Consider the following 62,326-nt stretch of genomic DNA (forward strand, 5'->3'; position numbering starts at 1 on the left):
CAATCCCTGAGTTCGTAGCTAGTCGCCTTTTAGCCAACATTAGGGCTCCAATCCCTGAGTTGCGCCTTTTAGACATAGGGCCTCCATTCCCTAGTCGCCTTTTGCCAACATTAGGGCTCCAATCCCTGAGTTGAGCTTTTTACCTTTTAGCCAACATTAGGGCTCCAATCCCTGAGTTGCGCCTTTTAGACGTAGGGCCTCCATTCCCTAGTCGCCTTTTGCCAACATTAGGGCTCCAATCCCTGAGTTGCGCCTTTTAGACATAGGGCCTCCATTCCCCAGTAACCTTTTCCATTATTAGGGCTCCAAACCCTGAGTTGAGCTTTTTACCTTTTAGCCAACATTAGAGCTCCAATCCCTGAGTTGCGCGTTTTAGACGTAGGGCCTCCATTCCCTAGTCGCCTTTTGCCAACATTAGGGCTCCAATCCCTAATTTGAGCTTTTTACCTTTTAGCCAACATTAGGGATCCAATCCCTGAGTTGTGCCTTTTAGACATAGGGCCTCCATTCCTTAGTCGCCTTTTGCCAACATTAGGGCTCCAATCCCTGAGTTGAGCTTTTTACCTTTTACCAACATTAGGGCTCCAATCCCTGAGTTGAGCTTTTTACCTTTTAGCCAACATTAGGGCTCCAATCCCTGAGTTGCGCCTTTTAGACATAGGGCCTCCATTCCCTAGTCGCCTTTTGCCAACATTAGGGCTCCAATCCCTGAGTTGAGCTTTTTACCCTTTAGCCAATATTAGGGCTCCAATCCCTGAGTTGCGCCTTTTAGACATAGGGCCTTCTTTCCCTAGTCACCTTTTGCCAACATTAGGGCTCCAATCCCTGAGTTGAGCTTTTTACCTTTTGCCAACATTAGGGCTCCAATCCCTGAGTTGCGCCTTTTTAGACATAGGGCCTCCATTCCCTAGTCGCCTTTTGCCAACATTAGGGCTCCAATCCCTGAGTTGTGCCTTTTAGACATAGGGCCTCCATTCCCTAGTCGCCTTTTGCTAACATTAGGGCTCCAATCCTTGAGTTGAGCTTTTTACCCTTTAGCCAACATTAGGGCTCCAATCCCTGAGTTGCGCCTTTTAGACATAGGGCCTCCATTCCCTAGTCGCCTTTTGCCAACATTAGGGCTCCAATCCCTGAGTTGAGCTTTTTACCTTTTAGCCAACATTAGGGCTCCAATCCCTGAGTTGAGCTTTTTACCTTTTAGCCAACATTAGGGCTCCAATCCCTGAGTTGCGCCTTTTAGACATAGGGCCTCCATTCCCTAGTCGCCTTTTGCTAACATTAGGGCTCCAATCCTTGAGTTGAGCTTTTTACCCTTTAGCCAACATTAGGGCTCCAATCCCTGAGTTGCGCCTTTTAGACATAGGGCCTCCATTCCCTAGTCGCCTTTTGCCAACATTAGGGCTCCAATCCCTGAGTTGAGCTTTTTACCCTTTAGCCAACATTAGGGCTCCAATCCCTGAGTTGCGCCTTTTAGACATAGGGCCTCCATTCCCTAGTCGCCTTTTGCCAACATTAGGGCTCCAATCCCTGAGTTGAGCTTTTTACCTTTTAGCCAACATTAGGGCTCCAATCCCTGAGTTGAGCTTTTTACCTTTTAGCCAACATTAGGGCTCCAATCCCTGAGTTGCGCCTTTTAGACATAGGGCCTCCATTCCCTAGTCGCCTTTTGCCAACATTTGGGCTCCAATCCCTGAGTTGAGCTTTTTACCCTTTTGCCAACATTAGGGCTCCAATCCCTGAGTTGAGCTTTTTACCTTTTAGCCAACATTAGGGCTCCAATCCCTGAGTTGCGCCTTTTAGACATAGGGCCTCCATTCCCTAGTCGCCTTTTGCCAACATTAGGGCTCCAATCCCTGAGTTGACATTTTAGATATAGGGCTTCACTCCCTAATTTTTGCCATCCTAGACAAACATAATTCTTGTTTTATTCAAAAAAAAAAAAAGAATGGTTCAGACTTTTGTTGCAAATAACTCACGAAATTTTCGTAGTGAAAACTGGGGCAGAAAAATTTCATTCGTTTGTTTGTTTTGGTGTCTAAGCAGGTTTGACCTCAAGGCACAGGATACGAGATGATCAAAAGAATGAGTCTCGATCCAGAATAAAGAAAAGAACAAAAAGAACAAAAAGAAGTGAATTCAAAATGCTGAAGCAAACAAAGATGCGGACCGCTCAAAATTTGATTGAAGTCCCAAGCTTCGCATGTCCCGCTTTAATCCAAAGGCTGAAGAAAGAACCAACACCTACAGCTTGCGAGCATCAAGATTCAGATCGGGGTCCACAGCAAAATCAGCTAAGACTCAAGATCAAGCTTCAAGAGATATAGATAGGAATCTTGTAACTCGTAGTTGATAGGCATAGCTAGCTTAGCTTTGATTTTCCTTTTGGTGTAATAAGGAGGTCAGCAAGCAGTAGCAGCAACATCAGCAGTGAAATCACAGCTCCCGGTAGTCCCAACTACCAAAACTTCCAGAACTACACTGACCTGATTCCTTTACAGCCAAGGATATGTAGGCAACCTCTGAAGCAAGGTTCAGTCAGACATTTTTCAAAAATACTTCTCATGGAGTGCCAAGCGGGCAAAAATCCCTCATAATTGCTCATTTATCTTTGCCCGAAAACTCTTCGTATCTCCGAGCAAAGAGGGGCAGTTGTGAGCACGCGATTTTTGTCTCGCTTGAATTACTCCTACAGACTCCTTAGATTTAGGATTTCTCTTTAGATTATTTGATTTTTAGGATTTAATTGCGTAATTTTGTGTGTGTTTTTGTTTGTGTGTGCATGTTTAGCTTTAGATAATTCATAAAAATACAAAAATATTGCATTTGCATTTAGAATTTAATTTTACATTTTTTTAAACTAATTAGTAATTAGAGTTTTACAAAAATACAAAAAATCATAAAAATTTGACTTTTAGCTTTGAATTTTGTTAGTTTCTGTTAATTTGTCTCAATTAATGGTAGTAATCATCATTTAGGGTTAATTAGTTTAATTAGGTCCTTAGAATTTTATTTCAGGTTTTTATTTTAAAAAAAAAGGGAAAAAGGAAATATACAAAAAAGGGGAATTAAATAAAAAAAAAGAAAATAAAGAAAAGAAGGAAAATTGGCTTGTTAAGTATTGGGCCAACATTAGATATAATTCACCAGCCCAAGCCAAAAACCCAAAAACCTAATTTTCGCCCCAAAATACCCGGTCCAGGTGCCCAGTCCCCAGACCGTTGAAACGACGTAGTATAGGGGTGTTACTACGTCGTTTCAGGTTCTCTAAATAACAAAATGATCCAGACCCTTCATCCCCCATGATCCAATGGCTGTGGATCCGTCTTGGTTTTAATTAAAAATGTCCGAAAATTTTAGAAAAACCTAAGACCAAACTCACCATCCTCGTATCTCACCCTTCCGTCTCCTGCCACCACAAGCCGCCGCCGGAAATCGCCCTACGGCGGCGGAAGCCTCCATTCACCACCAAATCAATACCATAGCACCGTCTCCCTTTCCCCATCACCAATCCATTATCAGTTTCTATCAAACCCCACTCAAGCCTCTCAAATCGACAAAACCCTAGCGCCGCCATGGATTCCTCCACCGTGTCCGGCGGCGCCACCACCCAAACACCACCGAACTAACACCCTTGAACCCCCGTCTCTCCCTCATTCCAAATCCCCACTTATAATTCTCCAAACACCCCTGTATCCCCCTCGAATTTCAAACCAAAAATGAACCCAGGAGCCTAAATATGGATTCGTGCAAGCAAGCCATCCTCAGAGTTTTTTGGGTCTTTTCTGTTTGTTTTGGTACAAAATAATGACATTCGTTTGTTCTTCACCAAGAACAAACGTTTGGCATTATTTTGGGGCCAAATCAGAATGCCAGTTTCAAGTTTGAATCTAGCCGGTGAGTCTCTTCATCTTTCTTTCATGTTATTTTTCCCTTTTAAAATTGTTCCCTAATTTTCTAGGTCTATCCAGCTTTATTAATAACATGTTTAATCACTTAGTGTAATAATTCAATTAGTTTTTCTGCCTGTTCGTGTTATTTAATTAGTTTATCTGTTAATTTTTAAATTTACACCGGGTTCCTGAGTTGGGTTTGGGTCTCCTTGGTTGTTGGGTTTTGAAATTGGTTTAGACCCCACTCCAGGAGGTTTGGATTTGGCCTGAGTGTGAGTTCAAGTCTTTTTGATCCACTAGAGTCCATTGGACTCATGACCCATGAGCTGAAGGTTGAGTAATGGACTAAAGTAATTTCAGGGGTAATTAAGGGCATATTGGGTAGTTTCTAATTAAAGAATCTTGCAGTAACAGAAAATAGAAGCCCCTAGAACCTTCTAGATTGGGGTTCCAATTTGAATTTTAGGATTTGAATAGTATAACTTGGGTAGCAAGTCAGAATTTTAGGACTTTTAAGATAAAAACAGAAATTAAAAATGGACTAAAAGGGTAAAAAGAAATCTGCAAGGTTGCCCTAGTAACTTGCCTATAAAGGCATTATTACGTGAGGCTAAAGGCAGATTCGAAGAGCTAGAAAACTCTGAAAAACTCTAGGCGGCTGAAAGTTTAGTAAAAAATACTGTTCCATTAGATTTCTCTGTGGTTTTGAAGTTTTTTCCATTACTGAACAATTCCTGAGTCTTCTTGGGGATAAAAATAGATTGAATTTGAGTCATTAACGCCTGGTCTGAAGTTTGCTGGATCAATGTCCATTTGAAACTGGTTTATTTTTTGGGTTTGAGCTGGTTTTGCTGTTTCACTGACTGAATCCGGGCTCTTTTTCTGTTGCTGCTCTGCTGATTCTTCACCCTTTCTGTTTCTCTTTCAATTTCCAGGTATTCACCAAACCTCGTAATGTATGAGAATGGATGAACGTGAAGTTTTGATTTTATCAAGCAGAAATTTGTAATGGAGCAGTTGATTAAATGATATTTCCGCACCTTTGAAACTAGTTGATTGTGGTATTTTAGTGTGGTTTTTTGTTTATCAATTCCCTTTGAATTCTGAAAATTTCAAGTAGCCACTTCAATTTAGATGATCTGTTGTAAAAAGGACATGAAAATTGTTTGAACACGGGAACTACTGTTTGCTGTATATTTGAGTATTGAAGAGGCTAATGTAAGCTCCAGAAATTTCATCTGTTATTTGTTTGGCAATTCCCTTGTTGAATATAGTAATCAAAAGGGGGTGATGGATATAATATTCTGAAGCATAATCATTAGGGGTAATAGCTTTAGCCATGGTTAGTAATAGTTCTAATTATCCATATTGCTATAGTTCGCTTATTTAAGTTCAAGTTTGTTAAGTAGTAGGTAGTGTAAAATTCATAAGAAAAGATGGCATGTTGCTGACTTTAAAATTAGTTGTGCATGGGCATATTAAGTTGGAAAAGGTGTTTAAATTTCAGATTGATTGGCCAGCTAATTTGTGTTTGAATGCTTAAAATTCAGAAGCAATCTGTTAATTCAATGGCATTTCTCGTCAATCTTGATTGGGTTTGTAGTTCCATGATTTTATACTCAACGTTTGGATTCTGAAATTTGGGCCTAAGTTGGCCCAGTAAAAGTATGTCCCCTCCCCCAGACTCGTTTGGCATGTCTTGTGTCCTTAACAAGTTGGGCTCATCTTGGGCCCAAGTCGGAGAATATTGACGAATAGATTGATACAATCCTATATTTTAGGCCTACCCCTTTTATTTTCCTTGCCGAACGGTATTGATGGCTTAAAGCATTTCTCTTCTGCCAAATAATATGTCGTTCTTTTTAGAACGTTTTCCCCTTAATTAGTTCAGACTTTAGTATAAAAGTAGAATTCAATCTCTTTTAATGTTTAGGTAATTGGATCCCTTCAATTAGTTGGGGCGTGCAGTATTGAATAACACAAATAGCTATGGCCCTCAAAACTAAATTTAGCAATCTTTTAATAGATTAGTTGAGGCGTGCTGCGCCAAATAAAATCTAAAATGCGTGGCCCTCATTTTATTTCCTTTAAAATACTTAGAACTCGGGACGTGCCATTTAGCGAATTTTCATGGCCTCCCGCAAAGTTAACAACGCGTCAGTTGCTTTAGGCGCGTTATTTAATAATTTTACTTTCTTAAACTCGGGTGTGCATTTCATGTGACCCAAATCCAAATCCTAATACGTTGAATAAAATGTGTTTTAGATCGCGGGTGCATTTCATGTGACGGAGTCCAAAGACACGTTTTAAATGACGTTCAAGCTTCCTTAAAAATTAATTAAAAGTGGTAAATAATTTTAAAATTGCACTATAGGTTGAAACATGTATTAAAATCAGGTAATAGGCCAATTATAATAGTTTACGCGACCGTGCTAGAACCACGGAATCTGGGGGTGCCTAACACCTTCCCCCGGTTTAACAAAATTCCTTAGTCAGAATTTCTGGTTCGCAGACTTCATTTGGAAAGTCGAAAACTTCCTCGATTTGGGATTCAAGATAAACCGGTGACTTGGGACACCAGGAACCAAACCTATCCCAAGTGGTGACTCTGATTAAATAAATAATCCCATTTCGAATAATGTCACTCAAAGTGGAAAAACTCCCTTATACACTATCCTTCCGGGGGTGGTGTGTGAAAAAAGAAGGTGTGACATAGGTCTCATGAGTCATGAGCAGGTTTAGTAGAGTCTCGCGGATCGGTACGGAGATGTCTGTATTTATCCTCAGGAGGCTGCAGAACCTTTAGCAAAACTTCATATTCTTGAATTCCTGTCATGCGAATCTGTTGATTTTGGTACTAAGCTTCTATCATTCTATTCTCTCACAGATGGTGAGGACACGCGCTACCAGTCAAGATGGACGACCACCAGTACCACCAGCTGGGGCCACTAGAGGCCGAGGACCGGTTGAGGCCGTGGTAGGGGCAGGGGTGTAGCCCGCACAGCAGCCAGGGCAACACCTGCAGATACACCAGCAGCCCCAGTTCAGGATCAGATCCCAGTTATGGACGCTCCAACAGCACCAGCTCAGGCATCGACTGTGCCTATTGTCATCCCGGGTCTTCAGGAGACCTTGGCTCAGATCTTGACCGTGTGCACTAGTCTTGCTCAGGCGGTCGCAGTTTCTACTACCGCAGCCACTTCTCAGGCCGGGAGAGGCGCTTATACTCCCGCCGCCCGCACACCCGAGCAGGTTGTTCAGGGATTGTAGACACCGAAGGCACCACCAGCCCATCCGGTGGCAGCTGCTCAGGGTTATGTAGCTCCGGTAATTCCAGAGGACGAGCAACGCAGATTGGAGAGGTTTGGTAGATTTCAGCCTCCGACTTTTAGTGGTGCAGAGGGTGAGGATGCCCAGGGTTTCTTGGACAGGTGTCAGAGGATTCTTCGCACCGTGGGTATTCTGGAGACCAGTGGGGTCACATTTATTACTTTTCAGTTTACTGGAGCTGCCTTCACTTGGTGGGAGGCTTATGCGAGGCGTAGGCCTGTTGGTGCGGCGCCTCATACGTGGCAGCAGCTCTCCGCTCTTTTTTTGGAGAAATATGTGCTGCAGTCCCACAGGGAGGAGTTGCGCAGGTAGTTTGAGCAGTTGCGATAGGGAGATATGACTATGACCCAGTACGAGATGAGGTTCTCAAAGTTAGCTCGTCATGCTATTTGGTTGGTTTCTACGGATAGAAAGAGGATCAGGAGGTTCGTTGATGGCCTCACCTACTAGCTTCGGATTCTCATGACTAGGGAGAGGGTGTCAGGTGCTACTTTTGAGGAGGATGTTGATATCGCTCGCGAGATTAAGTCAGTTTGTTGCCAGGAGCGAGAGGAGAGGGAGGCCAAGAGGCCTCGGGGATCTGGTAGTTTTGGGGGTTCTCCTTCGAGAGGTCAGTTTCAGCATGGTAGAGGCCGCCCATTTAGGCATGCTCAGTCAGCCCGCCCAGATATATCATGGGGCATCATCGAGCCATGGTTCTCACAGTTCTCAGCAGGGTCATTCCTCACTCAGTGCCCTTCAAGCGCAGAGTTCATCCCGTGCTCCATCGGTTCAGGGCTCTTCTATGCCATGTGCATCTGCTAGGGGTTCCCTTCAGTCCCTGTCTCCAACACCAGGGAGTTGTTATAAGTGTGGGGAGTTGGGACATACATGGAGGCACTGTCCTCGTCGTCTTGGGGGTTCATCTCAGCAGAGGACTCAGCCATCGACTTCAGCACCAGTTACTTCACTACCCACCCAGCCAGCTAAGGGTGGAGGACAGTCATCTAGGGGTCGCCCGAGAGGGGGAGGTCGATCAGGTGGTGGTCAGGCCCGTTTCTATGCACTCCCAGCTAGACCTGATGCTATTGCTTCAGATGCGGTGATTACAGGTATTGTCTCAGTCTGCCACAGAAATGCCTCTGTGTCATTTGATCCTGGTTCCACTTTTTCATATGTGTCATCATATTTTGCTCGTTATTTGGATACGCCCCGTGAGTCTCTTGTTTCATCTGTTCATGTATCTACTCCGGCGATACTATTGTTGTGGACCGTTTATACCGGTCGTGTGTGGTGACCATTGGGGGTCTAGAGACCTGAGTGTATCTTTTGTTACACAGTATGGTGGATTTCGATGTGATTTTGGGCATGGATTGGTTATCCCCGTGTTGTTCTATTCTGGACTGTCATGCTAAGACATTGACGTTGGCGTTGCCGGGTGTGCCACGGATTGAGTGGCGAGGTTCGCCTGATTTTGTTCCCAGTAGGGTGATATCATTTCTGAAGGCCCAACGGATGGTTGGGAAAGGTTGTCTTTCATACTTGGCATTTGTGAGGGATGTCAGTGCAGAGAATCCCAACATTGATTCTGTTCTAGTTGTGAGGGATTTTCCCGATGTGTTTCCTACAGACCTCTCGGGCGTGCCACCGGACAGGGATATTGATTTTGGTATTGACCTGGTGCCGGACACTCAGCCCATTTCTATTCCACCGTATTGTATGGCACCAGCGGAGTTGAAGGAGTTGAAGGAGCAGCTTCAGGAACTCCTTGATAAGGGGTTCATTCGGCCTAGTGTTTCGCCGTGGGGTGCGCCTGTTCTGTTCGTGAAGAAGAAGGATGGCACTATGAGGATGTGCATTGATCACAAGCAGTTGAACAAGGTTACAATTAAGAACAAGTATCCCCTGCCTTGCATTGACGATTTGTTCGACCAGCTTCAGGGAGCGAGGGTGTTCTCCAAGATTAATCTCCGTTCAGGGTATCACCAGCTGAAGATCAGGTACTCAGATATGCTTAAGACAGCTTTCAGGACCCGATATGGTCACTGCGAGTTCCTTGTGATGTCATTTGGGCTGACCAATGCCCCAACATCGTTTATGCATTTGATGAACAGCGTGTTCCGGCCTTATCTCGACTTGTTCATTATTGTTTTCATTGATGATATTCTAGTGTATTCGCGTAGTCAGTAGGAGCACGTGGAGCATTTGAGAGTGGTATTGCAGCGGTTGAGGGAGGAGAAGCTTTATGCAAAGTTCTCCGAGTGTGAGTTTTGGCTCAATTCAGTGGCTTTCTTGGGGCACGTGGTGTCCAGCGATGGTATTCAGGTTGATCCGAAGAAGATAGAGGCAGTTCAGAGTTGGCCCAGGCCGTCCTTATCCATAGAGATTCGCAGTTTTCTTGGTTTGGCGGGTTATTACCGTCGGTTCGTTCAGGGATTTTCATCTATTGCATCACCCTTGACCAAGTTGACTCAGAAGGGTGCTCCATTCCAGTGGTCGGATGAGTTTGAGGCGAGCTTTCAGAAGCTCAAGACTGCCTTGACCACGGCTCCAGTGTTAGTTTTGCCATCAGCTTCAGGTTCATATACAGTGTATTGTGATGCTTTGATGGTGGTTATTAGATGTGTGTTGATGCAGGAGGGTAAGGTTATCGATTATGCTTCTCGTCAGTTGGATCCCCATGAGAAGAACTACCCTGTTCATGATTTGGAGTTGGTTGCCATTGTTCACGCGTTGAAGATTTAGGGGAATTATTTGTATGGTGTGTCTTGTAAGGTGTTTACTGATCATCATAGCCTCCAGCACTTGTTCAAGCAGAAGGATCTCAATTCGAGGCAGCGGAGATGGTTGGAGCTGCTAAAGGACTATGATATTACTATTTTGTACCATTCGGGGAAGGCCAATGTAGTAGCCGATGCTTTGAGCCGGAAGGCGGTGAGTATGGGCAGTCTTGCATTTATTCCTGTTTGGGAGAGACCTCTTGAAGTTGATGTTCAGGCCTTGGCCAATCGGTTCGTGAGGTTGGATATTTCGGAGCCTAGTCGGGTATTGGCTTGTGTGATTTCTCAGTCTTCCTTGTTTGACCGCATCAGAGAGCGCCAGTATGATGATCCTCACTTACTTGTCCTTTAGGACAGAGTTCAGCACGACAATGCCAGAGATGTGACCATTGGTGATGATGGGGTGTTGAGGATGCAGGGCCGGATTTGTGTGCCCAATGTGGATGGGCTTCGGGAGTTGATTTTGGAGAAGGCCCATAGCTTACGGTATTCCATTCATCCGGGTGCCGCGAAGATGTATCAAGATCTAAGACAGCAATATTGGTGGAGGAGGATGAAGAAAGATATTGTGGGATTTGTAGCTCTGTGTCTCAATTGTGAGCAGGTGAAATATGAGCATCAGAGACCAGGTGGCTTGCTTCAACAGATAGATATTCCAGAGTGGAAGTGGGAGCGGATCACCATGGACTTTGTAGTTGGGCTCGCATGGACTTTGAAGAAGTTCGACGCTATTTGGGTGATCGTGAATCGGCTGACCAAGTCCGCGCACTTCATTCCTATTTGTACTACCTATTCTTCAGAGGCTTGGCAGAGATCTATATCCGAGAGATTGTTCGCTTGCATGGTGTCCCAATTTCCATCATTTCGGATATAGGCACTCAGTTTACTTTGCATTTTTGGAAGGCCGTGCAGAGAGAGTTGGGTACTCAGGTTGAGTTGAGCACAACTTTTCACCCTCAGATAGACGGGCAGTCTAAGCGCACTATTCAAATATTGGAGGACATGTTGCGAGCTTGTGTGATTGACTTTGGTGGTTCATAGGATCAGTTTCTACCGCTCGCGGAGTTTGCTAATAACAATAACTACCAGTCGAGTATTCAGATGGCTCCATATGAGGCTCTATACGGGAGGCGATGTAGATCTCCAGTTAGATGGTTCGAGCCGGGTGAGGCCAGGCTTTTGGGTACGGACTTAGTGCAGGATGCTTTGGACAAGGTGAAGGTGATTCGGGAGAGGCTCCGTATAGCGCAGTCGAGACAAAAGAGTTATGCTGACGAGAAGGTTCGTGATGTGTCCTATATGGTCGGGTGGAAGGTTCTACTGAAGGTTTCACCCATGAACGGTGTTATGAGATTTGGGAAGAAGGGTAAATTGAGTCCTCGGTTCATTGGGCGTTTTGAGGTGCTTCGGAGGATTAGGGAGGTGGCTTATGAGCTTGCTTTGCCACCCAGCTTGTCGAGTGTGCATCCGGTATTTCATGTTTCTATGCTCCAAATATATTGGGGATCCGTCTCATGTTCTGGATTTCAGCACGGTTCAGTTAGAGTGTGATTTGACCTATGATGTGGAGCCAGCAACTATTTTGGAGTGTCAAGTTCGAAAGTTGAAATCAAAGGATATAGCTTCAGTGAAAGTGCAGTGGAGAGGTCGGCCCGTGAAGGAGGCTACCTGAGAGACCGAGCGGGAGATGCGGAGCAGATATCCTCACCTATTTGAGGTTTCAGGTATATTTCTTGACTCGTTCGAGGATAAAGGTTTGCCTAAGAGGGGGAGGATGTAACGACCCGGCCGGTCGTTTCATGAGTTACCGCTCCTTTTTCCCCTTTTCTTCTCCTTTATGCTTTGTTCATCTGTGTTATATGGTATCGGGTTGGTTGGTTTGAATTCGGAAGGGTTTTGGAAAGGTTTGAGACACTTAGTCTCTTTTGAGTAAGCATAAGTTGGAAAAGTCAACCGGATGTTGACTTATGTGAAATAGGTCTTGGATGTGAATTCCGATGGTTCGAATAGCTTCGTGAGGTGATTTGGAACTTAGGAGCGTGATTGGAATGTGTTTTGGAGGTCCGGGATAGATTTAGGCTTGAATTGGCGAAAATGGAATTTTGGCATTTTTCGGTTGGTAGCGGAGATATTGATATAGGTCTCGGAATGGAATTCCGGAAGTTGCCGTAGGTCCGTTGTGTTATTTTTCACGTGTGTGCAAAATTTCAGGTCATTCGGACGAGGTTTGATAGACGTTTTGATCAAAAGTGGAAGTCGGAAGTTTTTGGAACCTTGGGCTTGAATCCGATGTTATTCTGTTGATTTGATGTTGTTATAGGTGATTCGAAGTTTGGTATAAGTTTTGATAGTGGTATAAGACTTGTTCGTGCTTTTCGTTGAGGTCCCGGGGGCCTCAGCATGATTTCGGGTGGTTGACGGGAAGTTTGGAGTTGGAAATTTGTAGCTGCAGCTCCTGAAGTGTGATGACCCAAAAGGTCATCACTTGCTTTTAAATTAAATTCTGTGTTTCCGAGGCATTGAAAACCTCATTTAGAGTCACCTCGATTTGCATGCGCAATCCGGACGCGTAGCCGGAAAGCTTAAATATGAAAATTTGTGAAAAATGATAACAATTTGGCTAATAAATAAATTATTTTGACTTCGGTCAATATTTTGGATAAACGGACCCGGACCCGTGATTTGACGGTCCCGGAGGGTCCGTAGGAAAATATGGGACTCGAGCGTATGCCCGGAAACAAATTCTGATGTCCCAAGCCCGAGGAATGAATTTTTAAAGGAAATTATTTTCTGAAATTGTTTAAGGAAATTTGAAATGAAATTTGATTGGAACATGTTAGTATCGGGCCCGTATTTTGGTTCCGGCGCCCGGTACATGTCTTATATATGATTTAAGATGTTTATGTGAAATTTGGTGAAAAACGGATATCATTTGACGTGATTCGGACCTAAATTGCTAAAGTTGATACTTGATGAATTTTGAGAAAAATTCTTTGATTTTGAGGATTAATTCGTTGTTATGAGGTTATTTTAGCGATTTGATCGCACGGATAAGTTCGTATGATGTTGTTGAGTCAGTACATATGTTTGGTTAGGAGCCCCAAGAGCTCGGGGTGTGTTTCGCATATGTTTCGGGAGGCTTTTGGAACTCACAAAGTTGCAGGTTTTTGGCTGTTCAGTGCCCAGGGATTTTACCCTTCGCGTTAGCGTGGTCCCTCTCGCGAACGCATAAGGCAAAAATCCCAGGTTCCCAATTTCTTCTTCGCGAACGCGAAGGTCCAGGCGCGAACGCGAAGCTGAGGGGGGAGACCCTTGGCGAACGCGTCCCTCCTCTCGCGAACGCGTAAGGTTCTGGGGAGGGGTCACCTTTTTGTTCATCGCGAACGCGGCCACTGGCCCGCGAACGTGTAGTCTTGAGGAGCCAAAGCTCCGCGAACGCGAGCCCTGTTCCGCGAACGCAAAGGCCTAACAGGCCTGACTCATCGCGAACGCGATGTGCCTGTCACAAACGCGATGATTATTTTTGCCCAGTTATTTTAAAAGACCCAAAACAGCAGCATTACGGGATTTTCATAAAAATTCATAAACCCCTTCATCTCCAAAGCTTTTAGGCAATTTTTGAAGCAATTCTTCACCATAATCTCTTGGGTAAGTAATCATTAACTTGTTTTCTTCCCTTTTTATCAACACCCACTAGATTTCTAGGCCTAAAACATGAGATTAAGGGTAGAAAACTAGGGATTTGGGTAGAGTTAGGGCTTTTTGATTAATTGTGACTTAGACCTCGTTTTGGGGTTGATTTCTGGAAATAATTATATATTTGGGCTCGTGGGTGAATGGGTGATTTGATTTTGGTCCGAACCTCGTATTTTGACCAAGCGGGCCCGGGGTCGATTTTTGGGTTTTTGGGAAGAATGATTAGAAAGCTATTATTTGGCATTGGAATTGAATTGTTTAGCGTTTATTGATGTTATGAAGTCGATTATGTATAGATACGATCGATTTGGAGCCGAATTCGAAAGCATAGGCGGTGTTTGAGGCTTGAGTTGGCCGTGGAAGTTTGAGGTAAGTGTTTGGTCTAACCTTAGCTTGAGGGATTAGGAGTTGTGTCCGATTTGCTATTTGCTTCTTATTGAGTACGATGTATAGGCATGGTGACGAGTATCTATACGTTGGTGTCAAGCATGACCGTGAGTCTTATATTGTGATTTTCATGACTTCGTTGTATTGTTCATGCCTTGGTGAAGATTTATATTTGTTGTGGAAAGTTGTGGAAAGAATTGTGACCTATGAACATTGAGGAGCGTTGGCTCCAGTTGTATAACGAATTGTGATAGTATAAGTGATAATTGAAACTCTAGAGCATTGGTTCGAGTTGTGAAGTAAAAGTGAGAAAGGGAAGGGATCGTTATGTTGCCCCCTTGCCGGGCTATTGTTGAGTTGTGGTTCCCTTGTATTGTGTTCTTAATTGATATTACGGATACATAGGTTGATGATTCTTTGTGTTAGGTAAGGATTATGGCTATAGCTGAGGTAGTTAGATGTTGGAACAAGTTTGGGTATAGCTGAGGTAGTTAGGTGTTGTAACAAGTTTGGGTATAGCTGAGGCAGTTAGGTGTTGTAACAAGTTTGGGTATAGCTGAGGTACTTAGGTGTTGTAACAAGTTTGGGTATAGTTGAGGTAGTTAGGTGTTGTAACAAGTTTGGTCATAGCTGTTTTTCCCTTGCCGGGATAGGGTAGACCTTTTGATCCCTTGTCGGGACTCTCGTTATAATTGTGAATATTATATATATGGATCGGGTTGCACGCCGCAACAATATTATATATGGATCGGGTTGCACGCCGCAACAATACTATATATGGATCGGGTTGCACGCCGCAACAATATTATATATGGATCGGGTTGCACGCCGCAACAATATTATATGGGAGCGGGTGGTAGGCCTACCATAAGATATAATGAAATGGGAGCGGGTGGTACGCCTACCACGAGATATAATGAAATGGGAGCGGGTGGTACGCCTACCACGAGATATAATGAAATGGGAGCGGGTGGTGCGCCTACCACGAGATACAATAAAATGGGAGCGGGTGGTACGCCTACCACGAGATACAGGAAATGGGATCGGGTTGCACGCCTGCAACAAGATGTGAAAAGAAAGTGAAATCTGCCTCTGTTTTCCTTATTCTTGTTAGTGGTTGGGTTTTGATTCCTTTATAGTTCTCTTGATATTCTGTTTCTACCTGTCATTCCCCGAAGCATGATTCCCCCTCCCATCCTTACTTATTTATTTCTGCTATACTTTCCGCTGTATATTATATAATTGCACAGGTTTATTTGGTGGTCTGGTCCTAGCCTCGTCACCTCTTCGCCGAGGTTAGGCTAGGCACTTACCAGCACATGGGGTCGGTTCTGCTGATACTACACTCTGCACTCTTTTGTGCAGACTCCAGTGTTGTGGTCTTCAGACCGCAGTGAGATTGCTGATTCTGGATCATCAGGCGACCCGAGGCAGTCCTGCAGGCGTCCGCAAGCCTTGGCGTCTCCTTCTATCTACTATTCCTGTTTCGTTCATGCATTTCTAGAGACAGTTTTGTATTTATTTCTTCAGGCCCTTTATTTGTAGTATTCTTAGACCGTCCGTGAAACTGTGACACCAGTTCTGGGTAGTCGAGACTCAAACGGTTGTACTAGGTATTTATGTTCAGATAGTTTGTTATTTTTCTTCCGCTTATGTTAACTTCCGCCGTTTAAATGCTATTACTTCGAAATTGTTAATGAATATAAAATGGGTAAAAAGGTAATTTGTGCTATTAATTAGCTTGCCTAGCTCGCATTAGTAGGCGCCATCACGACTCCGAGGGTGGAAAATCCGGGTCGTGACATGAAGTTCCTGTCATAACCGCACCTGCGGCTAGGCGACCACAGGTGTGAGCCCGTAGAAGCGTTTGGGAAGCTGCGGATGCGGCCAAGAGCAAGAAGTCCAGAAGTTGCAGGTGTGGTAGGCCTAGCGCACCTACGAGACCGCAGGTGCGGAAGGTAAGGTGATCGAGTCCAACCCTACACCACTACAAAGTAGCAAGAGCAGTCGATGAGCTTTTACCCGAGAAGGTCGGGATCGAATCCACAGGGAGCTAGATTGTTTGGAAATTGGGTTCCTATCTATACTAGTAACGTGCAAAGTAATTGTTTACACTTCTAAACATGCGTTGATGGTTCACTAATCTAGATTATCACTAATGATGCTCAAATTAAGCTAAGTATGATATTTATTTGTGAGGTTTTCTTAATTTATGGAAAGGCACTAGGGAAGTGACTTTCCCCTAGGTGAATACTTGATGGGTTCTAAAGTCTAAGGCAAAGTTGTTATGTTTGGGACTGCGATATAGCCAATGCACGAAACTACTCACTCTATACCTCTCAGTAGCTTGAGTGACTTTGCCCTAATTGGCTTTCTCAAGACCAATTGGGTATCAAAATTGTGCAAGCAATATAGGCTCAAGTCGGGTATTACTATCTCTAAGTTTAACCCTTTAATTGGGGCTATCAATCTCTTGAATACGCCCCAATTCCTTGTTGGCCTGATTTTCCTAGACTCAAGCTCTCTTTCTCAAGAAGAGCCCAAGTCAAAAAGGCACAAATTAGTGTTTGCAACCACTAATTCAACATGGAAAATACAAATCAGGCCAAATATCAACCACCCATAAACATCTAAGCCCTAAAACAAGAGACCCATCAAATACCTACACTAGGGTTGAGCCACAACCCTAGCTAATGGGTCTAGTTACTCATAATAATGGATGAAATTAGATATTTAGATGAAGAATAACCCATAAAATATAATTACAAGCTAAGATTTGAAGATTCAATGTTGAACTAGCTACAAAATTACTCAAAATAGGTTAAAAACGGCCTTCACGTGCTCAGCTATAGATGAGATACCCTAAAAATCTGAAAAAGAAGTATTTATACAAGGCTGAATTTTCTGGACAAAAATACCCCAAATGGAGGTACCGCGGATTGCGAAAAATGGACTGCGGCCGCGGTCAGGCTTTTTGGCTTCAAATCTTTGTTCTCTAAATCTAGCCACCGCGGACTGCAATAAATGGACCACGGCCGCGATGGCTTTACCGCTACCGCATCTATGCACCGCAGTCACCGGTGCCTTGAAACTTCCAAAATCCTAGCTTTCTGAATCCCTTCTCCGCGGACCGCAACAAATGGACTGCAGCCGCGATAAGGCTACCGCGGCCGCAAAGAATCTATCGCGGGCTGCATTGCTTGAAACTCCAGGATTGCATCTTCTCTGATCTTTGCCACCGCGGACCGCACTAAATGGACTGCAGCTGCGGTGGGTCTATTGCAGCCGCAGTAGATTTACTGCTGCAGCGGTTCTTTAACTTGTTCTTGGCACTTGTGCAGGTTTCACTCTTTTTTGAGCTGGTTTTGACTTCTTTGTCACTTTTTGACCAAACCCTGCAAACAAGCACAACATGTAAGCTTTCGAGAATTACTTGTTTACACTTTTAATCCAAAACTCAAGCAAAAGGGAGTATAAAATAGACCAGAATCCCTAGTTATCATAAGGCGCAGGTACGGTTCCTAGAACTTAAGTGAATTTCACGGATGCGCACCTGGGACCGCAGGTGCGAGGTTTTCGACCGCAGAAGCGGTTTAGCTGGGGTAGAACATATATATTTGGCCCTTCGCGATTTTCAGCTCTTCTTCACCATTTTTAAATCGATTTTGGAGCTTTTGGGAGATTTTGAAGAGGGAATTCAAGGGAACTTCATTGAGGTAAGATTTTTTGAACATAAAGCTCGTTTCTATGGTGTTATTTCACGGATTAGGCTTGTAATTTATGGAAATTAGTGGTTGAAATTGAAGAAAACTAGGGCTTGAAATTGGAGACCTAAAATTAGGGATTTCAGGGGTCATTTGCTGTTGGATTTTGGTAAATTTGGTATGCATGAACTCGTGGGAGGATAAGGATTCCATTGATTTTAATTTTGTCAGATTCCGAGACGTGGGCCCGGGGGTCGGGTTTGGCCAATTTCGGGTTTATTGATGCAATTTGATTATTTTCGCATGTGTTTCGTTCCCTTAGCATATTCTAATGTTATGATACTTATTTTGGGTAGATTCGGCGCGAGTTGAGGCTGATTCGAGAGGCAAAAGCATCGCGAGCTAGAGTTTGGATCGGATTGAGGTAAGTAACGATTGCAAATGTTGTCTTGAGGGTACGAAACCCCGGATTTCACATCATTGTGCTACTGTGAGGTGACACACACGCTAGGTGACGAGCGTGGGGTCGTACACCGTTGGGGATTGTGACTTGGTCCGTCTCGTACGACTATTAAGTCGCGTATTTACTTGGAAACTATTTGATGTTGTTATATTTTGGAAAGTATTATTGTATTTGGGGCTAAATGCCGTGTCTGGGCCTTGTGCCGATTGTTTGGACCTTTAGGGGCTTTTACTATTGATTTCCTCACTGTTTTCGATTTGATATTTACACCCGGTCATGCTATGTTCATAACTCGGTTTTATTCACTCCTCTTGATTTCATAAATGATATTTTTAGTCGAGTACTTGTTTTACTGTCAGCCCGAAGGGCTTGAGTGAGTTTTTATTGAGTGAGGCCGAGGGCCTGTGTTGTGAGCATGTTATGGGATCGGGCTACACGTTGTAGCATGTGGTATTGATTTGTGATATACAAGAGGCTGATGACCTGGTTTATTATGCCACGAGGTGGCTTGTGATTGTTATGAGGCCGAGGGCCTGTTTGATTATGCCACGAGATGGCTTGTTATAGCGCTTGGGCTGTAAGGAGCCCCTCCCAGAGTCTGTACACCCCAAGTGAGCGCGGATACCCAGTGTGAGATGTGATATTGCCTGAGGGGCTGTTGTTGTTTCAGGTTGTTTCCCGAGGGGCTGATACGAGTGATTGTGAGATAGCCCGAGGGGCTGGTTGTAACATCCCGTACATTCAGACTAGGTGTGGACATATTAAATGGGTATTAATTTGATATTTAATACATGTGAAGTCTCATCGGGATGATCATGGGTGAAAATAGTTGTTTTGGAATCAAGACGGAGAGTGAGGTGCATAAGATTTGACAAAATCAACTAAGTTTGCAGAAGGTCCGTCTTCCAGCAGGGTTTAGTGAAAATGTGTAAGGAATTTGGGAAAACACAAAGCATGAATGTTGTAGGCATTTGAAATGGCTTTCCAACGATATATTGTGGAGCCCAAATGGAGCTCAATGCAAAATGTTATGCCCGTTTTACAGAAAGGTATGCAACCACCGCGATCCGCCGCATTTTACCGCGACCGCGATGGCGAGGCAGTGTTCCAGCAATTTACCGTGGTGGGAACCGCGGCCGCGCCAACCGGGACGCGGCGGACGACTTGGAAAGTCATATTTTTAGCCCTATTTCGTCCCTCACAACCCCAAAATATAAAAACTTGCTCTAGAAAGTAAAAATCTCAAAAAGCTAACTGCTCAAGGGTCCCTCCACCACCCAAGGTAAGTTCTAATGGTGATTCTAAGTTAATTTCAATTTACCAACATCTTATTAACATGGGTAAACCCTCCATATCATTAGATATTCGATTGGGACACCATTGTTGAGAGAAGAAACCCTAGAACTCGAATTCAAGAAGATTGAACGTCAAAAAGGTAATATCTTTACCCTCTAATTGATTCTATCATTGAATTAATGATTATAGACTCTATTTCATGAGATATGAGTTGATGGGTTTGATAGAAAAGTATGAACGGTGATAGGTTTGGGTTGTTGATTGGTTATTACTGGTTATGGGTGTTGATTACCTTATGGGTGATAAAGAATAATGTTGATTATAACCATTTGAGACTTTAGAATTTATCTAGGAGCAAAGGAATGGGTTATTGGATGTAGAGACACCATTAATAAGGGCTATGAAGCTCTATGCCACCGAGTGTTTGATAAAATGCCTAAGTGACCAAAACATGACTATTGTTGCTAATTTGGAATCCCTTTGACTTGTATTGATATAGATTGAAGTTGCAAGGGTTGGCAAATGTTGTATTATGCTCAAGAGCAGGAAGTTAAGGTATGTGAGGCTAAGTCTCTATGTTTGGGAATTTTAATGATTCTCCCTACACTACGTTTCTTTTACGACGTTATCAATTGCCTCAGAAATATAGTTAAGCCTAGTTTCTTGAATAGTTGTAGAACTTCTATTCTCTAGCTTCATAACTCGTTCACCACTTTGATTCTGAACGTTGTGAGCTCAGTGCGTATTCAATATAGACTTGGGTTTGATGCCTCCGAGTCTTAGTATAGATTACTCATTATGCCATAAACAGTTGATGTTTCAGTGTTCATAATCAGTTCAAGAATACATGTCTCAGTCTAGTCCCATTCAGTATTCCAGCATTATGTAACTTAGTGTGATCCAGTATTCCATTATTATGTCACTCAGTAGGATTCAGTTTTCCAGTATTATGTAACTCAGTATGATTCAGTATTCCAGTATAATGCAACTCAGTGTGATCTAGTATTCCAGTATCATATAACTCAGCGTGATTCAGTATTTCATTATCATGTATTGCAGTTTGATTCTCAGTTCCTGAATGTTGAACACCTGTATTTGGGCCTGAGGTCGTAGTTTATGCTTTATGCATCTTTGGGCCTGAGGCCGCAATTTATGCTTTATGCATCTTTGAGCCTGAGGCCGCAATTTATGCTTTATGCATCTTTGGGCCTGAGGCCGCAGTTTATGCTTTATGCATCTTTGAGCCTAAGGCCGCAGTTTATGCTTTATGCATTTTGGACCTGAGGTCGCAGTTATGTATACGTATACTTGGGCCCGAGGCCGCAGCTTGTGTACATATATATATATATTGGGCCTGAGGCCGCAATTTAATATTCAGATAAATAGGTTGTTCATCATTCAGAAGAGGGAGTATTCATATCCTTACTTCCTTTCAGTTCAATTATTAGTTACCGTTCAGTTATCACCTAACATATCAGCTACCAGTTATCAGTTCAGTTATCAGTTATCAGTTCAATTACCAGTTATCAGTTATCAGTTATCATTTCAGTTTCAGTTTGAATAGTTATCATTTCAGTTATCAATTATAAATTCTCAGTTATCAGCTTAGTTTCAGTTTCAGCATTTATAATTCTTTCTTTCATTGCTTTACATACCAGTACAATTCAAATGTACTGACGTCCCTTTTGCCCGGGGCCTGCATCTCACAATGCAGGTAATGATTTACAGGTTGATGATTCCGAGTGCTAGGATTCTCGTACCAGCTATTTGGTGATCCCTAGTTCTTTCGGGGCATTATCATTACTTTACAGTCCTTCAGTATTTTCAGACAATCAGTGTTTTTAGTATTTCATTAGAGGCTTCATAGACTAGAGTAACAGTTAGACAGAGTCTCAGACTTTTCATATTAAGCCATGTTGGCTGAAAATATGTTTCAGAATTGTATTAGTATTTCCGCACTTTGATTTATATCAACCAGACTTTCAGTATATCAGCATGTGTTAGTTTATCTTTCGCATTTAGTATGTTATGATATCACATGTTGATTCAGCCAGCCAGTTGGTTCGCTCGGTCACATGTAGTCAGGCACCGAGTGCCGTGTTACGTCCAGGCCCAGGTTCGGGGCGTGACACTGGTTCTATTGATATTTTGCCCGAGGGGCGGTTATGGTACCTGTTTTTGCCCGAGGGGCTGTTTTACGTTTCTATACTTTTACTCACCGCTTCTATCACGTTTGAAACTATTGAAAAGTGTTTTAAAAGGTTTTACTGAACTGAGATGTTTTACGATTTTTACTGCTTTACTGCATTGTTCTGGACTTATACTATTTATTGTAGCATTATGCTGTAGTTTACGTGTTTTCTTACTTCTCAGTTGCCTTTATTTTTATTACTTACTGAGTTAGCGTACTCACATTACTCCCTGCACCTTGTGTGCAAATCTAGGAGTCTCTGGTCACACTAGCAAGTGCTGATTTGTCTTCCAGCAGGCTTTCGGAGTTGACTAGGTAGCTACTTGGCGTTCGTAGCCTAGTGCTTCTCCTTCCTATCTTTACTCCACTTTGTATTAGTTTGTTTTAGACTATGTTGTCTTTTCGTATTACTAGACGAGTTGTAGTGGCTCATGACTGATGACACCCCGATGTCGGGCTGTGTTTTGTTTTCGCACTGTTCTATTCTGCCTTACATTTTGGGATTTTAGCTTATTAATGACTTTGAAATAACTTATTATAATTTTTGGATTGGTTTTGGGGTTTGTGTTAGCTGGACTAGTTTCCCGATAGGCACCATCACGAGCGGGTCCATTTTAGGGTCGTGACAATCAAGCTCCTAATGAAGAGGCAAAATATTTTTATGAACAGTTTGAGGCCGCTAGTCGTCCACTATGTGAACGGAGTATGACTCTCAGTTGTCTGTTGCAGTTAGATTATTAAGTATCAAATCAGATACCAATATTTCTCAAGCAGGAATGGATTCTTTCATTGGCCTTATGAGTGAACTAGTTGACCCAACTTTCAACATACCTGATGATTTCTATTAGGCTAAAAGATAAACCGAAGGCTAGACTGGACTTACAAAAATATTGCAGGCGACCTGAATTACATTTGCAGCCTGCGAATAATGGTAAGGTGTTCATGCCCAAGGCCAGCTACACATTCACTTTGGAACAAAGACGATAGATTTGTGAGTGGGTTACAAACCTAAAGATGCCCGAGGGCTATGCTTCAAACCTGGAAAATGTGCCAATATGGTTGAGGGAAAGCTGACTCATATGGAAAGTCATGACTGTCATATCTTCATGGAAACCTTAATCTCTATTGCATTTTGCGGTTTTCCTGAAAATATATGGAAACCCATCACATAGATAAGTTTGTTCTTCAAATACTTATGTTCTACCGTATTATGGGAAAAAACCTACTTCAAATGAATCAGAACATTCCTGTAATCAATAATAAGCTGGAAAGGATTTTTCCATGTGGTTTCTTTGATGTGATGGAACACCTTCCAATTCACCTTGTACACGAGGCGCGACTTGGAGGGCCGGTTCAATGAATGTGGATGTATTAATTCGAGAGGTAATGATCAAACCTTAATTTATTCTTATAATTTTCTTTAACGTTATCGTCTAATATGACAATGTGCAGGACTATTGGCAAGTGTAAACGATTTGTTAAACAGAGGAATATGATTGAAGGATCCATATGCGAAGCCTATCTTGCAAAGGAACTGCCCATTTATGTTCTTACTACTTTGACAGTCATGTGCCATCTGCTAGAAATAGGCCCAATTGGCACAATGTCGTGATTGATATTGATCCATTATATCGACCAATGTCCATATTCAATCAACCAGGCCGAGGTTCTAAAGATCGAACAAAAAGGGCCTAAGTAGTATGGAGTACAAATCAGCTTCAAATCACGTGTTGCTAAATTGTCCGAAAGTTCAACCCTTTCTTAAGTAAGTGTTAACGTAAGATTAATTTACATGGACTACTATTTAATTTGGTTGATGCAACTAACAAATAATTTTCAATGAGTCGCTCAGCGACTTCGTGAGTCAATCTGGCCATGGTGCTATATATTCTACATTTGAGGCATGGTTTAAAGAGTGTGTAAGTTCATCTTACATACTTTATCACATGTGAATATACATACTTGTGAATATACTTCACTTGTGATTTATTTAACACTACATGTAGGTCAATAATCCAAACAACGGTGTTAATCAATTTTGAAAGACATATCTTGGGGACCTACACCTACGGTTATGACTATGTCTAAGTATTGTGTGAATGGTTAAAAATTTCACACTATGGAATGCTCCAAGTATAAGAAAAGCAATAACAGTGGGGTGAGTGTCAAAGGTGGTGAAGGAAACCAGGATGGGGAAAATGATTATATAGTGTGATCAAAGAGATTCTAAAATTGTCATATTCAGGTTGGCCAAATAAGAAGATCATACTTTTCCGATGCAAGTGGTTTGACCCAACACCTAGAAGAGGTACAAATGTACACTCGCAGTACAACATAATTGAGGTTAATAAAAAGAGGGAGTATGATCGCTATGATCCTTTTATAATTGCAGAAAAAGTTAAGCAAGTGTACTATGCTCCATATCCATTGTGGAGGGATAAGGCTGATTGGTTGGTTGTAATCAAAACAACTCTTGTTGGTAGGGTGAAAGTTGAGAATGTGCTATATGTTGCTTACCAAAACGATACCTCAAGTGTTAACCAAATGGTGGATGATCAGTTAGAAAATGACTTGGAGCATCCTCAACGCATATTAGAAGAAGTTGATATGGAGGAAATAACAATCATAGAAAATGAGGATGAAGAATCACCTAATAAAAATGAAATAAGTGAAGAGGAAGGATTTTCAGACGAGGAAGGATACGTTGAAGATGAGTAGCATGTTAGTTTTTTCAATATCTCTTAACATATATAGATTTATATTCTCAATTCTAACATTTTCTTTAATTTATGCAGATTTATATTCTCCACACTTGTATCCCTCTGCTGTTGATGGCCGGCAACAATCTTCTAAGCACACATCTATTCCACCACATCCATTTACTCATCAGACTACCTACCATCCGCCCTCCCAGCAGTATTATTACCATTCTCTGCCACAGGGCTATACCCTGCTTCCTCTATATGATCCTACATATAGTTACATGGGTTCATCAAGTCAGCAGTCACAGGGCCATGTGGTACACCCGTCATCTGCTCCATTTGCTTCATCACCAGCTGGATCGCATCTATCTAGATTTTAGCCGGCCAGATCATAGCAGTGGTCTTGATTACAGCAGGGGTCTAGATCGATGCAAGGGTGTGGATTGCAATCATCTTCATCAGGGACCCCGTCTCCCTCTCAACGGAGTACATCTCCTAGCATTTCTAGACTTTGTCTTCGGGATAGTAGCACTAAGCCAGATGCCTCCCCTTCTGCGCACGCTTCAGATTCATCAGAGGATGATGATCCAGATGGAGTGCGGTATGATCGTTATCATAGGATGATCATCAGGCTTGAGGGCAATGTGTAAGATTTATTTATTAATTCTTTATTTTTACTGAATTATAATAGCTACTCTTGTTTATTTAATGTAATTCCTAAGTTGCAGGTTCATACCTAATCATTGGGTTACAAAGATAATCGTTGAAATTCTTGGCCGGTTGTATGATGCATCGTATCCGACTTGGAGTGACTTTCCACCGGAGCTCGTGCAACAAATTTTCAACCAATTTAAAGTTTTAATACAATTCTTATCTATTTAAGCATTATATTAACAATATTTTCATCTAACGTTACATACTTTATTTGTAGACTAAGTGTGCCTAGGAGGATCGATATAATAGTGAAATTTGTGCGAATTTTGTGTTTAAATGCCGTAAGAGACTATCTGATTCCTTCTGCTCTGCTCGAAAGAAGAACAAGAAGCCTTCATGGGTCTACCGCATTTATAGGAGGATCTACTGAGGCAGTGGTCCACCGAGAAATTCGAGAAGAAGAGTAAACAGGGAAAGAAGGCCCGAACTTCTGAGAAAGGTGGCTCCTTGCACTATGTGGGTGCAAGGAGCATGGGGGCTACGAGGAGACTACTGGTAATTCCTGAAAATATTTACATCTATTTTTATCTAACTATATTTATATATTTTAATTTAGTTAACAAATTTTATTATATTTGTAGGAAAAAAAAATATGGGAGGAAGATGACTCATGATGAGTTCTTCATGGAGACTCACATCCGGAAGAAGAAGACACCGACAGATCCAACTAGATGGGTCGAGGACCGGGCGGAGACTACATATGTAAGTTTCATAACAACAATAAATGTTTTAATATTATATAGTTAATAATTTTCTATCTTCTAAATAAAGGGTTACTACAAGATTAATGTGGAGAAGTACACTCAAAGCTTGCCACCGAATGAGCAAGGCGAGCGACCACCCCTTTTAGACGAATAAGCGCAGATGATATGGTTGGATGTTGTAGGCGGTCATAATAAGGGGATAGCATACGGCCTTCCAGAGAGATCATTTCAGCGCTAAAGGGTTGGATTGCAAGGTATAGGGACTTCTGCCCAAGGCGAGACAATTGATAGGTCGACTATCTCGTCTATGGAAAAGAAGATCGCAAAGCTGACAATAGAGCTTGAAGAGACAAAGGATAGAGAACAAAAGAGAGATGAACAATTTGGTACCCTTCAAGTTCAGCTAGAAAAGAGGGACGAACAATTAAATCTCCTTCAAGGTCAGCTGGCCAATCTTTTTGCAGTGGTGCTTTCCCCATTGCCTGGTCTCGTGAGCCTTCCCCATGTGCTTATCCTTTTCGTAGTGATCCTTCGAACCATGCCGACGATGAAGGTTCTATAGTGAAGATGGAGATGATGCAATTTAAAACACTCATTGAATGGTGTGTATTGCTAAATAAAGTCTTGAACTTGTCAATATTTAGTTGGGAATAGTTTTCAATGGTGATTGTATTATTAATATTATTTTGTTATTGAACATTTGTATAGTTGCTGTTGTGGTTGGCGTTGTTGTTGTTATTAGCGTTGTTGTTGCGGTTGTGGTTGTTAATAGTGTTGTTGTTGGTTAATTGTTGTTGTTGGTGTTTGTTAATTATTGTTGTTGTTGGTTAATTATGGTTGAATTGTAGCAATGTAATGCTACCATTATAGGATGGATATTGGTTGTAATTGGCAGGTGGTGTAGATTAAAATCAGACATATTCTAGAGGTGGTCGAAAATTTCATTTTTTCCCCTAGAAATTTCATATTTCGATCGGAAATTTAAAATGAAATCTCCAGATTCTTGATATTTCTGACCGAAGTCGGTCGGAGATTTTGAATTTAAATAAATTAACAATTTATTACAATTTATAAATAATTATATATTTAAATAAAATTATTATATATTTAAAATTCCGACCGATTTCGGTCGGTATTTGAAATATAAATAAAAAATTAATTAATACCGACTGATTTCGGTCGGTATATGCAGTTTGGTTGTCATTCAACGCATTGAACTAACCGACCGTTTTCGGTCGGAAAATTTTGACCGATTTCGGTTGCAACACCTTAGCGATCATCATTTTTCCGACTAATTAAAAGCGGTAAGAAATCAGTTGCTTTTTCTCAAATTCCGACCGATTTTGGTCGGTTTTCCTGTACAAAATTAACCAGTTATTTAGTAGTGAGACATGGGATTTTCAATAATATAATGAGTTCTTAAGGGCCGAAGAGTCAGCTCGTCCTGGATCTTGGCCTTGTCGGATCTATGGGCTCGATTGAACCCAATGCTTGATTCATGTTCGGCCCATGCCATAAATAACACTTCTAGTTTCTTTTATTTTTTATTTTTACACAAATAGCCGGCCAAATTCAATAATTAACGTTTTTAGACGGTGTATATAGATTATATATGGATTAAACATAATCATACACATATTATATGTGGATCATATATATATATATATATTATACATCCTCCTGCTATTTTTAGTTTAAGCGCTTGGGTGAATGGCTATTACATAGATTATGCACTGATTATATATAATTATACACACACGCGCGCGCGCGCAGACACGCACGTGCACACACACACACACACACACACACACACACACACACACATATATATATATATATATATATATATATATATATATATATATATATATATATACCGGCGCTCAATCGAGATAACCTGGCCGAGCAAGGCTGCTATTTGCCTTCTATCTAACCTCACCCATGAATAAAGAGAAGATATATTTTCGTGCCGGCAACAAGGCCCCACCTATGTCTACAGAGCCTCTAATAGATACAAAAGAGTGCTATGATAATGCCGGCAACAAGGTCCCGACTATACCTCAAAACACAATACACTAGGAACAAAAGATAGACGACCCCGAATAAGGTGGGGCTCACCAAGTCAGCTGGGAAAAGGGTATCACTGGTCAATGCCGCCTGTTGTGGAACCACCTGCATCCATTAAAGGTGTAGCGCCTCAAGCAAAAGGGACATTATTACATATGGAATAGTACTAGTATGTATGACTAAACACCCTCTAAATAGAACGAGTAATAATACAAGAAAGAACAATCATAGAATCAATGGAAGCCTCAAACAATACCAAAACATCAAGCTAGGAGCAACATAAGTTTTCAAGTAAATTTTCATATTTTAGGTTGGGAGATCTTTAGTACCGATATACCATCGTGTATTTAGCACGGAGTCCGATCACGGCCTGATTGGTTAGGCCGTCTCACCCAAAGACATTCAATCACAATCAAAATCTCAATCACTATCTCAATCACAATTTCAAGCACAATCACCACCATGTGTGCGGCATGGCATCCGATCTCGACCCAATTGGCTAGGCCATGTCACCACAATGCCTTGTGGATCGACATCACCTTTTTCTAGGAGTCATCTCATCCCAGTTCAGGGAAATAATCTAATCACATCAATCTCATCCCAAATAAGGGGAATAATCACAATCCATTCATACACCGTCGCGTGTAGTTTGGGGGTTATGTTATTTCAACCTACCCTTCCTCGGTGACTAACGATACTCCCAAAAATGTTTATTAAATAAAGGACTTTCAGTTCATTTCATAATCTTTTACACATCTCTTCATTTCATTGGCACTAGTGGCCCAAATGTAATATCATTCTTGGCACGTTTGCTGTATTTCATATTTTATTGTCACCTCTTTCACTTTCAAACATCATCCTTGATTATCAACAACAAGGCATTTCTATTCACGACATTATTACACAAGTGAGCAAATAAGAGTCTTAAGCACATTGAAATTTCTTACACAATTTGGCGTAATAGCTTTCATTTTAAACACGACTAGTAGTTATAACATTTTAATACGCAACCCATACTTTGAACACATTTCTGAAGTATAACATAACATGATAAGAGCATTCAGAATATATATCTTCAGTAAAGCTTATTCGGAATAGTTAATTTATAATGAACAACTCGGGACTTACAAGAACATCGTGGGATTCAATTCTAAGAGAGAAGTTTAGCCAACATACCTTGATGGAGCTCTTTAGTGATACTAAAATCTCCCACTACTCTTACATCTTCAATCTACATCAACATAATTCAATTCGACTAATATTAGTAAAAATTTCTAGGTTTTTGGTCATTTTGACATTTTATCAAACACCGGGAGTGCATAGCATTTAACTACCTCTAGTAATGGTGTTTCTTCATCCAACAATCCCTCCTTCCCACCAACAAGAGATAATACAACATCCTTTGTCTACTAACTACCTTGTTAGCACCATTACAATAATCAATGAACTCACATCCACCAAATTTTACTATTAACTCATTACAAAATCTCTACAACATCAATAGTCTAGGTTAAGCACTTATGGCTTCCAATCACCATCCCATAAGTGCTAGCATTTATTTCTTGCTCATATGTTCACTAACAATTCATGCATGTAGGTTTAAGGGTGAAAGATTACCTCTTGTAGAGCAAATCTTGAAAGTCAACTTTTCGGGTGTTATTGAGATTTTGAAGAAATCCTATGGAATCCAATCAAAACCTTGTTGTAACTAGTGATTGAGAAGTAAAATCATCATATAACCACATTTAAAATCTCACCTTAAGTGTGTATTGGAAGCCTTGATCGAATGAGTGATGGAGAGAAAAGCCCTAGTCTTGAAATCCTTTTATTTTTCTCTCTCCCCGCTCAGGTATTAATAGGCCTAGGTACAGTATTTTTTCACTGGTGCTATCCCTGTGCTATAAGGCTTTAGCTCACTGGTTTGCTAAAATCAGGTATAGTATTATTCCACTGGTGCTTTCCCTGTGCTATAAGACTTTAGCTCACTGGTTTGCTAAAATTTTTTGCTTACCTTCTGTGCTATAGCTGCGCTATGGGGAGATAGCTCACTATATTTTCTTTAGTTTTATTGCTTTGAAATTAGCATCCAAGTGTTCCCTATTATTACAACACTCAAGATTAACAAAATAATTATTCCCAAGTATCCAAATAACTTTATCCACTCAAGTAATTTCTAATATAGCTCGGGTCAACATTAAATTGTATTTCTAAGTTCGAAACTGCTCGAATTAGCTATAGAAATTCACGGGGCCTTACATATTTGGGTTAATTCTTCTTTCTTTTTTGAAGTATTAACCTAAATAGTATAGGCCACTTAACCGCTTACTTGTTCAAAGGTGGAAGACAAGCAATTATGCTGTTTCTGCAAATGTGTCCATAGGAGGCATATCAGCAGTTTGAGATCTGTTTATATGACACAGGCTGCAATGCCAAAGGAACTTTTTGCTAAGTCACTTGCACCTCATGGTTTTCTGCCGCACTTACTAAGGCGAAAAGGCTGGCATCTTTATGCAAAACTCCTAAAAATTATGAATTAAATTATGATGCTCTAGGCCTAAATGTTGAGGTAACAACTTCCAGAGTTGAATGTCACACCAACTTGTAAAAGTTCTGAAGTTGTTCTTGTGGGGAAATGGTATTGTCCTTTCATCTTTATCAAAGATTGAACAATACTTAAAGAACAGATGAAGAGATCTTTGTTCTATGAAATGACACGAGCAGATATGGGACCGTTTTTCTCTTGTCAAAATGACATACAGCGACTTGTGGATGTCGTTCTTGACACAGAAATTGTCCTTATTGCTGGAAGTAAAGCAACATGGGAAAGAGGCGGATCCAGAATTTAGGCCCTGTGGGTTCAACCTTTACGATTTTTAGCACTAAACCCATTGTATTTTTAAAGTTAAGGGTTCAGACCTGTTATTTGTTGACATATGCTCCACGGCAAAAGTACTCTATATCATGCAAGTTGCATGGGATGATAAAAATGTTGTTGAAGGAGTAATATGGTTTAGAAGCTATGGAAAACAAATAGAATTAAAGTGTGGGATTGAGACAATAAATAGTTCATAGAATGAAATGATCCTTATTCTATTTTCTATGTTATCATATCACATTCACTATGAACCTGCTCTATTAGATAAATTTAACTAAAAAACTATACGCTATTAGTGCGCGAAGCTTAAATCCAATATTTACAACGGTTAGTAAACTTATTCGTTATCGAGCAGTACAATACATTCAACATGAAAATTTTTACTCCTTAAATACAATAAACAACCAATACAACCGATACAGACATTATATCAGCAAAACAATACATTACAACACATTACGATACAAAATAAAACATTATGAAACTATGGGAGACAACCATCCGATTTGACAGTAATGAGAACTCAATGCAGTTGGTTCACTGTGATAATTTATTCATCTTTATTCCTGTTTTTTGCTTTTAGCTGGGACAGTATTGTGTTAGCAGCAGCTATGGACGTTTTGACTATATCTCCTCCTTTAGCAATCTCAGGATCTACAATTTTTGCTTCTTCAAGAGCCATTTTACAGTTTCCTACATAATCACCAATAATCATAAAGTCATAGTCATCTGTATCTTCTTGGTACCCTTTGTTTTTGGTAGTAGTCTCCAAAACCCTTTGGAAACCAGAGACCATATCAGCCCATTTTGTTTCACAAAAACCATATGCTGGATTTGCTAATTTCTTTTTCAGTACATAGTCATGTGTGATTTTTGCTTGCCCTATAAGATTTTTAATAATGGCCAATCCTAAGGCCAATTCTTCTGATGCTGCTGCTGTGACTTGCTTATCAGCTTTCAAATGATCTAGACATAACTGTTTTGAGGTAGTGCCCGAGCAAGCTGTCATTATCAAGTCGTTGCTATGCACCTGCACAGAAATGGACAAGATGAAGGACGAAATGAGGGTAACTAGAACCGATAATTTGTGCAAAGAAGCCATTTTTATAAAGTCGAAAGGCTTCTTTGTCTTTTTATTAATGTTTATGCCTTTTTTCCGTTTGGAGTAATTTTATGCCTTTTTATAGATGAGATGAGTAACAACCTGACCTTGGTACTAGGAGATATTCGGTGGTGAGGCATTAATATTGGTTTTTTTAATTTTTTTTTTTTTTTTTTTTTTTTTTTTTTGTTTTTTTTTTGGGTTGTTGTTGTATGGTTATGAAAAAAAAGAACTAGAGATCAGGAGAAAACACAAAAAAGTTGGTTGTTATCTCCTCTAAAAAAGTACATTGCAATTTCTTCGGCAATTGTACTAATTTCCACTAATAAAAGAAACTATCGAAAGGGAAAAAGTTAGAAAATGACCATAAATAAATCGCGAATAAAGAAATATTGCAGAGGAAGAATCTCAAAACGAAGAAATTAAGTTTGTGAATTGGATGTTGCCTTCATATTTCATAATTTGATACAAGACACTAGGGGTGTTCGTCGGTCGGTACGGTACGGTATTTAGATATTTCGGTTTGGTATTTTTAGTATTCGGTTTTTTAAAATGCTATATCAATATCGTACCTAATTATATTTGGTATGGTTCGATTTTTCTCCTTTCGATTTCGATTTATTCGGTACGGTAACTTCGGTTTGTAAGTTTTCTTAATTAAAGTACTCATAAATATAAAAATAAAAACGTTCTAAGCTCACATGAGTATTGACAAAAAATTTATCAAGACCCGGCAAGTATCAACCAATAGAGAGAAAAAATGTACATAAAGGAATAAATTTAATCATTGAAAAATATATTGTTACTTGCTTAGAGCTAATTGCTGAAGTTAGAAAATACAACAAGGACTACTCCAACATATGCAATTCAATAAACGAGAAGAAACACCCTAATACCGTAAAAGTATTACGTTAAGATGCTTGGCATCTTAGAGAATAGGAGTCAAAATCTGCGGCCTACCTTGTTTCTCCATTTTCCTAAAGAACTATATGGATTTTACTACCAGTCTCAACATGCATACCAAAGAAACATATTATGTAACTTTAGTATGTTATAATCAATGATATGTGTAATGTGTAATTTATTATATATTTCGGTACGGTATTGGTATTCCGATATTATTTTAGTAAATATCAAATCTCATTAACAAAATATCAAACTTAAACCAAATATCAAAATATCAAATAACAAATACCAAAATTTTCGATAACGATTCCATGTTTCGATATTTATCAAATTATGCACAGCCATTCCAGACACAGCAGATTACTACTTACTACTATTAATAAGGGAGAATCGAGAGAAACTTCTGGTAATTGTGAATTGACAAAAACCTCCGAGATTTCAGTTTACTCTCTTCCTGCTTTGAAGGGTGTCTTGGTAAAACCATCCGGCTTATCGTTAATATGCAAATGCTACTATAGGTCAAATAGAGCAAAACTTTGCATGTGATGACACGTGCTGACTTTGACTGCTCATTTTGTGTGTCAGTTTTTTACACCTAAAATAAGATGCTGAACTGATTTAGCTTTGAGGGGTTGTTTGGACGCTAACTAAGTTATTCTGGAATTATAATATTTCAGGATTAATTTATATCATATAAGAGGTGGGATAAAATAATCTCAAATTTAATAGCATAAAATGAGAAAAGATAAGATATTTTAAATAAAGACAACGATTAAATTTATAGCGTGTTTGGTTAGAAATATAAATCTATCTCAGGATAAATTTATACCACCAACCAAATATAATATAAATTTAATTCTATATCTTATTCTTCGTACCAAACGACCTTGATGAAATTGTTCTATTTTCATATGTTATATATTAAATGGTTATATTGAAATTGGAACACTATAATTTAGATTAAATATGAACTTCTAGATATAATCACTTATTAGCCGTTATAACTATTGTTGTATTCTAGATCTATATATAGTAACTATTTATTAATATAACTAGTAAATAAGAAAAAATTAAATTACAATATGATTTATTGTGAATTTACCCGGGATAGAATAGATTAATTTTTTCATGTGTATATATTTCTTTATAAATATATATTTCTAATTAGCTCCAAATTCCATGTCATCAATTTCAAAGATAATATTGTTATCCTAAAGAGTTAATTATTGTCTGATAGTTGATCATGAACTTCACTAATTACTGAAACCAAACATTTAGACTTGAAAATACGTCAATAGAAACCCATCCACCACTAAGCTATCGTTAGACTATAAAAGAGAAACAACTGATATTAATTTCATTAAACCCTTAAATAGAAAAATGGCATTCATCATGTCAAGGATGATTGACATTGCATAGATTGCCTCGATTAATTTCATAACATGAGAAATCTTATATGCTCATATAGGTGTTAGTGAGTAGTAATTATTGCACTATTCCTATTTTCTTTTCACGAAAATATTATAGGTGTTAGTGAGTAGTAATTATTGCACTATTCCTATTTTCTTTTCACGAAAATATTATTAATTAACGCACTCTTTAATTTTTTTTGTAATTGATTCTTATTTTTTATTATAATTAAGTATATTGGAACTAGTCAGTTCAACTGATAGAAATGACATACAATACCACTCGATTAAATGATTCACAAAATGCATAGTTGTTTTCATTGACAGAAATTTTTATTTTTCGTAGTAATGCTAGAAGTGCCTTGAAAGAGGGAGAAAAAAAGAAGCAGAAATTGTTTCTTTTAAGAGAGATGTTACACCACCTTGTGGTCCATCATATAAAGTTTTAACCATCTACTAATTCATAGCGATTTTTCGTACTTATCCTATTTCATTAACACATGGTAACATCTTTTTAAGTTTTCTAAAATTGTAATAAGAAAATGAATCATTTTCTAATACTATCTTATTCTCTCACATATACTATTCCTTTATTCATTTATTTATTCCTCATGCATGATAGAAATATTCACCTTTTTCTTTTGCAAAAAATTACCAAAATAAAAGCTACCAAATATCAAACAACCATTAAAACCACAAATGGTAAGATAATTGTGCCTTTAGATGGAAGAACCGATCTTATAAATCGACAAAATCATGGGTAAGAAAGCATTTAACTTTCTAATTATTTATATGGCACAACAACACACATAAGCACATTATTGTATTTGTTTATGCATTTACCAGTATTTATTACCCATATCATTGGCATATAATTAGTACTTTCCACAAAAAAAATACCTTAATGTAACAATTTAAAGGAAAAAAGGAAAATCAGAGACAATACACAAGTATAAAATCGTATATTTGTCAAGACCCAAGTTCGCCCTCCATGAACTATCGAGACGTCACCTAGTCTCTATGACTAGGTAAGCCTAATAAATTGCGGAAAAAGGAAACAAAATACGAAACTAGCAAAAACTACGGATAAAACATAATAAAAACATTTAAGATGCCGCTCGGCATGTACAAACATACACTCTCAAGACTGAATCAACTCCCAAAACCCGAAACCTCATGAAATCACAATCTGTATATACTACATAGTGTTCTAGCTCCAGAATGTCCAATCAAAAGAAAGTACGGAACGTCTATAGCTGAAAGAGAGAATAGAGAGGGACTCCTCGATCTGCGGACGCGGCAAATATACCTCAAAGTCTCTAAAGATCGCCTCGCCTCACTGATAGTATGGCTGAGACGAAGAACCTGGATCTCCACACGAAAAATATGTGCAGGAAAGGGCATGAGTACACCACAGCGGTACCCAGTAAGTGCCAAGCCTAACCTCGATCGAGTAGTGACGAGGAAGGTTAGGACCCTACTGGTTATATATATATATATAAACGAGGTAAAACAGTATTAAGTGCGACAGTATAATTAAATAAACTAACAGTTGAAAAAGAGTAAAATCATAGACAGAATAGGCTCAGTACACAGAGATATCAATAGGGGATCTCCCAGGATATCGTCCCGTAGTCCCAAACGTAAAGGTACAGAGGATCTCCCGGGATATCGTCCCGTAGTCCGAATCATAATATGCAAGGGAAACTCCCGGAATACCAATTCGTAGTCCCAAAGTAAATATCCAGTACAGGGGAATCTCCCGGGTGTCGTCCCGTAGACCCAAATGTAAAAGTGCAGGGGGATATCCCAGAATACCGATATGTAGTCCCAAAATAAACATGCAGAGGGATCTTCCGAGATATCGTCTCGTAGTCCCAAAGTAAACACACCACAGAATCTGGAAAGAGTCTACAGTTCTATTCGAAAATAAACAGAAATTCTACTCTAAACATGCTGCACAGAATATAAGTAAGCAATTAAAACAGATAAGCCAATTAGATCACATAGGCATGCTTTTCCTAAACTAAACAAGAGGCTTCAAGTACAAGTATTACTCAATTACAAGAAAACATAGATATTTACTTAATGAAAGCGGGATTTTTCAACAATTAGCACGTGTACGCACTCGTCACCTCAAGTACGCGACACTCAGATAACAACAGTACCAAATCCTAAGGGGAGTTCCCCCCCACAAAGTTAGACAAGCCACTTACCTAGTACCAACGGTATTTCAAAGCTCAATCACCGCTATACCTCTCGATTTCACCACCAATTCACTCATATCTAGCCATAATTAACTTAATAACGTCAATAAACGCTAAAGAAACCAATTTCAATGCATAATCAAAGATTTCTCAATATGTTTCCCAAAAAGATAAAAGTCGACCCCGGGCCCGCTTGGTCAAAACTCAAAGTTCGGACCAAAACCCGATTATACATTCATCCCCGAGCCCGGATATACAATTGGTTTCGGAATCCGATCCCAAATTGAGGTCTAAATCTCCCAAATTCGAAATTCATATGTTTACCCAAAATTGCCAACTTTTACCATGAAAACTCTAGATTCTTGGTTGAAATCTTGTTAAAAGCTGAAAAGGATTGAAAGGAATTAGTTAGAGATCACTTACCAATGATTTGGAGGAGTTTAGGTCTTTGAAAAATCGCTTAGGGAGGTTTAGGGTTCGGAAATTTGAGAAATGAGTTCAAAATCCCAACTAAGTGATGTTTTACCTAGATGCAGGTATCGCATTTGCGATCCCGGGTTCGCAAATGCAAACTCGTAAGTGCGACCAAGGCTTCGCAAATGCGAAGCTTGGGCTGCCTTGCTAACATCGCAACTGCGAACCTTTTGGTCGCAATTGCGATACCCCCCCTAACCTGACTTCTTCGCAAATGCGAAGAGCTGTTCGCAATTGCGAACACTGGCCTCCACAGCTACTCTTCGCAATTGCGATGAGTATGTTGCAAATGCGAACCCAACAGTGGTCGCAAATGCGAGGATTCATCTTGCAATTGCGAGATCAGAGGCTCTGCAACAGAATTGAACCTGCAACATTTTTTACCAAGTCTAAAACACCCCGAAGCCTATCTAAAACTCATCCGAGCCCTCGGGGCTCTAAACCAAACATGCATACAACTCTAAAAACATCATACGGACTTTCTCGTGCGATCAAATCGCCAAAATAACATCTCAAACGACGAATTTAACACCAAAACTCATGAATTTTCAAGATAGTTCAAAATTTCTAACTTTTCAACCGAAGGTCCGAATTACGTCAAATCTCTTCCATTTTTTTGACCAAATTTCACAGATATGACTTAAATATTATAACGGACTTGTACCGGGCTCCGAAACCAAAATACGGGCCCGATACCATCAAGTTCCAGCACTATTAAATTTCTAATAACCTTTATATTTTCCAGCAAACAAATTTCTTCAAAAATTCATTTCTCGGGCTAGGGACCTCGGAATTCGATTCCGGGTATACGCCCAAGTCCCATATCTTACTAGGACCCTCTGGGACCTCGGAACACGAATCTGGGTCCGTTTACCTAAAATGTTGACCGAAGTCAACTAAAATCATATTTATTAGCCAAAAATCATTATTCTTTAAATTTTTCGCACAAAGCTTTCTGGTATCACGCCCGGACTGCGCACGCGAATCTAGGAGAGATAAAAGGAGGTTTTCAAGGCCCTAGAGCACAAAAACGGATTCTAAAATGAAAAATGACCCTTTTGGGTCATCACATTCTCCACCTTTAAAACGACCGTTCGTCCTCGAACGGACATAGAAAAGTACCTGAGTTAGTGAAAAGATGGGGATATCGGTTGCGCATATCCTGCTCGGTCTCACAAGTCGCCTCCTCGGCCGGCTGACCCCGCCACAGAACCTTCACTTATGCGATGTTCTTTGACCTCAACTTTCGAACCTGCCTGTCCAATATTGCCACTGGCTCCTCAACATAAGATAGATCCTTGTCCAACTAGACTGAACTGAAATCCAACACGTGTGACGGATCATCGTGATACATCTGGTGCATCGAAACAATGAATACCGGATGAACTCCTGCCAAGCTGGGAGGTAAGGCAAGCTCATAAGCAACCTCCCCAACACGTTGCAATATCTCAAAAGGGCCAATAAACCTCGGACTCAATTTCCCTTTCTTCCCAAATCTCATAATGCCTTTCATAGGCAAAACCCTAAGCAAGATCCGCTCTCCGACCATATAGGAAACCTCACGAACCTTCCGATCCACATAACTCTTCTGTCTGGACTGGGTTGCGCGAAGTCTATCCTGAATCAACTTAACCTTCTCCAAGGCGTCCTGAACCAAGTTTGTGCCCAATAATCTAGCATCACCCGGCTCAAACTAACCCACCGAGGATCTACATCGCCTACCATAAAAAGCCTCATACTGTGCCATCTGAATGCTGGACTGATAAATGTTGTTGTAGGAAAACTCCGCCAGTGGCAAGAACTGATCCCAAGAACCTCCAAACTCCATCACACATGCATGGAGCATATCCTTAAGAATCTAAATACTGCACTCGGACTGTCCGTCCGTCTGGGGTGAAATGATGTGCTCAACTCCACCCGAGTACCCAACTCATGCTGTACGGCCTTCCAGAACTGTGATGTGAACTTAGTACCTCTATTTGAAATAATGGAAACTGGAATACCATGCAGACGAACAATCTCCCGGATATAAATCTCCGCCAACCGCTCCGAAGAATAGGTAGTACACATAGGAATGAAATGCGCGGCTTGGTCAACCGATCCATAATCACCCAAATGGCATCGAACTTGCTCAAAGTCCGTGGGAGCCCAACTACAAAATCCATGGTGATCCGCTCCCACTTCCACTCCAGAATCTCTATCTGCTGAAGCAACCCACCCGGTCTATGGTGCTTACAATTTACCTGCTAACAATTGAGGCACCGAGCTACAAACCCAACTATATCCTTCTTCATCTGCCTCCACCAATAGTGCTGCCTCAAGTCCTGGTACATCTTTGTGGCACCCGAGTGGATGGAATATCGCCAACTATGGGCCTCTCCTAGAATCAACTCCCGAAGCCCATCAACACTGGGTATACATATCCGACCCTGCATCCTCAATACCCCGTCATCACCAATAGTCACATCTCTGGCATCACCATGCAGAACCTTGTCCTTGAGGACAAGCAAATGAGGGTCATCATACTGACGCTCTCTGATACAATCAAATAAGAAAGACCGAGAAATCACACAAGCTAGAACCCGACTGGGCTCCGAAAGATCCAATCTCACAAACTGGCTGGCTAAAGCCTGAACATCCATCACCATGGGCCTCTCTGCTGTTGGCAAATAAGCCAAACTTCCCAAACTCTCCACCCGGTGACTCAAAGCATCGGCCACCACATTGGCCTTGCCCGGGTGATACAAGATAGTGATATCATAATCCTTTAGCAGCTCTAACCACCTCCTCTGGCGCAAATTAATGACCTTCTACTTGAACAGATGCTGTAAACTTCGCAGTATAGGTCTCACAAGGAATACCGTACAAGTAATGACGCCAGATCTTCAAGGCGTGAACAATAGCAGCTAACTCGAGATCATGGACATGATAATTCTTCTCATGTACCTTCAACTGTCTGGACGCGTAGGCAATCACCTTACCGTCCTGCATCAATACCGCTCCAAGGCAAATCCTCGAGGCATCACAATAGACAGTATAAGACCCCAAACCTGTAGGCAATACCAAAACTGGGGCAGTAGTCAAAGCTGTCTTGAGCTTCTGGAAGCTCTCCTCACAAACTTCCGTCTATTGGAACGGAGCACCCTTCTAGGTCATCCTAGTCATAGGTGCTGCAATAAATGAAAATCCCTCAACAAATCGACGATAATAACCCGCCAAGCCAAGAAAACTACGGATCTCTATAGCTGAGGATGGTCTGGGCCAACTCTGCACTGCTTCCACTTTCTTCGGATCCACATTTATCCCCTCACTCGATACCACATGACCCATGAATGCCACGGAATCCAACCAAAACTCACATTTCAAGAACTTTGCATATAACTTCTTTTCTCTCAAGGTCTGAAGCAATGTCCTCAAGTGCTGCTCATGATCTTCCCGACTCCAAGAGTATATCAGAATGTCATCAATAAAAATAATGACGAATGAGTCGAGATATGGCCGGAATACACTGTGCATCAAATGCATGAAGGCTACGCATTGGTCAGCCCAAATGACATAACAAGGAACTCGTAATGACCATACCGAGTCCTGAAGGCAGCCTTCAGGATATTTGGCTCCCGAATCTTCAACTAATGATAACCTGAACGCAAGTCAATCTTAGAAAATACACGGGCACCCTGTAACTAATCAAACATGTCATCAATACGAGGCAAAGCATACCGGTTCTTCACCGTAACATTGTTCAACTGGCGATAATCAATGCACATACGCATAGAACCATCCTTTTTCTTCACAAACAAGACAGGAGCACCCCAAGGTGATACACTTGGCCGAATAAGACCCTTATCAAGCAATTCCTATAACTTCTCCTTCAACTCCTTCAACTCAGGGGGATCCATACGGTACGGAGGAATAGAAATGGGCTGAGTGCTCGGCAACAGATCAATGCACAAATCAATATCTCTATCGGGTGGCATGCCCGGAAGATCTGCTGGAAATACATCAGTGAAATCCTGTACTACTGGGACTGAATCAACTGTAGGGGTATCAATACTGACATCTCTCACATAAGCCAGATACGCGTCATACCCCTTCTCAACCATTCGATGAGCCTTAAGGAATAAAATAACTCTACTGAAAGTGTGATCTAAGACACCCCTCCACTCTACTCGCGGTACACCTGGCATAGCCAATGTCACGGTTTTGGCGTGACAATCAAGAATAGCAAAATTGGGAGACAACTAGTCCATGCCCAAGATAACATTGAAGTCTACCATGGTGAGCAATAATAAATCGGCTTTGGTCTCAAAACCACTAAGAGCAATCAATGACGACCGGTAAACTCGATCCACAACAAGAGAATCTCCCACAGGAGTAGAAACATAAACAGGGGAACTCAAAGAATCCCGAGATACGCCCAAATACGGGGAAAAATAAGAGGACACATAAGAATAAGTGGAGCCTGGATCGAATAAAACTGATGCATCTCTATGGCAAACCAGAACAATACCTGTGATGACAGAATCAGAGGTGACAGCCTCAGTACGGGAAGGAATGGAGTAGTATCTGGCCTGTGCTTCCCCTCTAGGGCGACCTCTACCTGCTCGACCTCAACCTCTAGCTTGCTGGGTAGGTGGGGTAGCAACTGCTGCTGTAATCATAGCCTGGGAACTCTGCGGGGCACGCTGTGGCTGAGAAGCCTGTGGAGGTGCACCCCTCCTAAGTCCGGGGAAATCCCTCACCATATGGCATGTGTGGCCACACTCAAAACAAGGTCTAGGAGGACATGGCGGCTGTGACTGGCTCGGGCCAAGTCTGCTGGACTACCCACTGAAGGCACCTCGTGCAGGAGGCGCGTTGGATACTAGAGGTGCATAATAGGGCTCTTGAGGTCTAGGAGGAGCTGGAATACAACTGGCTGCTAGAAGAGCTGAATGAACCAGGCGACTCATATAACCCCTACCATGACGACCTGTAGCTGGGGCACAGGCATAAGAGAAATGACCCGACTCTCGAGACCTCTTGGCCTCCCTCTCCTCTCTATCCCGAGCATGCATACCCTCTACTCTTCTAGCAATGCTCACCGCCTGTTGGTAAGAAATATCCATCTCCAACTCCCGGGCCATGCTAGATCTGATGCTAGGAATAAGCCCCTCAATAAACCGGCAAACTCTCTCGCGAACAGTAGAAACCAAGGCTGGCGCATGCCTAACCAAGTCAGTGAAACGAACAGCATACTCCGAGACAGTCATAGTACCCTGGCACAAATGCTCAAACTCTGTGCGCCATGTGTCCCTGAGGCTCTGAGGGATATACTCTCTCAGGAACATATCTGAAAACTGAGTCCAAGTTAGGGAAGCTGCCTCTGTCACGCCCCAATCCTCGGGGAGCGCAACCGGCGTGCAACCGAGCGAACCCAATCGAGCAAGCCTAACCAGCCTTTCCTACCCGACTCATCGCATATCCGAAGAAGACATGCATCACCAATTATTGAACACGGAAGAGAGAGAGAGAGAGTTGTTATATAAATGCATAAACGTCGCTAGTTAAATTTTTACTTAAATATGACGTGCCATAGTTAAGTTTCCAAAAGTACATACAGTTGACAATCTATTGGATAAAAGTTTCAAAATACACCGTGATCCTATGACCACCCCGGTACCCTTACATGACCCACATAAACGTCTACGGAGCCTCTAAGGATACAAAAGACCAAAATGACAAGGCCGGCAACAGGGCCCCGGCTATACCTCAAAATATGGAAATTTGTACAAAAAAAGAACTACAAAACCCTTGGGAGGAATGGGGGCTCACAAAGATTGCTGTGAAGAGAGAAAGAGAGCACCACTATCTGCGATCGGTGCTATCAGCAATGGAACCACCTACATCCATTCAAAGATGTAGCGCCTCCGGCAAAAGGGACGTTAGTACTGTCGAATAGTACTAGTATGTAAGGCAAACACAATTCTTAATAGGATGAACAGTGAACACATAGAAGGCAATTATAACATCAACAAGTACTTCACAGGATTACAAGGAAACACCAAATAAGGTTCACATAGTTCCGGTTAAGTCTTTCCATTTCATTAGGTTAATATTCTTTAGTGCCAAGTGCCATAACCCATAATGCCACCGTGATTTTTACACGGAGTTCGGTCTCGGCCCGACCGGCTAAGCCATCCCAAGTGATACATATCCAAATTAATAATGATATCGGAAGTCCAATATAAATGCCACCATGTGTACAACATGGCATCCGATCTCGGCCCGATCGGCTAAGCCATCTCACTTGGGACATAACCTCTTTCAATTATCCATTTCATTTATATTTCTTTCCATCTTTCATTACTTGACACAAACAACCCATTTATTAAGTAGTTCTTGGCACTTGGACACGTTTTATAATTCAAGTCTTTCTCTTTATTATTTGCCCAAATATCGTCAATAACCATGTCAACAAGTGCTATCATATAAGGCATGTGCACACAAGGAGAGAAAAGAAAACAAAAGGAAAGCTTGGAGAACATGATCACATTTTCAAATAGCATGATTTCAGGGCAACACTTAGAACAAATATGGAACATAAATCTTTCACCCCAATACATAAAGGCAAGCCATTTAGTATGATCAATTCCGAACTCATGCCAATTATTCGGAGACCAAGAGTTCAGTTCTAAGAAGAAGAGGGTTAGCCATACATACCTCAATGGAGCTTTTTCTTAAATTCTTACAGTAATTCCGGAACTCTTAGCCACCTCAATCTATTTTATGAGAATTACAAGTTGATCCAAAATTTAGAGAGATAATCAATATTCTAGCTCACTTGAGCATACTCTCAAGCACTAAGTGTGCATTATGAATTTTAAGGTCTATTTGTGAAAAAATCTATCATCCTACACCCCATTTGTCACATTCTTAGCTCACAATCTTTCCATACCCTTTTTATCATACATGCATGCAAGACAATCAACCCTTATACCCATGAACCCATTTGTTAATTACTTATTTTAGTAGGAATTTCGAAATCAAAGGTTAGAGCACAAGCTCTTACCTCTTAGGATGAAGGGCTAGTAACTTTACTTGATAATCTTCAAGGATTTGGGCAAGGATTGAGTTGAGTAGAGGCTTGGTGAGGATAACTTTCTCCCTCTAGAACTCTTGCTCTCACTCTAAATGTAGTAGAAATTAGATCAAGAGGGTCTAATGGGGTGTTTTTAACGGAATGGGGTCGGGTTTTAAAAGTTAGAAAATTGGAGCCCCGACTCAATCTGCGGTCGTATATGCGACCGCATAACTGATATGCGGCCCACAAAAGGGACCGCAAAAGTAGCCCTAAGACCTGGATACTCTGCCCGGGTATGCGACCAATATGCGGTCCGCATACCAGTTCTGCGGTCGCATAATGCACCACAGAACTTCCCTATTCAAAAATCCCAGGAGGATATGCGACGACTATGCGGCCCGCATATCGATTATGCGATCGCATAATTGGCCGCATAGTTGTCCTCAAATTGGCCAGCATACTGACTCACTCTGCGGCAGATATGCGGCCCACATTGTTATTATCGGCCGCATAATGGGCCGCAGAAACACGCTCTTTTGAAAAATATTTTTCCTTAAATTTTTAATGCACAGATCACCCAAAAGTTCCGAGCACATATTCTTATCTTGGCATTACAAGATTTCGGGTTTTGAGTAAAAATTTTACGGGGCCTTACATCCTCCCCCACTTAAGATCATTCGTACTCGAATGAGGAACAAGGTTCTCTTATCAGCACCTTATGCAAATTCGGCTCCATACCACGTACCAACAACCCCCAAATTTGGCTAACTCTCTAGGTTTACTAAAATTTTGCCAGGGTTTCCTTTGTATCTACCCTATCCACCTGCCAAAGAGCCCCCGAAACACATCTTAACAACGTATATATGATCAAATGACACGACCGAACGCATAGCAACACCAACTGAGGCCTCATGAAGGACATATAACTAGAAATGAATGTCTTTATATTAATTGAACAAGTAACAAAAAATTTTGGGGAAACGACTTCATAGAACTATTACATGGTTATTCAAATAGGTGGGGGTACTTCTCTTTCATTTCATTCTCGGCTTCCCAAGTAGCTTCTTCGACTTGATGATTTCGCCATAATACCTTTACGGATGCAATTTCATTGTTCCTCAACTTTCGGACCTGTCTATAAAGAATGGCAACCGGGACTTCTTCATATGACAACTCTTCACTAACCTCAATGGTCTCAACCGGCACAATAGCGGACGGATCTCCAACTACCCTTTTCAACATGGACACATGGAATACCAGGTGCACTTGCGACATTTCAGGTGGCAGCTCGAGCTTGTACGCTATCTGACCTATCCTTTGAGTGATTCTACATGGTCCGACATACCTCAGGCTCAATTTTCCTTTCTTCCCAAACCACATGATACCCTTCATGGGTAATACCTTCAAGAACACCCAATCATCTTCCTTGAACTCTAAGTCTCTGCGACTAACATCCAAATAGGATTTCTGTCGACTCTGAGCAGTTTTTGATCGCTCTTTTATAATTTTAACCTTTTCCGTAGCTTGATGCACAAGGTCTGGTCCTATCAACTCGGCTTGTCCAACCTCGAACCACCCAATCAGCGACCTACATCTTCTACCGTACAATGCCTCAAACGGTGCCATCTGAATACTGGCATGGAAGCTGTTGTTGTAAGCAAATTCTATAAGTGGAAAATGATCATCCCAGCTACCTTTGAAGTCAAGCACACAAGCATGCAATATGTCCTCAAGTGTCTGAATAGTCCGCTCTGCCTGTCCGTCGGCCTGTGGATGAAAAGCTATACTGAGATTTACCTGCGTACCCAAACCTTGCTGAAATTTTCCAGAAATTAGCTATGAACTTGGCCCCCCGATCAGAAATGATGGAAACGGGAATGCTATGAAGCATGACTATTTCCCTGATATACAATTGAGCATACTGTTCCACAGTGTCGGTGGATTTAACTGGTAAGAAGTGTGCGAATTTTGTGAGTCGATCCACGATTACCTAAATTGAGTCGAACTTACGTGGAGTGCGCGGTAACCCCACCACAAAATCCATATTGATCATTTCCCATTTCCACATTGGAATTTCTATACTCTGAGCTAGCCCACCGGGCCTTTGATGTTCGGCCTTCACTTGTTGACAGTTTGAACATTTTCCACAAAGTCTGCTACGCCCCTCTTCATGTCATTCCACTAGTAAACTTCCTTACGGCCATGATACATTTTAGTAGAACCTGGGTGCATGGAATACCTAGAAGTGTAGGCTTCTACCATGATTCTTTCCCGAAGACCGTCCACATTTGGAACACATAGTCGTCCCTGGTATTATAATGTACCGTCTTCCATGCCAAGAGAAAAAGCCGTAGTTTTGTGTTTATGAATCCCTTCCTTCAGTTGTACCAACACTGGATCGTTGTATTGCTTTTCCTTGACCTCCGCCAGAAGCGACGATTTTGCCCTGTTCCGCACAATCACTCCCCCTTCACTAGAGTCCACAAGATGAACTCCCAAACTGGCCAACTGGTGAACCTCTCTGGCCAAGGGCCTTTGACCTGCCTCCAAGTGAGCCAAACTACCCATAGATTTCCGACTAAGAGCATCCGCCACCACATTAGCTTTCCCGGGATGATACAGAATGTCGATGTCATAATCTTTGAGTAACTCAAGCCACCTTCTTTGCCTCAAGTTCAATTCCTTCTGTTTGAAAATGTATTGAAAGCTCTTGTGGTCCGTGAATACATCCACATGGACTCCATACAAATAATGGTGCCAGATTTTCAACGCAAAAACCACCACCGCCAGCTCTAAGTCGTGAGTTGGGCAGTTCTTTTCATAGTTCCTGAGTTGCCTTGAAGCGTAAGCGATAACCTTACCATGTTGCATTTATACACACCCAAGACCGATCCTTGAAGCATCGCAATACACCACAAACCCTTCTGTACCATCTGGCAGGGCCAACACCAACACCGAAGTCAATCTTGACTTCAATTCTTGGAAACTCCTTTAACAAGCATCGGACCACTGGAAGTTGGCCGCCTTTTGCGTCAATTTGGTCAATGGAGAGGCAAGAGTGGAGAATCCCTCCACGAACCTCCTATAATACCCGGCCAAACCTAAGAAACTGTGAATCTCCGTCGAAATGGTAGGTCTAGGCCAATCCTTTACCGCTGCGATCTTTTGAGGGTCTACCTTAATTCCTTCTCTAGAGGCGACATGCCCCAGAAATGTAAAATATTCAAGCAAAAATTCACATTTCGAGAATTTTGCATGCAACTGGTGCTGATGAAGAATCTGCAGAACTGCCCTGAGGTGGTCGACGTGGTCTTCTCGATTCTGTGAATACACAAGAATGTCGTCAATGAATACTATCATAAAGGAGTCAAGAAACGACTTGAAGACTCGGTTTATAAGATCCATGAAAGTTTTCGGGGCATTTGTTAGCCCGAAAGACATTACCATAAATTCAAAATGCCCATACCGGGTTCTAAAAGCTGTTTTCGAAATATCCTGCTCCCTTATTTTCAGTTGGTGATACCCGGATCGCAAATCAATTTCGGAGAAGAACTTAGCACCTTGCAATTGATCAAACAAATCATCTATTCTTGGCAATGGGTACTTATTTTTGATTGTGACTTTGTTGAGTTGCCGGTAGTCAATACACATCTGCAACGACCCATCTTTCTTTCTGATAAAGAGAACCGGTGCGCACCAAGGCGACACACTCGGTCGGATGAAACCCTTCTCTAGAAAATCCTTCAGCTCTTTTAATTCTGCTGACACCATTCTATAAGGTGGAATGGATATAGGTTGGGTGACTAGCATCACATCAATCCCAAAATCGATCACCCTGTCTGGAGGAATCCCAGGGAGCCCGTCTGGAAACATATCGGGGAATTCATTCACAATTGGTACAGATTCAAGGGTAGGCACCTCAGCAGTGGTGTCTGCAACTCGGACCAAGTGATAAATGCACCCCTTCCTGATCATCCTGGTGGCCTTAAGGTACGAAATAAACCTACCTCTTGGCATTACATTATTCCCCTCCCACTCAACAGTTAGCTCGTTAGGAAACTCAAGCCTCATAATCCTAGTTCGGCAATCGAGTTTGGCAAAGCATGAATAAAGCCAATCCATTCCCATTAATACATCAAAATAAATCATTCCCAGTTCGATAAGATCGACCATGGTATCCGGGCCACGCACCGTGACAACACAATCCCTATAAACCCGTGCAGCCGTAATAGACTCGCCAACCGGAGTAAATACGGAGAACGACTGATGAAGCTGTTCCGGTTCTATCCCGAAGCTTGTAGCAACATAAGGAGTAACATAGGATAAAGAAGACCCGGGGATCAATAAGAGCATACACGTCATGAGATTGAACAGTCAATATACCTGTAACAACATCTGGGAAGCCTCTGCACTCTGACGACCACTCTTAGCATAGAACCGACTGGGTCCTCCCGAACTCTGTGCACCACCCCTAGCTGCACCCCGCGCGGCGGGTGCCGGAGAGCCTCGAGCTGGAGGGTATGCTGAACATGTGGCAGCTGTAGGACTGGATGACTGAGCTGTGTCCCTGACCGCCCTTGGCGGGACGCACGAGAGTCCCTCTGAATATGGCCTCTCATCCCGCATCCATAGCATACTGGCATGTCTAGGTAGCAGACTCCCGAATGTATCCTCCCATATTTAGGGCATGGGGCCCTCTGCAGCTGCTGGGATCTTCCTCCGGATCGGCCCTGTGGTGGGACCCCCTGCTGCCCTAGCTGGTCCTAAAACGACTCCTCTGTTGCTGACCGTGCCCTGATGGCAGGGCACTGGCCGAGGACTGAGCATAAGACTGCGATGGCCCTGATGATCCTCCCCAAAAAGCTGATTGCCCGTCTCTGAATGAATCCCCAAGGTTGCCCGCTGATCGGGACCTACTATTACCTTCTCGTTCCGTCCTGTACTTTATCTTTCGAGCCTCGGTAGCTTGGGCAAAGGCCACCATCCTTCCATAGTTCATATCAGAATTCAGAGCAACTGTGGTAGCTTCATTAATAACCAAATGGCTAAGGACCTGCACAAATCGACGCACCCTAGCCACCATAGTCAGCATCATGTGAACAACATACTTTGAAAGGCGCAAAAACTCCATATGATACTCCCACACACTCTTACTACCTTGTTTAAGGGTCTCAAACTCCGCAGCACGGGCTGCCTTAATCTCGGCAGACAGGAAATGGTCTATGAAGGCGTCCGCAAACCCACTCCATCTCGTCGGAGGGCTCCCCTCCTCACGGGAATCCTCCCATATCTCAAACCAGGAATATGCCACCCCTTTCAGATGATAGGAAGCCAACTCCACTCCCTCCGTCTCAGTAGCACGCATAACTCGGAGAGTCATATGCATCTCATCAATGAAATCCTGAGGGTCTGCACCGGGATCAGTACTTGTGAACACTGGAGGGTCTAACTAAAGGAACCTGTTTACCCTAGAACCAGAAGAATCCCCTTGCAAGCTAAATGAGGTGGTTGCAGCATTTGACCTCTACGCCTGAGAAGCCACTAAGTGAGTCAGCATCTGAATAGCTCCTCTAAGATCCCCATCAATAATACCGAAACCAAAAACTGGGGCTGGGGCTGGAGCAGGCATATTGGCGGGAGGGATGGTGGTACCCTCCGTAGGTGTAGGAATTGGGGTAGTCTGCTCTGGAGTAGAAGTACCAGGCAGAGTGATTGCAGGGTGATTGTCCTCACCCGAAATATCAAGTAGGGGATCATCAGCCACTCCTGAGGTGGCATTGTCTTCCTGGCTAATTCTCGCTTTCTTCTTAGGTGCCATTTATTGAAAGATAGAACAATGCACGAGTTAGAGGAAAACAACCTCACATCCTGCTCTAACGCACAATATAGAATGACAATGAAGGGTATTATTCCTAAATGTCCAAGTAGCCCCCTACTTATAGATGTGGTCGACAACACACCGATAGGAAGGGCTATACTAGACACGGCTCCGAGACATCCTAGGACGCCTTAAAACCTTAGGCTCTGATACCAAGTTTGTCACGCCCCAATCCTCGGGGAGCGCAAGCGGCGCGCAACCGAGCGAACCCGGTCGAGCAAGCCTAACCAGCCTTTCCTACCCGACTCATTCAATATTCTAAGAACACATGCATCACCAATTATTAAACACGGGAGAGAGATAGAGTTGTTATATAAATGCATAAACGTTGCTAGTTAAACTTTTACTTAAATACGACGTGCCATAGTTAAGTTTCCAAAAGTACATATAGTTGACAATCTATTGGAGAAAAGTTTCAAATACACCGTGATCCTATGACCACCCCGGTACCCATACATGACCCACATAAACATCTACGGAGCCTCTAAGAATACAAAAGACCAAAATGACAACGCCGGCAACAAGGCCCCAGCTATATCTCAAAATATGGAAATTTGTACAAAATTCCTAACACATATTCTTAACTTGGCACTACAAGATTTAGGGTTTTGAATAAAAATTTTACGGGGCCTTACATCATCAGCTGATCTGTCCAACTCATATGTATGCCGCCACTGATAGGCGGCTCCTCGAAGTTGGAAGGTAGTGAAAGAAACCCCACTTGATCCTGATATACCCATGGTACGGAGGATACGGTAGCACTCTTCCAGAAATTCCAGAGCATCATCTGATGCTAGACTACTAAATGTAGGAGGATGGTACTTCTTGAACCTCTCAAGCCTCCTCTGCTCCTCCTCTGAAGCTACTGCCCTCTCCTCGGGCAGAGCTGGGGCTGCGGGTGGTACCACTATAACCTCTGGGACCAGCTCAACATGCACTCGCTGCTCAAGAGTGCGGGCGGCGGGAGTCTGTGCTCCTCCCCGACCTGAGATGTGGCTGCAGCAAGAGGAAGCAACCCTGCCTGAGCTAGAGTGGTGTACATACTCATGAACTGTCTAAGAGTCTCTTGGAGAGTTGGAGTAGTAGTAGTAGTAGGCGTATCAGGCGCCTGGACTCCGGCTGGAGCTGCTGGTAGCTCCTCTGTAGCAGCTCGCGCGGGTGCTCTAGCTGCACCACGTGTGCGTCCTCGGCCTCTACCCCGGCCCCGACCTCTGACGGCTCTAGCAGGAGGCGCGGGTGTCTGGTCACCTCCGGTAGCTCGTGTCCTCACCATCTGAGAGTGAATAGAAGATAGAGGTATACAATTTTGATATCAAAAATCTCGCACGACAGGGAAATCAAATGAAGTGGAATTGTTCCTAACAGTTACATAGCCTCTCGTAGATAAGTACAGACGTCTCTGTACCAATCTGCGAGACTCTAATAAACCGGCTTGTGATTCATGACTCCTATGAACCTAGAGCTTTGATACCAACTTGTCACGACCCAAGTTCGCCCTCTGTGAACTGTCGAGATGGCACCTAGTCTCTACGACTAGGTAAGCCTAACTAATTGCGAAAAAAGGAAACGAAATACGAAACTAGCAAAAACTGCGGATAAAACATAATAAAAACGTTTAAGATGTCGATCGACATGTACAAACACACACTCTCAAGACTGAATCAACTCCCAAAAGCCGGAATCTCATGAAATCACAAGCTGTAGATACTAAATAGTGTTCTAACTCCAGAATTTATAATCAAAAGAAAGTACGGAAGGTCTATAGCTAAAGAGAGAATAGAGAGGGACTCCTCGGTCTGCGGACGCGACAGATATACCTCAAAGTCTCCGAAGATCACCTCGCCTCACAGATAGTATTGCTGAGCTAAAGAACCTGGATTTGCACACGAAAAACATGTGCAGGAAAGGGCATGAGTACACCACAGTGGTACCCAGTAAGTGCCAAGCCTAACCTCGGTCGAGTAGTGACGAGGAAGGTTAGGGCCCTACTGTTATATATATATATATATATATATATATATATATATATATATATATATACGAGGTAAAACAATATGAAGTGCGACAGTATAATTAATTACACTAACAGTTGAAAAATAGTAAAATCACAGATAGAATAGGCTCAGTACATAGAGATATCAATAGGGGATCTCCCAGGATACCGTCCCGTAGTCCCAAGCGTAAAGGTACAGAGGATCTCCTGGGATATCGTCCCGTAGTCCGAATCATAATATGTAGGGGAAACTCCCAGAATACCAATCCCTAGTCTCAAAGTAAATATCCAGTACAGGGAAATCTCCCGGGGGTCGTCCTGTAGACCCAAATGTAAAAGTGCAGGGGGATCTCCCGGAATACCGATCCGTAGTCCCAAAGTAAACATGCAGGGGGATCTCCCGGGATATCGTCCCGTAGTACCAAAGTAAACACGCATCAGAATACGGAAAGAGTCTATAGTTATATTCAAAAATAAACAGAAATTGTATTCTAGACATGCTACAAAGAATATAAGTAAGAAATTAAAACAGGTAAGCCAATTAGATCACATAAACATTCTTTTCCTAAACTAACAAGAGGCTTCAAGTACAAGTATTGCTGAATTACAAGAAAACATAGATATTTACTTAATGAAAATGGGATTTTCAAGAATTAGCACATGTACGCACTCGTTACCTCACGTACATGGCACTTAGATAACAACAATACCAAATACTAAGGGGAGTTCCCCCACACAAAGTTAGACAAGCCACTTACCTCGAACCAATAGTATTTCAAAGCTCAATCACCGCTTTGGCTCTCGATTTCACCACCAATTATCTCGTATCTAGCCATAATTAACTTAATAATATCAATAAACGCTAAAGAAACCAATTTCAATGCATAATAATAGATTTTCCAATATTTTTCCCAAAAAGTCAAAAGTCGACCCCGGGCCCACTTGGTCGAAACTCGAAGTTCGGACAAAAACCCAATTACACATTGACCCCCGAGCCTGAATATACAATTGGTTTCGGAATCCGACCCCAAATTGAGGTCTAAATCTCCCAAATTCGAAATTCCTAAGTTCTACTCAAAAATGCCAATTTTTACCATAAAGACTCTAGATTCTTGGTTGAAATCTTGTTAAAAGTTGAAAAGGATTGTAAGGAATTAGTTAGATATCACTTACCAATGATTTGGAGGAGTTTGGGTCTTTGAAAAAATCTCCTAGGGAGGTTTAGGGTTCAGAAATTTGAGAAATGTGTTAAAAATTCCGACTAAGTGATGTTTTACCTAGTTGCAGGTATCGCATTTGCGATCCCAGGTTCACAAATGCGAACCCCCAAATGCGACCAAGGCTTCGTAAATTCGATGCTTGGCCTGCCCTGCTAACATCGCAAATGCGAACCTTTTGGTCGCAATTGCGATACCCCCTCCTAGCCTGACTTCTTCGCAAATGCGAAGAGCTGTTCGCAATTGCGAACACTGGCCTCACAGCTACTCTTCGCAATTACGATGAGTATGTTGCGAATGCAAATCTAATAGTGGTCGCAAATGCGAGGATTGATCTCGCAATTGCGAGATCAGAGGCTCTGCAACAGCACTTAACCTGCAACATTTTTTACCAAGTCTAAAACACCCGCAGCCTATCTAAAACACATCCGAGCCCTCGAGGTTCTAAACCAAACATGCATACAAGTCTAAAAATATCATACGGACTTGCTCGTGTGATCAAATCGCCAAAATAACATCTCAAACGACAAATTTAACACCAAAACTCATGAATTTTCAAGATAGTTCAAAATTTCTAACTTTTCAACCGAAGGACCGAATTACGTCAAATCTCTTTCATTTTTCACTAAATTTCACAGATATGACTAAAATATTATAACGGACCTGTAATGGGATCCAGAACCAAAATACGGGCCTGATACCATCAAGTTCCAACACTATTTAATTTCTAAAAAGCTTTATATTTTCCAGCAAATAATTTTCTTCAAAAATTCATTTCTCGGGCTAGGGACATCGGAATTCGATTTCGGGCATACGCCCAAATTTTATATTTTACTACAGACCCTCCGGGACCGTCGGAATACGGGTCCGGGTTCGTTTACCCAAATGCTGATCGAAGTCAACTAAAATCATATTTTTAAGCCAAAAAATATTATTCTTTAAACTTTTCACTCAAAAGCTTTTTGGTATCGCGCCCGGACTGCGCAGGTAAATTGAGGAGAGATAAAATGAGGTTTTCAAGGCCCTAGAACTCATAAACGGATTCTAAAATGAAGGATAACCCTTTTGGATCATCACAATATTTAAATAAGGAAAATATAAAAGATTTTTTGTATACATGTAAAATAAAGGCATTAACATTAGATTCTACACATAGTTATAAATGTTTGTCTCTTATTTAGGCAATGACATTGACAATATGAATATTTAGAAAGTTAAACTAACATGCTAATAAGCATAAAAAGAAAAAGTTTAATTGAAGAAATAAGAGAGGAAAGATATACACAGGAAGGGGTAATAAGAATAAATCGCATATTTGTCAGTCTCAGATCTTTCTTTGAGTGCATCTACTGACACAAAAGAAAAAAGATGAAAATAGAAAACATCACAACCCATAAGCAAAATGTTAAAAATTAAAGAAGTGAAAAATTCAAAATAACTACAAACCAAATAATCACAAATTGAGAACTACCTCTCCGTTAACAAAATAAAAAACTTGAAATATAAAGTCAGCCACATTGATAGGGTGTTAGAGGTTGATATTGAGGCAATAAAACTGTTGCTGGCATATTGACATTGTAGGACCAATTTCCTTTTTACAGACACGCAACTTTTCATTCTACTACTCTCTACTGTAAAATTCTATTCAGTACTCGAATGTTTTTGATACGGACAAAGCAACTAAGCAAAGAAACTCAAGCATCAGAAAATGAAAATCGGAGAGGAGAGTAAAAAATACCAAAAAATTAGTGACAAAGGAGGAGAATTTATTTCTTCATCAACAAAAATAAAAATTGAAGTGTGATACAGAGTTGATGCTGAGTGAGTAAAAAAAGGAAGAAAGGATGCAATTTATAATACATTAAACAAATATGGGTTACAGATTCCAAAAGTCACAACCCAAGATGCAATTTATAACATATTAAATAATTGGTGGTTATGAACTTGAAAAGTCACAATGAAAGAAGAGGTGTGAGTTATGGGTACAAAATTTTTAAATAAGATTCCTACAATATAAGAGATGCCACATCATCTTATCAAATCCCTCCTATATATATATATATATANCATACGAACTTGGGGGACTCCGCTCATGGCGTAGTCTGATGGCTTTCTATATTTGGGCTGGTTTGGTCCAGCTGTGCCTTTTGGGAGTTGCTTGGAGGCAACTGAAATTGTTTGTTGTGTGGAAACAACATCTGTATCAGGCTGTTTGGGTAATATTTTAGTAATATTTTCCTCTAGCGGAGGAAGAGCAGGTATTGGAGGATCTGAAATGTCAGCTTTCTTTTTTCTTGGCATTTTATCTTCCCTGCAAGAATTCTCGGGTAAGAAAATCTGGAATACAGTTTGAGCTCCCTTTGATATATTCTATATCAAAATCAAAAATAGATAAAATAGCTTGCCATCTAGCAAATATATGTTTAGAAGCAAGATTTTGTACATCTTTTTGTAAAACAGATTTTGCAACTTTACAATCAATTCTTAACAAAAAATTTTGATTTAATAAATCAGCTTGAAATTTAGAAATGCACAAAACAATTGCTAAAATTTCTTTTTTAATTGTAGGATAATTTTGTTGGGAATTATTCCAATGTTTTGATGCAAATGCAATAATTTGTTCCTTATCATCTTTTTTCTGCTTTAAAATGCCACCATAACCAATGTCTGATGCATCAGTCTCAACAATTTTGAATGCAGAAGGATCAAGGAGAGATAATCAAGGAAGGTCTTTGACTTTCAACTTGATTTCTTTGATAACATTGGTATGGACTGAAGTCCACAGAGGTGGAGGTTTTTTCAACCTATCATGGAGAGGTTTTAGCAAATTGCTAAGGCTTGGAATGAAATCTGATACATAATTAACACATCCTAAAAATCTTTGAAGCTAAGTCTTATCTAAAATTTGGTCAGGAAATTTGTCAGCAAATTGTATGGATCGTTGAATAGGGACAATGGTTCCCTGCTCAATATTGTGCCCAAGAAATCGGATGTTGGTTTGAAAAAGACTATATTTAGTTTTTGATAAAACTAATCCATTTTCTTTGATAACATTCAAGAAAACCTTTAGATGTTTAAAATGTTGATCTATGCTAGTAGAAAATACTAAAACATCATCAATGTAGACAATAATAAAATTTGAAAAAGGATTAAAAATATCATTCATTATCCTTTGAAATTCGGAAGGAGCATTTTTTAAACCAAATGGCATTACATTCCATTCATATTGTCCAAATGGTACCGTAAAAGCAGTTTTATACCTTTCTTTGGGATCTATTTGAATAAATCCTGATTTTAGATCAAATTTTGAAAAGATAGTTGCAGCATAAAGCCTTTGAAGTAAATCCTTTTTGTTTGGAATAGGGTATGTAATCCAGCGAAGTGCTTTGTTCAAAGGTTTATAATTGATGACTAATCGAGGGACACCTCGTTCTATTTCAGAGATTTTATTGACGTAAAAGGCAGCACAACTCCAAGGGGATTTGCTTGGAGAGATAATGCGTTTTTCAAGAAGATCATTGATTTCATTTTGACAATGAATGGTTAGCTCGTGATTCATCTAAATAGGACGAGCTTTTGTGTGGATTGTTTTTTCATCAAATCAGGTTCGTAAGGGAGCCTAACAATGTGTCTTTTGCGATTCCAAAAGGCTGTAGGTAAATCAGCACAAAGTTCTTTCTGGATTTTGGTTTCTAAAATTTTTATCTTAGATTGGAGAGAAGAATTTTGAAGTTGCTGTTGTAACTTTTGGAAGGCTACTTCCTCTTTGAGAAAATTGATCTGTGCTTCTTTACTTTTTATGGTAGACAAGAACTTTGCCATTGGGGGTCTATCGAAAGGAAGAAAGGTTCTACCTCCTACGCGTTCGATTAGAATTCCTTGTTTTGTTACCATAAATGGTATGAGTTCTTCGATAAAGGGAGTTCCTAATATAACTGGATTAGTAAGGTCTTTTACTAATAGGAAAGAACTTGAGGCTGACAATGGAGAATTTTCTAGGGAGGTTCTAACTTCAACATTGGAGAGTTTGAAGCTAATTCCTAGTTTTCCGCCGTTAGCAGCTCTAAGACCTTCTTTGGTTTTTTCAAAGAATTTTGTTGGAATTAGCCCTTCTTGTATGCAGTTCAGATCTGCACCTGTATCAAATAAGGCAATGATATCCAAAGTGAAGGACTTATTGACAATTAGGATGACTCTCATATACCATTTTCTTATGGAGATTCTAGAGAGGTGGTTGCAAAAAACTTCTTGTTCAACTGGTTTAACTTCAGTTGGTTTGGGCTCTTCAGGTTTGGTAGAGAACTGTTGGAGAACAAGACAGTCTAATTCTTGTTTAGCCATAATTTCTCGAATTTCTTCGTTAAGGAATGCTATCTCAATTTGGAGATCTTGGATAGTTACTATCATAGGTTTTTGGGAAGGGAATCTACTGAGGATATCAGTAATATTGTAAGTATTGGCAACTTGAGGATGATTGGTAAAGACATTAGAGGAAGATGTGGAAGGCTTATCTATTGTTTGTTGGAATTGCTCGAGATAATACTTCTTTTGCACAGAATCTTGGAGATTGCTTATTATTTCAAGAAGAGGATCTTGTTCTTTGGAGAGAACATTAATTGCAGGTTCTTCTTGACTAGACTGGGATGAAGATGAATTTGTGTCATCATCTTCGAGTTGGTTGAATTGTTGTTCAAGTTCATCATCAGCAACATCAGAGGTGTCGGTATCTTCTAATAAAAGTTGTTCGATCTGGTTAAGAACAGACTCCAAAATCAAACTCTGATCTATAGATAGTTATGTATTAGGATCACAAAAATCATAAAAATACCCTCTAAATGGAGCACTCATTTGATCATTGCTCACTTAATCATATCCATAAATAAAATTATCACGTCATAAGTGGAATCATGGTTAGTTATATAATTTATTAGGGCAATGATTACTTTCAGTTCATGTCAAAACTATTTATATCCGGTAGCTATAACGATCCGGCTGGTCATTTTGAGAGTATTAGCCTCGATCCCCTATTTACTGCTTTCCCCATATTATTTTATGCTTATGTGACTTGTCGAGAGGTTTTATTTTTGGTTTCGTAGTAAAATGGGACACTTAGCCCCTAAAATGGAAGCTTAAGTTTAGGAATTTGACCGTAGTTGGAACTGTGCCAAGACGGCTCCGGAATGGAGTTTCGTCGGTTCCGTTAGCTTCATTGGATGATTTTGGACTTTAAAGCGTGTCCGGATTGTGATTTGGAGGTCCACAGCTGAATTAGGCTTGAAATGGCGAAAGTTGAATTTTTGGGAAGTTTGACCGGTATGGACTTTTTGATATCGGGGTCGGATTTTGATTGCGGAAGTTGGAGTAGGTCCGTAATGTAGAATATGACTTGTGTGCTTGAGGTTAATTGGACGTGATTTGATAGGTTTCGACATTGGTTGTAGAAGTTTGAAGTTTCAAAGCTCATTAAGTTTGTAATGGAGTGCGATTTGTGCTTTTAGCATTGTTTGATGTGATTTGAAGGCTCGACTAAGTTAGTATGATGTTTTTGGACTTGTTGGTATGTTTGGTTGAGGTCCCACGGGCCTCGGGTGGATTTCGGATGGTTAACGAACTAGAATTGGACGTAGTGTTATAGCTGAAGCATCAGCTATTGCTGGTGTCTGGTTTCCTTCTACGCGTTCGCAAGGGTCCTCCCGCGTTCGCATAGAGGAAGTTGGAGTGCTGCTGGAATTAAGTCATTACGTTCGCGATGTATGTCCCGCGTTCGCAAAGCACTGTGATCTTAGACCTACGCGTTCGCGATTGGGTCCTCGCGTTCGCGTAGAGGTAAGGGCAAATGAGTCACCAAGCAATTGGCTTACGTGAACGCGTCGAGGTGAACGCGTTCGCAAAGGAGCAGGCAGTGGAAGCTTCGCGTTCGCGAGTGGGGTCGCGCATTCGCGAAGGAGGTTTTTGGACTGAAGCCTTTTTATTCTTTGAGAACGCGAGGATATTTCCGTGTTCGCGAAGAAGGATTTACCTAGGCAGCATATTATATTTCAAAAATGAGGGTTTTGCCATTTTTATCATAACTTGAAATAGAGAGCTCGGATTTGGGCGAGATTTGGAAGGATTTTCAAAGGCATCAATTGGGTAGTGATTCATCACTTGTTTTGGTTATATCTGGCTAATCTATCATTAATTTCATCTTCTAATTTATGATTTGTGTTGAGAATTTTGAAAAAAAAAAAAAGTGGAAAAGTCCTTCAACCAAATTTTTGGGTGTTGATTGAGATTTTGGTATCGGATTTGAGTAATTTTGGTACGAGTGAACTCGTGGTTCAATAGGTGTTCGTATTTGTGACATTTATCCGATTCCGAGTCATGGGTCCGGGTCAACTTTTTGGGGCGAATTTCTAATTTCTTGTTAAAGTTTTAATTTCATTAATTAGATTAGTTTCTTATACTTACATTTATAACATAATCTTGGCCCAAGAACAGTTGAAGTTTTGAAGAATGACAAACGAACTCAGTGAAGGACCAGGTTCATCTAAGGAGACACAGTTGTTATGGCCCATACACATGAGATGCACGTGAAGAAGATAAGTCCTTGAGATCAAGCAACAATATCTTGATGAATATCTTCTAAACTGATCGAAAAGATTGCATATAGGATAAGGAGTTGAAGTCTCCTTATGAAAAGAGAATTACATCCGGATCAAGAATATGGATTAGGAGTTAGAGTTGTTCTTGGACTCGAATTGTCAAAGGATCCCCAATTCGAGTTCTTATCAAACTCTGATTACTAACTCTATAAATATAACGATTGTTCTCTTTTACAGGGAATGCACATAAGCAGAAGTTAAGCATATTTGAGAGAAAAAAGATCAAGTCTGATTTGCAAGCAACATATGCGAGATACAAGTGTGCACGTCTGAAGCTACATGAACTAAGATAGAAGAACCAGTTTCATCATTGTGTTTATTCTAAGTCTAGTTCAATTGTAGTAGGTTTTCATATTGTACCTTTCAGCTTTCTTAGAAGCAATTGTATTAGGTACTCTGAGTATTCAAGTTAGAGTTAACTTGAAAGTGTCGCAACAGTTGAGGCCGTGTGCTACACTTGGATTAGAGTTAATCCTTAGGTTTACAAAGAGTTTTGTAAATGCAGTTTTTGGCTCAGTGATTTTAGTGGAGTTTGGGAAAATCCTACTGAGTAGTAGGTCGTGGTTTTTTTACCTTTTGAGCCAGGTGTTTTCCACGTAAAAATCTCTGTGCACTTTACTTTCAGTATTTATTATTCCGCAAACTGCTGTAGTTAGAACACTTAGAAGAACCAGGTTCTTCTAACGCGAAAATTAGGTACCACACAAATCACCCCCCCTATTGTGTGGTATTGACGTTTATAACATCAATTGGTATCAGAGCAGGTGATCCTTGAAGAGGTTAACACCTTAGGAAAAGATCAACATGAGTGCACCACCTAGGAACTGGGAAGGGCAATCCACTGCAGGCCTCCTCTCTTCAATGGCCTCTACTACTCCTGGTGGAAAAATAGAATGAGGGACCATATAATGGGCGAAGACTATGAGCTTTGGGATATCATCACTGATGGTCCTTTAGCCACAACCAAGACGAATGCTGAAGGAGTGGATGTTCCATAGACAAGAGTAGATTGTACTGCTGAAGATCTAAGGAAATGGGAGAAAAATGCAAAAGCCAAGAAATGGTTAGTGTGTGGACTTGGTCCTGATGAGTACAGCAGGATTCAAGGCTGTACTACTGCCAAGGAGATTTGGGACACTTTACAAGTGGCTCATGAAGGAACACCTCAGGTGAAGAGGTCAAGAGGAACACTGCTGTATTCTCAATATGAGAATTTTACTATGAAGGATGGAGAAACTATCCAAGAAATATATACCAGGTTCACTACACTGACAAATGAACTTGAGTCTCTTGGAAGGATTATCCTGGAAGAAGACAAGGTGGAGAAGATTCTAACTAGAGTTCTGCCAATCTCCTGGGAAAGCAAAATCACTGCCATTCAGGAATCCAAGAACATTGCTACTTTAAAGTTGGATGAACTGATTGGAAATCTCACTGCCTATGAATTGAGAAGGCAAACAATGAAGATGGATGCTCCAAAGAAAGAAAGAAGTCTGGCTCTCAGAATTTCAGAAGGATCAGATCTTGAAGATGATGAAATGGCTATGATACCAGAGATTTCAAGAAAAATTTAATTCATCCTTTTGCCCATAGAAAGGGACCCAAACTAGTTTGGGTTCCTAAGACTAACCCATGATTTCTTTTTGCAGGATCAAGTGAAGGGAAGTAGCCAAATATGGTACATGGATAGTGGCTGCTCAAAACATATGACTGGTAACAAGAACCAGTTCCTTTCACTTGAGAACCTAAAAGGAGGTAATGTCTCCTTTGGAAATGGAAAGAAAGGTGAGATCATTGGTGTTGGAAAGGTAGGAAAGACAGACTCTCATTCCATTGAGAATGTCTATTTGATAGATGGCTTAAAATATAGCCTGATAAGTGTGTCACAACTGTGTGACAGAGGTAACCTTGTGGCTTTCACTTCCACAAAATGTTTTGTGATTAGCCTTACTACTGACAAGATTGTTTTGCAGGGAAGGAGAGTTAACAATATTTACATTGTAGATCTGTCAACTCTCTCCGAAAATGAACTAACTTGCTTGAGTGTGTTAATTAATGATCCCCTCCTTTGGCACAAAAGACTTGGCCATGCCAGTCTAAATCAATTGAACAAATTAGTCTCCAAGGACTTGGTGATAGGGTTACCTAATATCAAGTTCAAGGAAGACAAAGTTTGTGAGGCATGTGCAAGGGGGAAGCAGGTAAGGTCATCCTTCAAACCTAAGAAAATGGTAAGTACGTCCAAGACGTTGGAACTGGTTCATATGGATCTTTGTGGTCCAATGAGAACCATGAGCAGAGGTGGTAAAAGATATGTACTGGTGCTTGTTGATGATTATTCTAGATTTACCTGGGTATTGTTTCTAACTTCTAAAGATGAAGCATTTGAAATGTTCACTGCTTTTATTAGAAAAACCCAGAAACAATTAGGAAATCAACTTGCATCCATTAGATCTGATCATGGAACTGAATTTGAAAATGCACAATTTGCTAAATTTTGTGATGAAAATGGAATAGATCATAATTTTTCTGCCCCTAGGACTCCTCAGCAAAATGGGGTAGTTGAAAGGAAGAACAGGACCCTTGAGGATATGGCAAGGACCATGCTACTTTCCAGTAAACTACCTCATAGCTTCTGGGCAGAGGCTATAAACA

At 41.1% G+C, this 62,326-nt stretch overlaps 1 protein-coding gene across 1 annotated transcript; it reads right to left on the reverse strand.

Annotated features, from left to right (window-relative positions):
* Positions 1-31,094: 31,094 nt before the first annotated feature.
* On the reverse strand, positions 31,095-31,941 carry LOC109211047. The gene has a single exon (XM_019374548.1). It carries the CDS (start codon positions 31,878-31,880, stop codon positions 31,329-31,331), a length of 552 nt encoding a protein of 183 aa, XP_019230093.1. The 5' UTR covers positions 31,881-31,941; the 3' UTR covers positions 31,095-31,328.
* Between the last annotated feature and the right edge of the window lie 30,385 nt (positions 31,942-62,326).

Source organism: Nicotiana attenuata, unplaced genomic scaffold (assembly GCF_001879085.1).
Source record: "Nicotiana attenuata strain UT unplaced genomic scaffold, NIATTr2, whole genome shotgun sequence".
NCBI classification, from domain to species: domain Eukaryota; kingdom Viridiplantae; phylum Streptophyta; class Magnoliopsida; order Solanales; family Solanaceae; genus Nicotiana; species Nicotiana attenuata.

Excerpts from the sequence above, each read along its gene's own strand:
- LOC109211047 (XM_019374548.1), bottom strand. The coding sequence starts at position 31,880 with ATGGCTTCTTTGCACAAATTATCGGTTCTAGTTACCCTCATTTCGTCC.